Below are 72089 nucleotides of genomic sequence, written 5' to 3'. Positions count from 1 at the left end.
TCCCCGAAGCGGACAATACTTTCCCTCGACTAAGGTCGGGATGCCCCGAGGGTCGACCGTAGAGAACCAGACTCCCTCGACCTCGGGAAGAAGCCGTGAGGGGTGGAAAGGGTGGTTCTACCCGGGGCGCCACAAAGTGGACCCCCGGGAGCGGTCGACGATCCCCGATCCCCGAAGCGGACAATACTTTCCCTCGACTAAGGTCGGGATGCCCCGAGGGTCGACCGTAGAGAACCAGACTCCCTCGACCTCGGGAAGCGTCGCAGGTCGGTAGAGCGTGTCCAGACCCGCCGACCTGACAAACGATCCCTCGACTAAGGTCGGGATGCCCCGAGGGTCGACCGTAGAGAACTAGACTTCCTCGACCTCGGGAAGAAGCCGTGAGGGGTGGAAAGGGTGGTTCCACCCGGGGCGCCACAAAGTGGACCCCCGGGAGCGGTCGACGATCCCCGATCCCCGAAGCGGACAATACTTTCCCTCGACTAAGGTCGGGATGCCCCGAGGGTCGACCGTAGAGAACCAGACTCCCTCGACCTCGGGAAGCGTCGCAGGTCGGTAGAGCGTGTCCAGACCCGCCGACCTGACAAACGATCCCTCGACTAAGGTCGGGATGCCCCGAGGGTCGACCATAGAGAACCTGACTCCCTCGACCTCGGGAAGAAGCCGTGAGGGGTGGAAAGGGTGGTTCCACCCAGGGCGCCACAAAGTGGACCCCCGGGAGCGGTCGACGATCCCCGATCCCCAAAGCGGACAATACCTCCTGGAGCAGAGCTCCGCCACTGAGCTGCGCGCGCATCCTACTTCGGTAGAGCGCCCGCAAACCCGCCAACCTGGCGCAAGATCCCTCGACCAAGGTTGGGGCGCCCCGAGGTCCGACCATAGGGTCTCAAGCTCCCTCGACCTCGAAAAGAGCTACAAATCAATAAAGCCTTCCCAGATCCTTTCAACTTCGGCGAGTGCCGTCGGAAGCTCGAGCCCCCTTTACAAGTCAAAAATGACTCCGGAGGTCGACGAAGGAGTGAAGCAACCTACTTCGCCATGTGAAGCACAACTCTTGAGAAGGCAAGAGGTACATCTAACTCGACGCCCTCCCTGTCAAATTTTATCTACATACTGCTAAGCGGAATCTCATCCAACGTTGGAGTCTTATCTCGCCCCAAAGCCGGGCTACCCCAACAGATTGGCTTAAGACCGATCTCCTAACTACATTATGCATGCTCCGCTCGCCGAGTCTCCACAATTTGTTCGAAATCTTCATAAATTAGGGTCCAACTCGGCCCCCATACACAGACTCCGATGTCTAGCTGAGAAAGTGGTCTCAGCCACGAGTATACCAGCCGAACACAGATACTAAGGCGATCTTTAGAGATTCCTGCCTTACTCACCGAAATCTCGGTAAATTCCGAGAACGATAACTATGGAAATCTTCGGCAATAACTTAATTATCAGCCCACGTTCCCCACGAAGGGTCCGGAGTTGAGTTCGGAAACCCGACTAAACTCCCCGAATAGCGGCACGGACAGACCGACCCCGGTCTTACTCGAAGGGCTAAGGCCCGACCTCGATGCCTTGGGATTTCTCCGAAGGCCGAACGTGACGACTTTCGCAATTCTAAGATCCGAGTTGTGGGACTTAGAGAAATTTGCTAGAAACCTAAGCTCGGAGCTCCCTTTGGTCGGAATGACTAAAATCCGAGAAGGCCAAGATATAACTTGGAAAAAAGGACAACTTCGTTAAGCAGCCTGAAAACTAAGATACAAAGTTAGAGGCGATTAGCTAAGGCTCTAGCCTTATTCACGACGAGAAAGGGAAAGACGAGCACAGAATGATGAAAGTATTTTTTCATTGACAAAGGGCTGGAGGGCCAATTACAAAATTGGAAGTCGGCCATTCAAGAGCCGACCTCGGATACAATGAAAAAGAAAAAATACAAGTCTCAAGCTGCGGGGGCGACATCCGGGGGGTCGTCTGGCACAGTAATGACCTCAGCCGGCACAGGCTCAGGGTCGGGGGCAGGGGCCTCGGGTGCCACCTCCGGGATGTCGTCCGTCTCGGCCGCCGGTGTCGCCTCCGGGACGTCATCCGTCTCGGCCGCCGTCGTCGAGGGCTCGGCAGGGTCTTGTTCGTACAATCCTGCCTCGGACGTCAAAATGGCAGGAAGGTCTTGCATATCGGACCCGTAACCCAAGTCCATCCTCGGACGGACCGTTGAAAGGTCATACTGGGGGCAGTACCGGCGCATCTGCAGCCGGAAGTTCTCGAAGCCCCGGAGGAACCCGTCCACCGTCTCCTCCTCGAGCATGTCGCGGAACTCCTGCGACCCTTTGAAGAGCTCCACGGCGTGATCAGCCCGCTCAAGTGCCCTCCTCTCTCGGGCCTCAAGCTGCTCGATTCGGAGGCGGGAAACCCCGTCCTCATACTTGAGGGCCGCGACCTCGGCCTGGACCTCCCCCAAGCGCGCCTCTGTGCCGCGCAAGGCCGACCTGGTTAGGGCGTGGGCGGCCTTCTCCTCCCCGAGCCCTTCCGCCATAGCGAGGCGCTCGGCCTCGGTGGCCGCCCACCGAGCCTCGGCCTCGGCCAACGCCGCCTCCAGCTCGGCGACTCTTTTCTTGGCCGGTTCCAACTCCCGGCAGACCCGCCGGGTCTCTTCCTGACAACCCTGGGCGATAAACACCAGGGCGTCGAGCTCGTGAATATGCTGTAAAGAAAAAGACAAAATAATCGTGAGTTGAAAACATATGGACTCGCTGACGACCTTAAGGAAATCGAGAAAAAGAGCTTACCCGGGCGGTGTAGCAGTAAGCACTGTCAACGACCACCTCCAGCGGAATGTTCCGGAACTCGGCCCGGTCCGCTGGAAGCATCGCACGCCGAAACACGGAGCGTGCGACCTCGGCGTTATGAATGGCCGAGCTCCCCTCGGGAATAGGGGAGTCCGGCTCGACTGACTCCTCCCGGAAAGCTCGGGAAGGGCCCGGCATGCCCGAGCCCGAGGTCCCGGAGCCGCTCGCTTCGGGGCCTCGAGTCGGCTCAGGTCCCGGGCGCTGCTGCCGGATCGTGGACGGCTCCCCCCGCTGGGCAATGGGGGCAGGGCAAGGAGGGGCTGATGGGCCCACGTCGTTGACGACCCGTGCCCGCCTCGGGTCGGCTGTGGAGGCCCCCGCCTCGGGGCCACTCGTCCCGGCCGACGTCGAGGCGCCGTCTGACCTCGCCCTCTTCCGAGGCTGAGGCATAGCTCCGCCGGCCTCGGCCTCTCGCCTCCTCAGGCGGAAAAAAGCGATGTGATGCTGGTCGGCATGAAGGGAATGTCTGAACGAAAATTTCACTAAGTGTCAGACCAGTAGCAGTGAAAACAAAGGACAAGGAAAGAAAGTAATATAACTACCCTTACCCTCGGGGCGTGCCGAGCTCAGACCCACGCTCGCCAGGGCGCCCTCCCGCAGGAGCTCGGTCAGGTCGTTGCCCCTCCCGAGGGCTCGCAGAGAGTCTAGGGTCCTCAGCTCCCTCCCCGACGGCTCGGAGAGCTTGTTGAGGGCCTTCAACCGAGGGTGTCCCCACCTCGGGTCGAACCCCCAAGGCGCCTCGGACGCCAGGAAGAAAAACTTCCCCTTCCACTCATGAATCGAGGAAGGGGCGCCCTGGAAGAGTGACATACCGCCCCGAAAGGCAAAGTATAGCCACCCTGCGTCCGCCGGGTTCTTCTTCAACAGAAAACACCAGTGGAAAAGACCCACTGAGATCGGGATCCCGTGCCCGAGGCACAGGGACAAGAACCCGATTATCGTCCTCCACGAGTTCGGAGCCAACTGCGCCGGGACGAGCTGGTACTCGGCCAGCAGGTTGTTCACGAACTCGTGAACGGAAAACCGCAGACCAGCCCAGAGCGTCTCGCGGTAGACCGCGATCCGACCTGGGGGCGGCTGCGTCACCCTGTCCTCCGGCCCCGCAGTTTCAAGGCGAAACCCGGGGAAGAAGAAGCGGGAGCGGATCAACTCCAGCTCCTCCTCTGACAGACTCGACCCTACCTCCTCGGGACCCAAACCCATTTTTACAGAAAAATAAAGGGGAACTGAAGATAGGGGAGGAAGAAAGGAAGGAAACCCTAGTTAAAACAGGGTGAAAACCTACTGGACATCGCCGGAAATCGCTCCGGGCACCAACGGCAAGGTTCGGTTGAAGAAGGAAGCAAGGGAGAAAGACAACAAAAATAAGAGGCAGCCAAATAAAACCTTTAGGGCAACCTCAAGGGGTTTATATAGACCCCCCTGACGGCCCAGATCAATAGGGTCGGTTCCCATCCCCCGACCGGGTCGCGCCACGTGTCGACCTCGGAGGCCGAGGCACCATATTCACTCCGGATCAATAAATTGGGTACGAAATCGAAGCCCTGTCCCATCGGATCCCGGGGCCTCATCATGGGTCCACAGAATCGAATCGCCTTGAAGAACGAGCGGACGACACCCCCGCTCCCTTCATTTAATAAGATCTGGGACACGTGGAGCCCCGATGTGGCCTCCACCTCCCCGAAATTATGATCCAGTAACACGAAATCGGAAGCGTCCGACCTTAGGTCAGGCCGCGTGTCCGTTTTGGACCCCGTAACGGCACACTCATTGATGAGCGAGGGGTCTCGATTACGGGATCGAGGCACCGCCTCGACGAATTCGAGGACCCCCATCATTGATCCGCCGCACAAAGCGATCTTGGCGATCCAAGAGACGCCACCCCCGCTTCGAGAAGCGTAATGATACGAGCTTCATCATAAGCTCGCTGAATAAAGCAACCTCGGGGAGCCAAAGGGCGCAGGTTTCGCCATAAAAACTCCGAGAAGCGCAAGGGCGCGGACAAGATTCGCCCCCCCCCCAACTTTAATGATAAACTCTACTTCCCACGTCCGAGCCCGCAAGTCGCTCGAACTCGGAAGTCGGAGGGTAGTGTTGGGGGAATAAGATTTTTCCCCAAATGACACAAATGCCCCTAAGAAGCCACATAATCACCGACCCTGGACAGCCGAAGTCGGCGTCCGACCTCGGAACGCCCGACCTCAAGACGGCCGACCTCGAGGACTCCGGTCTGGGAAAACCTTGATATTCAAAATCTACTCTTGTCAGCCACCTACTACGGTCATACCCCCCTGAGGTCCGGCCGAGGACCATACCCTGACGCCCCTCCGGCATTTATTGCGTATGGCTACTGTAACCCTCCGGTTCACTCCACAATTAATGCGGATTCCCGGCTTACTCCACAATTAATGCGGATCCCCGGCTTACTCCACAATTAATGCGGATCCCCGGCTTACTCCACAATTAATGCGGATCTCCGGCTTACTCCACATTTAATGCGCATGGCTCCTGTCATCTACGGATTCTCAGCTCTCCACGGCAAATTAGCCCAGCAGAGTCTAGTCGACTGTGATAAGTCTCTGATCTCGGCCATACCTCCGACACCGACGCAATAATTCGCCTGATCGTGCGCCGACCTGGACAGCATGCCGAGCCGTACTACGGCCTCACCCCGTTACATCACAGGTACACCGACCCCCGCCTATAAAAGGGAACCTTGGCTTCTCAGGCGGGGGGTTGGAAAAATTAGATACTCAAAAAACACTTTGGCTCCTCTTCAACATAATTTGCTCCCTCCCTGAGCGTCGGAGGGCCGGCGCCGGAAGACCCGGCCACCGGCTTGTTTGCAGGCACCCTAGACGGAGGACGCCGCTTGCCGACGGATTGCCGCCCCGCCGTGTGGACTTGCTGCTCCCTCTCTCCGACCGCCCCAGAAGGAGGGCGCCGCTCGCCGACGGATTGCCGCCCCGCCGTGTGGACTTGCTGCTCCCTCTCTCCGACCGCCCCAGAAGGAGGGCGCCGCCCGCCGACCGGTCGCCGTCCCGCCGTGGTGACCCCTCGCCACTCCCTCTCCTCGACCGAAGATTGCCCCCGGGTCCAATTTCCAGATAGTCCCACATCGGCTAATCAGCGGAAAGGTCTGTGCCTTATAATGAGGAGGTGCAAACCTTTCCTCCAGAGGGCCCTTTTGGGGTGGCGGCAGCCGCTGGGCCGGTTCACCCGATCCCCGAAAAAGGACAAAACCGTGAGGGGTGGCGGCAGCCGCTGGGCCGGTTCACCCGATCCCCAAAGCGGACAATACCTCTGGAAGGGACGCGGATGCTTTCCCTGCTCGGCCGGTGTGCGGGCTGGTGTCGGAGTTCCGACCCCACATCATGTATGTATATGTATATGGGTTGGATGGGTTTGAAATAGTTTTTTGAAAACTCAAACTGAAATCGAACTGAATTTTTATAGTTCAAAATTTTCTCAAATCAACGTCAAACCAAATTAAAAAGTACTAATATACGCTAAACTGAAGAGACCTATTCGATTTGGATTTATGGTTCAACTTTTATGCATGCTTGTTCTACACTTATATTACAAACTCACAAGCTTGACTGCCCAGGTCCAGATTTGTTATTAACCATCAACATGAAGCAGAAGGCGGTTATGTGTCCTTTTCTTTTCTCTGAACAAAGTTTATACATTCTATGCTTCCAAATTTTTCATCAATTTCCAAGGTTAGTTTGGTCTATACCACCAATCACCTTCACCATATAAACAAACTGCACATAGGATGTAACGAAGTGACCGTAACCAGGTTTGAAATGGTCCTTTAATTCTAGGTCTTATCGACTATAACAAAAAATCCCATTCATGTCTTGTTTCCGAAACCTAACTCAATCTAAGCTGGTTTTTGCTTGTCATTTTGGCGAATGGGGTGGCCTATACATTTTCCCTATCGGGCTCGTTTGGTTCGCGGGAAGCATTTTTTCTCCTAGGAATATGATTCCTGAGAAACAAATTCCTAGGAAGAGAATGTCTTGGTTGACCATAGGAAAGTGACAAATTTTCAAAGTACTTATATTTGGTTGGCTATCCACTTTTTTGGAAAAGTTATGTATAATTTCTATTATGCCTTTAATAAAAATTAGGTCTTTAATGTCTCTTTAATGCTTCTTTAATGCTGAAGGACCTTTTTGGAAAAAAATAAAAATGGAGTGATTTGCGCCTCATGGGAAAGTAATTTTTCCATGTTTCTCATGGAAAAGATTTTCCCATCAATTATGGACAACATATTTAATCATCAAAGCCTTGCTTTCTTAGCCTAATTCAAGATAACTCAAATTCCCAACTTTTGAGGTGTCCAAAGTCAAGCTTCGATTATAACCACAAAAACCAGCAAACAACACTTTCTTTCCATCACCATTAAATAAGCTTAGTTGCTCTTGCTGCCGTCCAAGCAAAGGCAGCATTTTAGTAGTTCTTAATTGTTTTTGGAAGAGTTTGGTGCAACCATTAGCTTCTTCTGTTGTTAACTGTGGCGGAGGAGGATTTGGACGGTCCAATCCGGATATTGTAATTGGATTAGACTGAGACCATTCAGGTCAACTTGTTGGAGTTGCTCCTGGTGTTCAGATATTTTCCATGGCAGTTGCATCAATATCGGGTTTGAGAACTTGATCTATTCATGACTTAATGAGTCATGTAACACGAATAAATCTTCCCTAAATACCTACACCATCGTATTTAATGGTTGAATCAAGGTAAAAAAAAGGCTAAAGTTAGAGATTTATCAATAAGTAATGTTGCTCCAATACCTAACCAAAGATCTACTACAGTACCGATGAAAAAGACTATTGTAGCTACAGGATGACGAAACGGATTTTGGAATATCAAGCAATTGGACTTAAAACATCCAACTTGTCATTGCTTGGCACCACCCACATGGACCAGAGTGGACTGCAAGTTCGAAGATTAGGTGAGGTTTTCTTAATGGGGAATCCAAAGTCCTTACCAGTAGACCAAAACCTTGGGTGGAATTCCTGGGCAAGAAAAAAAAAAGAGAAATACTCAAAGAAAGAGTATATAAATAGAGAAAGAGTCTCCTCCAATGGAATATCTTGCCATTTGGATCAGATCGATTGGTGTAGCTATCATCATCAAACGATTTAAATTTTGAAGTAAAACAAAGGAGTGTATTATAGAGCATTAGAGGGAGCATAATTCACTTTGATTCTTACGTTTCATGGATTTCCATGTCATATCAAATGAGTCTTTGTTGGATTGTTACGTTTGGTCGATTCCATGCTATTAATTGGAGGCATCGAAAAAAAGGTTGGAGGATTCAGAAGCCGGCACGGTAGCGATGGCCAGTTGCAGGATTGTCGGGGGGCTTGTCGCTTTTCGAGCTATTTATATTTTTCGAAAAGTAAATAGCGCTACCGACTGGGTTGCCTCTTATGCTGTGCATCACTTGAAAGAATTTTTTTGGAAATGCCTCAAGACTCCTCCCCCCTCCTTCGTTGTCTTCTTTTGTCGGATTGTAATGGGTGCGCCCACTCCCAAGTGGTGTGAGTCAACAGTGTATCAAAACCCAAGGTCGAGTGGTGTGAGTCTCCGGTGTATAAAAATAATAATAATAAAAAAAGGGTTGGAGAAGGTATCCGTTGGAATCTTGAAATACAAAAGAGAGGGGAATAAACAACAAAAAGAGAGGACATGGAACATGGAAGCAGCCTTCAAACACAAAGATATAACGATGACATTTCGTTGCAAGCAAACAAAACCTTTTTTTAAAACAAAAAATCGTAATGCAAAGACGAGGACCAACACTTGTATGCATAGTTAAAGAAGGCAACAAGGTACATGGCGACCGTTGTCAAGAAAATAACCTTCATGTCCTCTATATATAAAATATTTTATCCCATGGTAGCCATATATTTACTCATTATCTCCTTTCTTCATTTAAGGATAAATAAATAATTTCAATAATAATCTCATAATTGCTAATAATGTCACGCCCCTCCAGATATCCACCAAAATAGGGCACCAAAAATGAATCGAACCTTGGTAAACCTAGTATCCCACTTTTCACTGAGCTAACTAAGATACGATTTTACTAATAACATTACTTGCGCAGTTTGTTATGTGTTATTAAATGAATTTACCTACAATATGTCACAATATTGGGAAATTATTATTTTTCCTCTTTAATAGTACATGAGAAAAATAAATTTGATGTTATTCTTTTAAGTATTTTTGAAAATTCACTGTATAGAAATATGGAAAATAGTAAAATAATAAATTGTATGATTAATCATTATTTTATACTTGTGCCGCAACTAAAAAGTACTGTCCTGTGCCAATGTGATTTAATATATTTTGAATATTAAATATTTTATATATTAGAATTTTATCCTGATTGACCGACTCGATGGTTGCACTGGTGATCTAATGACCCAACCCCTTGGCTAGGTCGGTCCGTGATTCCAATTTAATAACAATGCATTGCCGACCTTCTAAGAAATAATTGGTGCAGCAATTATCAAAAAGTCCTCTCCATTGAGAATTTTTATGCAGCTTGAAAAGGTAGTAACCATAGTTATTGACATACATAGCCAAGTAACTATAGTTATATATGGATGCAACAGTTATACAAACTTTATTTAGCAATTAGAACAAATGATTATTATCTCAAGATTCTATAGTTGATATTGAGATATTCTTTATGATACTTAACAAGGTGATATTTTTGTCGCATAATGGTAAGATATTTGATTTGACCTTTACATGAAATATCAACCTGCACATCATACTAGATGGTATCAATGCCAACTTTAGGTTCCCATCATAAGAAGTGTCAATGGTTGATAAACAATTGAATTGATGGGCACACCAAAAAAGTTTTCCAAATAAAATCTCTCTCCTATATAACATCATACTAGATGGTAACAATACCAACTTTAGGTTCCCATCATAAGAAGTGTCGGTGTCGATGGTTGTTAAACATTGAATTGATGGGCACACCCAATAAGTTTTCCAAATGAAATCTCTCTCCTATATCCTTATTACTCTATTTGAAGTCATGGGCTAGTTAGGATAATATTGTTAAGATGGCTCTAAATCTTTGATTTTCTTTTGTAGAGAACATATGATCGATGACTTAATTCCTTTGCGGTCCATTCTTTTTACGTTTTTTCCATAAGGTGGCAAGATTAGAGAGTCCTACAGTAGCAGTACCATTCGCCTCTCTATAAATATGAATAGCTATTCTTGGATCTTAAACTACATATGCCTGTAGTTTGTGGTGCAGAGAATTTGACTTCTAAAAAGTCTACATTGAAGGTATATGAAGTTAAAGTGACCCATTTGAGCCCACCACTAAAACGAAAGAGAAGTTACTGAAGAAAATTGGTGGTACTCCGCGTTAAGTGAATGGTCCCATCATTGCGAAGGCGAGTGGCGTCCACAAAGCATCTGCTTGTGGTAGTGGGTGACGAGCGTATAGCACTCTTTAGGGGAGGGGTTGCAATGTGTGAAAACCACTGTCTCAATGGGGACTTATCCTTTGTTGCTTGACCTATCAGAAGAAATTTTCTGCTCATCTCTTACAGCTGCATGCATGATTTTTTAGTTGGACCAGATTCACGAATTGGATTAGTCCAATCACGAAGCAATATGCACAGAAGTATATATATTGCACTCTTTTCTGATATGTCGGTCGACATACTTGTTGCTTCGCAGTTGGACTAATACACCAGCTCAGCGGTGGATTTGGTCCAACCAAGAATTACTTGATTCACATGGAGAGAAAATTCCAATCTTGCAGGTGTCCAACATTAGCTTGATCGTCGTATTCCAGCTGCAAGGGAGTGCAGAATAGAAATTTCTGCTCCTTCGATACCTAGAGCAGTTGCTGGTTGCTTATTTTCCTTTTTTTTCTCCTTTTTATCCTTTTATTACTTATTTTATATTTTAATTTTTTTTAAAAAAAATGTTTTGCAGAAGAATACTAGAAAAAAATATATTCAATTTGTTAAAAACTAGTTATCTCGAATAAAAAGAAATATGAAACTAAATGTTTCTGAAACTGAAAATGAATTATGTTGGCAGCATAAATCATAAGCGTGTGTGGATCTCTTTTATGCTAGAATTGGTAAAACTGGCGATCAAGTAATTATGTTGAGAAGCTCATGTAAATGGAGAACTCTACAATGGAAGAGAAGAAATCTATTGATTAGCACATGGTTATGTTGATGCTTTCATGTTATTAGATATGGTGGAAAATTCATTGCCCGCCAACTAATAGTGGTTTAAATTTTGCATAAAAAAATATTGTTAAAATTAATATTGACCAGTTTCTAGTGTTATGTTGTGATTTTAAGAGTTTTTCTATTTTTATGATATTCTTCAGATCTATTAATAATTTAATAAGTTGTTTATTTTTGAGTTTCTCTATTATTTTATTTTATTAAGAAGGTAAGTTGAAGCAAGTAAAGGGCAAAGTATTCAATATACATAAATCTTTAAAACATAAAAGACCATTAAAAAAAATAAAAGTAAAGTAGAGGCTGGCCTACTCTAATATTGTCGGTTTCCTAAGATTTATAGGACTTTTTTAATTTCAAAAAGATATAATTAATCTAAAATAAATAATAAAAATAAAAATGTTTTTAATTCTAATTGAACTTCTAATAACTATTTTTAGGAAAACATAACAAAAAGACTACAAATACAACTAAAACAAATATGGATGAGACCTATATCATGGCAATAACTTGACCCACTCTGCTCCCAACCTCGTGCTTCCCTTGACCTTGAAGTTTCTGAATTTCTGTTTATCGCTTATGACCAAGTCACAGCTTCATTTAATTTGAACTTTAAACTTGGTCAGCCAAGTATAAGAACCTATATTTAATTAGCTCACTTTAGATTGAATTAATTCAAATCTAGAGCTTCTATTCAAACTTATAGGGGTTATTCTTAGCCTATCACATGTGACAATCCATAGCCTCATTCAAAAAGATTAAAAGTCAGGTTATTATTTTTGCTGAAGTCTTGAGTTGTTAGCCCATAATCTATATGTGATTGGGAGACACCACTACATTGGTTCTTTAGGAGCTCACTACGAGCCAATTGTGGTGTTTATTGTTGAATTTTATTGATTTGGATCCTTAAATTAGTGAGGACATCAAGGTTTACATGAAAAAAGCATGTGAAGACCAATGCAAATGTGTGTTTAGTTTGGATAAATCTTATATATTTATATAGGATCAAAAAAAAGAAACAACACTTTTTATCTAAATCTTTTTGGGTGAGGTTTTGGATCACTACATCACTCATATCACCACATTTATTGAATAAGATATCTTCAATTTGATGATATGCAAAAAAAAAAAAGAAGATTTTTTTTAATGAAGGAAATGTGTAGTACTTTTAGTTATTGAATGAAATGGATTAGGATGAGACAAAGTCTTTGCTATATAACAAAAAAAACAAACAAACAAACAAAGGCAGCACGATCTTAGACATCAGCTACTTCCATCATTATAGATGAAGATGCCTTGTGTTTTAAATTTTGATAACACTTTAATCCGACTTATCCACTGCTTTCCAATTCTTTCAAACTCATGGAGGGAGTCCGCTAGAACTTCTAATTAAACAAGTTGTCAAAATTATCTACATCAGTTTTTTTTTTTATATAATTTGAAGTATGCAATACTTTTCATTTATCGAATGAAATTAAGGGATTACGTGGAGACCTAATATTTGCTAAAATAAATCACAAAAAGGCAGCATGATCTTAGACATCAGCTAGCTTACCTCATTATAAATGAAGACATCTTGTGTTTTAGACTACATCAGCTAGCCTACCTCATTATAAATGAAGATGTCTTGCGTTTTAAACTTTGATAACGCCCTAATCAAACTTATTCATTGCTTTCTAATTCTTGCACAAAAGTTATCATGGAAGAACTGGTAGAACTTTTAATTAAAAAAATTATCAAAATTATCTACATCATGATTTTTTTTTCCAAAGCTTAATTTTATGATAGTGCAACATTTTCTCCCTGAAGTTCTGACTTTTTGTGACACATGCACGGATAAGATATAATCGATAAGAATGACTAGTAATTAGGAAAAGAGTCTGCTCCATTGTTAGACAACCATGATAGCATATATAAAATATCCTTATAGTAAGTTTGATAAGGTTATGTATGTATATATCATTAGCAAGTTGATACAGCTAAATCTCATCAAAGTGGGTGGTGTAGGATGCAAAACTGGCACATTTAGCTACATTTTCTATTTCAGAATTTTCAAAGCTATTATAATGACTCAAATTTTTGAATGATGGTAACAATCCAGGATTTCATCCAAAAAGATTAGTCGAAAGATATTTTTTGGTTTTCTTAGTTTCGTATAATTACCTAAGATCTTTCTGGCGAATAATTAATGCAGGATTAAACAAATGCCCATATAGGCCCCTTACATATTCTTTCTATTTAAGCCATGACGTCCTCGTTAAACTTAGGGTCCAAATCTATTCAAATCTAATCACAAGCACCACGGTCGGTCCGTGATCGGCCTCAATAAGCCCATGCTGCAGCATCCCCTAGTTTGCATGGGCTATAGACTGGATCTACTCTGATACCAAGTAACAACTTAGGGGCTCATCCAAAATGGCTAGCCGGAAAGTATTTTTTGGATTTTTTAGACCTGCATAAGTATCCAAAATTTCTCTGGCGAGTAATCGATATGGGACTAAATATATGCCCGTGAAAGAGGATTAAGCTTATAAAATGATGACCAGTGGTATAAATATGGGTAACAACCCAGAACCTCATCTAAAATGGCTGGCTGGAAGATATTATTTATGTTACTTGATCTTGTATAAGTATATAAGATCTTCCTCCCTCTGCTCAAGCACCACGATAGGGCCTCGGTCAGCCCCAATAGATGCATGCTGCAGTGTTTCCTAGTTCAGATAGGTTATGGGTCGGGTCCGTTCTGATACTATTTGTAACAATCCGGAACCTCACCCAAAATGGTTAGCTAGAAGGTATTATTTGGATTTTTTGATCCTATACAAGTATATAAAATCTATCCAGCGAATAACCGATGTAGGACTAGACATACTTCCGCACGGATCTTCACAATACGAATTGCACGAGGACCTGGTTGACACATGGGAGGCATCAATACTTCAGAAAGAGGCAAAGAGAGGCCACTTTAAGTATGAACCAACCCGATGTAACATTCAAATTATTATTATTTTTTGAGATGAAATGCAACGTTCAAATTTTGACCCAGCACTTGTGCACACGCTTTCTTTTGAACCTGGACTAGCTTTCCACTAACTCACCTAAGCAAGTTGGAATCATAAGAGGACTGCTTCAAACACCAGGGTACTTCAGTTGGAAGGAACATATTGACGAGTAAACTCACACGGCTGGGCTGCCACAAATTTCGGCTTGTTTTGTCTTTGTCGATAGAGAGAGAGAGAGCGAAACGAAAAAACTCGTGAGGGGTAGGAAAGAAGAATAGAGAAGTGGAGAGAAGGAATAGAGGAGAGAAGGATAAGAGAGAGAGAATGAGAGAAGGGGTCCATGAGAAGTATTTTAGACCCACGAAGTCATCCGGTTGAGTTCAATAATAATCCAAATCCAATTAAATGTGGTTGCATCAAATCTAGATTTGGATTCAATGAAAAGAACAAAAGTAGACTAATCTTTTATTTAAATAATAATAGTAATAATAACAAAACAGATAATAAGTAGGAAGAACTTAAACAAAAGGGTTAAGGGAGTCCTCTAAACTTTGAACAACGACATCAGCAAGATATGCAGCAGGATACGTGGCCGTGCAACTTTTCTATGTAAGATTTCTTCTGTTATTGTAGCAGCCACCAAATGAAAGACAACCATGTCCCACCTTACTCGACACTAAATCAAGCTGTCCTAGCCAAAGATATCAGCACCCATCTAAGTAACTTGCATAACTCAACCATTATTGTTTACTTGGTGAAGCCATGTCAACTCAAAATTATGCACCCTTCTTCTGAAGGATCAAACACAAGCTTTCCCTTCTCCCTGAGATTTATCTTGGAACTTCATTGAATATTCTTATATTCCCCGAGGCATGTCAACTTTCTGTTTGTGTAATACGTTTTTTTTTCCATTTTTTTTTTGTTATAATGTTGGAGTAGTACTTTAAAGTTAGCCAAAGATGAAGGGCAAGTCCGCGTTTGAATTATAGTAGTCTCTCTGAGATAGCTCTCTCTATGTAATTTCTGCATAGTTAATTTTCTTTTCTTAGGAGCCATCATCTTCCTATTTTCTTAAAATTAATTTTAATAAAAGTGTGATGAAAAAGATGCTTCTGGTGGAGCAAGCTTTATTATACGAAGTGCTAGTGGTGCATTATTAGCTATAGGCAATGTTAAGATTTTTTAAATATAGTTTCAGGAGCAAAGTTACGTGTGGATTAGGAATGTCTGAATTATGCTATATACACATTAAGAGCTTCACAGATTTATTTAGAGGAAGACTTTACGACAGTTATCAAATGGCTTTTTGATCCAACTCCTACTAGCAGAAAACTTCATTCACTTTTACAAGTTTGTTAACGAATGATGTACTCATTACTATCAATTAAGATTTCATATACATAGTTAAAGAGAAGCTAACTATGCAGTTGATTGGATGGCATCTTCTATGGCAAACTATATAGAATTTATATGATGGATTTTTGTAGCAGATCTTTCTATTCAGTTTTTTGATATTTTACTTTTTAATTCCTATGGATATATTTCTATTTTAATGATTTAAATTATCTGATTTATCAATATATATATATATATATATATATATATATATATATATATATATATATATATATATATATATATATATATATATATATATATATATAAAATGACAGGTCCCACGAGGGAAGGAGTCCGTGGGGACTCCCAAGTCAAATTACGACCCGTCAAAAGGGTCCAAGACTTCGTCAATCCGACGCGTAACGATCACTTGCCTGCCGCAACCACTCACAACGCCATTGACGAAGTATCCTCTCCCGTGTCCTTTTAGCCGATTTCCCTGCCATTGCTTCTCTTCTTCTTATAAGACATACCTGTAACATTTCTTAATTTTTCTTTGAAAAACTGCAACTCTTAATATTAGTCATCATAACAAACTATAAAGACCCATGATAGTTGCAAGATGATATTGTTATTGATACTTGCTTAAGCGGCGCGGTGCGCGAACACACATACATACATATATACATACATATACATATATATATATATATATATATATATATATATATATATATATATATACATATACATATATATATATATATATATATATATATACATATATATATATATATATATATATATATACATATACATATATATATATACATATACATATACATATATATATACATATATATATACATACATATATATATATACATATATATATACATACATATATATATATACATATATATATACATATATATATACATATATATATACATATATATATATAGTTTAGACTCGAGGCTCCACCCATGATCTGTTCTAAACTTCTAATGCCACACCATCACTAAAATAAAATTTCATTACGATACATAAATTTGGAAAAGATTTAGCTTTGGCAACAACTATTCGCTCATGTTTTTGCCACTTACATCCCTACCTTCCATTAAATGATCTCAATCACCCTCACCCCAACAAAAATAATGGCCATGTTATATACATACATACATAGATATATATATATATATATATATATATATATATATATATATATATATATATATATATATATAGACGGCCTCCGTTACAAGGTATTGTCCACTCTAGGGGAGGTCCGCGTAGGTACTTCACCCCTGCACGATTTTGTCCCTTTGGTGCGAGATCACTGCTGCCAAAAAGGCCCTCACAAAGGACAGAAAATGAGACCCTTATAAGCACGACTGTTAGAGCACGAAAATGGACGGCCCCCGTTACGAGGTATTGTCCACTCTGGAAAGGTCCGCGTAGGTACTTCACCCCCGCACGGCTTTGTCCCTTCGGTGCAGGATCACCGCTACCAAAAAGGCCTTCGCCAATAAAAGGGGATGAGACCCTTACAAGCACGATCTTTTTTCGCTACTCAAACAGTATGAGACTAAAATGAAACTCTTATATGTACACACACACATATATACATACATACATACATACATACATACATACATACACACACGCGTGCTTAAGAGGGCATGGACTTGCTAGTTTCTCCAAACCCACATGCTCGTTTTTAAAATTTAGAGGCCCTCTGTCTATATGTATGACCCTGCTAATTTTGTTAGATTAGATCTATTTGGGGTGAAATATCAATGGCGGATTTTCTATATAAATTTTATTGTCATTTTTTATAATTTTTTATAGTTTAATTTTATTTTAAAAATGTAGATTTTTTATATTTTATATAAAATATGAAAGGTGGATCTTCTATATACACCTTGAGAGCCTCAAAACCTCCGCACCCATGGTGGGTCTGACATAGTCGCATCGAGTCTCAAATTCGCATCGAGTCTCAAATTTGGTGTTATAATTGAAGTCCTATTGTTTTATTGGATAGGTCCTGACTTGTTATCTTTTAGTAGAAAATCTTTAATAGAGTTTATTTTAGATTATTTGCTCGATGTTTCCCAACCTTTCTCTTAATAGAAATCTTGAGTAGAGTTTATCTTTTAGAATTAACTCGATATTTTCCAACCCTATTTAAAATTTAGAAAAAGTATATTTAGATGGCAGTTTTGGAGAAGGAGGTTCGTTTCAACTGGGAATGTATTGACAAGAGTCCGATTACAATTAGAAATTCATGACAATTTCTTAATTGAAAATGTTAAATATAATTAATTTTTTAGGATTAACTCAATTTTTCCCACCCCTGCTCGTAATAGAAAATCTTAAATAGAGTTTATCTTTTCGAATTAACTAGATGTTTCCTAACCTAATTTAAAATTTTAAAAAAGAATATTTAGATAGGAGTAGGGAAAAAAGGATTGTCTGAACAAGGAATGCATTAAGATGAGTCCAATTTCAATTTGAAATTCATGATATGACATTTTCAGCTTTTCTATAATTTTTTGTTAGATTTTTCTTAATCTTAAGGAAGCAGAATTTTCTCTCTCCTATTCATTTAATAGATACAAAGTTCATAGTTAAATATTTTTATCACATTAGGAAGTCCAAAGGTCCTAAAAATATCCCGGGCTCAATTTTTTCTAGTTTGTTTGGATAAGATTTTCAACTTTGTCTAGTTCTTTTCATGGCATTTATTCTCCCTCCAATTCTCACAGCATACTCCTCTCTCCATCTCTCTTTTAGGGCTCGTTTGGTTTTCGGAAAGCATTTTCCCTTCTAGGAATATGATTCATGGAAAATAAATTTCTAGAAAGAGAATGCCTAAGAAAGTACTTTTGGCATGTTTAGTTGACTATGAAAAAGTGATAAATTTTCAAAGTGCTTATGCTTGGTTGGCCATCCACTTTTCTGGAAAAGTTATGGCCATCCACTTTAATGCCTCTTTAATGCTTCTTTAATGTTGAAGGGTCTTTTTGAAAATAAAAATAAAAATAAAGTGATTCTTGCCTCATGGAAAAGTAACTTTCCCATGTTTCTCATGGAAAAGACTTTCTCATGAAATGTGGGAATCATATTCCCATGGGAATACAATTTTCTCATCTCTCTCCTTTGAAAACTCCAACCAAACAAGAGGCATCTCCTTACTTTTCCGTTGACCACACTTTCATTCCTTCTTTTCCCGCGAACCAAACGAGCCCTTGCTAGCCAACTCTCTCATTTTCAATTTGGTATTGAGTCGGATCATTATTTTTGTTCTTTTCTTTTTTCTTTTTTGCTTATATTGTGGTTGCTACATATATCATGATATTATGAAATATTTAAATTAGGTCTAGACTTGCCAAGATGAATTATTTCTAGTTTCAAATAAAGGCTTTTTAATATTAAAAATATCATGAGTGCATAGACAATCTAACTTAAAAATATTTTTCTAGTAGTCATCTATATTAAAATTGTGAAGACTTATATCAATTTTAGACCATGATCTTGCATTGCTATATATATATATATATATATATATATATATATATATATATATATATATATATATATATATATATATATATATATATATATATATATATATATATATCAACATTACTTTTTCCTTCTTTGCATTTAGCACTTAAGGTTATTATCCTAGTTTTAGACCATGATCTTACATTGCATAGCAATACTAGTATATATACCTCAATGTTACTTTTTCCTTCTTTGAATTTGGCCCTCAACGTTACAATCCCACTTTTACCATGATCTTGAATGGCTATAGCATCACTAGTACATATATCGCCATGTTACTTTTTCTTTCTTTGCATTTTGGAACTGAAACTGGATTCATATCTATATTTGTTTTGTTTGATGAATACAAATATAGATATGAATGTTAGTCAGATGTAAAAATCTATATCCATTTTTATTTTAGATGGATACAAATACAAATCGAATAGTAAAAATATTAAGATAAATACGAATATAAATCGGATAATTAAACTTTTTGACTATAGAATCAAGTTAGTAGTATGCTAATGTGGTCATTTACTTCTTTTTTTTTAAGTTTATAAGTGCTATATATAAAATTGAATAGGGTTATAAATAGATCGGATATTCGAATATGGATCGAATAGTTGCTTATCCATATTGATTTCTATTTTTTTATGGATATAAAATATAAATATGGATATTAGTTGGATGCTTAAACTTCTATCTATATTCGATCCGAATATAAAAATAAATTCGGATGGATATTATCCAATCTACTTTCACCTCTATTGCATTTGGCCCTCAAGGTTATAATCTTGGCCCCATTCTTGATTGTTGTGTAGAGTTCTTGAATGTGATATCCAATATTGACCATTTCAAACTAGTAGCAAATTCATATAGTGTTGACTTCTCAATTTACTCCAAATGGGATTCTACAACTTCTTTTATTACAAACAACAAGAAATAACAACAATAACAGTTACAAGAAGTGATGATGACCAGGAAGAACAAGAGCCTATGAAGTTTCTTAAAACATTATGTTCATAAGTTCAAATCATACCCAACTCAAGGTTTTACCAATGCCAACGGTTCCAAGTGATTACACTCTTGGAGACCATAAACTATACTTAATTGTTGCCGTTTTCCAAATAGTCTTCCACTATATTCCTTCAAATCAAATAACATTCACTTTACAGTCATGCCACTTGATTTTACCAATGTCCATGCTTCACATAGTAAAATATAAAGCTTTGATTTTAAAAACCTTTGTATCTAAGTAAGAAGAATGATGAAAAGCTAAGTTAGCGAACCATTTTTTCATAGATAAAATTAAAAATGGACATTATTTTCCATAGCTACAAAAATAATGACCATTATTGATCTACTTCAACACTTGCTAAGTCTTCTAGGAATATAATTATCATCATTAATTATATTACCCATATAGCAAAAAGATGATATGTAATAATGGTAAAATAATATGATTGACAAGGAGATCTTAATTATAAAATCAATGAATCCAAAAGGAAGATGATAACAAAGCGTAGCTAAATAATTACCATTTGTTTGAAAGTTTCTACAATGGACACAGCCAAAGGCTAATATCCTACTAATATTATGCTCTTGGGCTTGGAACAAGGCAAGGAAGGGTCCGGGTCTCCTTGTAGTTATCATCCCAAGTCTTCAAATCCCTTAACGCGTTTTCCATCCATTGCCGGCATCAACCCTTCCCCCGCAAGTATAAAAGGAGGGGATCGAACCCCACTCAATTCCAAAGCCTTCTCCTCCTCTAATTCTACTTCCACCTTCTATTCTATCCCCCCTTATTCCCCCTGCTATTCCGATTTTATTCCCTCTATTCCAACTCCCGGTCAAAAGCCAGCCAGAGCCAGCCTTTTCAATTTTAGAACTTTATTGGGCTCTTTACTAGGGGAGTTAGGAATTAAAGACGAGTTATAAAAATAGTTTATAAAAATTGAATCCTAGACCCCTTAAGAGGCTGTTTTCTAGGGAAGTTGGGATTAGGAGAAGGTAGTGTTAATCTCGTTATTTTAATATTTGGGTGGTGATATCCGGCTCGGTAAGCAGACAAAAGGGCTTTTAGACGAAGGCATCGGAGGAGACCCCTCCACCTTCCAAACGGCTATAATTGTAGGGAGTTTTGAGGAGGGAGAGAGAGAATAAGAGAAGGTTAAGAGGCGAGAAGCGAAGGGAAAACATATAGATTAGTAGGGGATAGAGAGAGAAAGAGGGGGAGGGCGGAGATCGACGCCGGGCGGGCTGATCGGAGGACCTTGCGGGTTTCCGCCGAGAGGCCGCATCGCTGGGTGGTCTGATCCGGCGCCGGGAATCGCCGCCGCAGGGAAGACGTGGCGGGATTTGGAGGAGAAAGCCGCTCGATTGAGAGGGATTTGAAGGAAAAAAAAAAGAGGAATCTTGGGAAAAGTTTGGATTTTTATCGGTCCACCATGCCGGACGGAGGGTACTACAATTCGAAGAAGACGGACGACATCTGCGAGGATGTCTGCGGCGAGGTAATCATCGTTCTACCTCTGATTTTTTTTTTTCTCTTTTTTTTTTGTGGGGGGCAGGGGGGGTTGGGGGGTGCTGCGTGGGTTATGGATCTATTTTTGCTTGATTTTTTAGGGTTTTGGAGTGGCTGGTTTGAATTCTATCAGGCTATATGTATTTTATTTGATTTGCTCCTCCGAACGCCCTGCAATGTGGGATTCTTTTCATTAAAATTCCGATCTTTTTATGCTTTAATGAGGTTTGCCCCCTATCATTATCTCAATGAATTATTGTTGGGGCTTTGCCCTATCCGTCTCCATGAGAAAAAAGGGGTTCTGTCCCCTTCTTTTTTCTGTGGTTTAAATTAAAAGTTTGGATTGTAAAGTTGTGATTTTGGGGATCTATGTCAAAAGGAACTCTTTTTTTCCCTATTTGAGTGCTACTTTCCAGGCACTGGGAGCCTGTAATTGCTGCCTAATTTGATATTTACTAAATTTTTTTAATGCCATCTGGATTTGTAGTGTCATAACTTGATTCGGATATTGAGACTAAAACGGTTATATGGAGAGAGAGTTGTTTAGCAAAATTCAGTTTCCTATGTGCTGTGGTGTTTGTTTAATCCGTTTGGTGGTGATAAATATAGACTGACTTACATTATATCTAAATTTGCAGCAGACTTCAAGAGCAGCTCTGAGCATGTCAAGGCTCCGATGTGCCCTTCGGGGCTTCGATTTGAAGGCGTTGTTGCTTCTCCTTGTGGGTGTTCCAATTCTTATCTTCATCATCTATGTACATGGCCAGAAGATCACCTACTTTCTGAGGCCCCTGTGGGAATCTCCCCCTAAACCCTTCAATACCATCCCTCACTACTACCATGAGAATGTCTCTATGGAGAACCTTTGCAAGCTCCATGGATGGGGAGTTCGGGAAACTCCAAGGCGTGTCTTTGATGCAGTGCTGTTCAGCAATGAACTTGATATCCTTGAAATTCGATGGCATGAGCTGAGTCCATATGTTTCAGAGTTTATTCTCCTGGAGTCCAATTCTACATTCACTGGTTTGAAGAAACCCCTCGTCTTCGCAAAGAACCGGCATCAATTTAAGTTTGCTGAGTCCAGGTTGACTTACGGCACCTTTGGAGGGAGATTTGTGAAGGGGGAGAATCCTTTCGTGGAGGAGTCTTACCAGCGAGTGGCGTTGGATCAGCTTCTCAAGGTAGCAGGCATCACTGATGATGACTTATTGATCATGTCTGATGTTGATGAGATCCCAAGTGGCCACACGATCAACCTTCTGAGGTGGTGTGATGATATTCCTGAGAAGCTCCATCTCCAGCTCCGGAACTATCTATACTCATTCGAGTTCTACCTTGATGACAAGAGCTGGAGGGCTTCGGTTCACAGGTATCGAGCTGGGAAGACCCGATATGCTCATTTCCGCACGACAGATGACCTATTGGCTGATTCAGGGTGGCACTGCAGCTTCTGCTTCCGCCACATCAGTGAGTTTACATTCAAAATGATGGCATACAGCCATGTGGATCGCGTGAGATCTCCCTATTACCTAAATCCATCAAGGATTCAGGATGTTATATGCCGAGGAGCAGACCTATTTGATATGCTTCCAGAGGAGTACACATTCCAGGAAATCATTGCTAAGCTGGGACCGATCCCGAGTTCGTATTCTGCTGTCCATCTTCCAGGGCACCTACTTCAGAATGCTGACGAGTACAGATATCTCCTGCCAGGGAACTGCAAGCGTGAGCGTGGCTAAGTTTTGTTAGTGGCATCATAGGCTGCTTGCAAATGCTACAGAGAAGGTCCACTTGGAAAATTGATCTGTGGCTTTATATTGGGGATGAGTATCTAACTTGGTTGGATGATTCTTCTGTGGAAATGGGAAAGCATGTGTGAGCTCTGTTCTTTTATGTGCAATAGATTTTGAAGATTTAATAGTATCAACACATGCTTGCCTGCGGCCCATTTATTTGCCAAGGAGCTCAGTGGATTTGTAACTACCATGGGAGATTATTCATCTCTTCTTCCCTTCTTGGTATGTGATATCACACTGGTTATTGTACAATGCAAATCGAGTGAGTTTTCAAATGTTTACATTCTGGGAATTTGTTTTCTTCTAGAACTAATTTATTCATGAATTCTTCTTCCAGCCAGCCTCGATGTTCTGTTGACTTTGAGATTGTACCATCTGATTTACTAACTCTCCGTGTGGTAACAGTTCTGATTAAATTATGGCATTACTTTTTAGCAGTCCAGTGATAATTACGCTTATGATTGCTACTGCTGCCAATTAACACAAGGTTTACTTCCCATACACGAGGAATGCATAAAAAAAACTTAAGGAATCCAGGAAAAAAAATTGATGATATTTTTGGGATCTGTATTAGAGAATCTCTGTGACTTCAGTGGCCTGGAGTATTTCATGCAACTTTACTGAGGTTGTGCATGTTGAATAGAACTTGATTAAGTGATGCTTACATCTATGTGCAAGGATCAGAAAACACATCAAGATACACCACAAAGAAATTGCCCTATCATTTTGATTTCATTTTATAAAATCTTTTTCCCTGCAGAATTACATATTTGTCTTTTGCAATAGGATTGTTTACAACGAGTTATGGAAGAGCGGACGGGTTGAGTCACTTCCTTTGTAGAAAAGATTTAGTAATGATTCACTTCTTTTCGACCAGCAGTCATCCTTGTTGAAATGGATCTCCTTTCAGGATCTCAAAGAGTCCACAAGCTTGTGCTTCCATTAGCTAGAATTTTGGTTGAATAAGTTTCATGATTTTACATCCCTGGTTTTTCCTGATATTTTTCACCGCAAAGAGACTTTTGGATACTAAAGGCTGCATTGGTGGGCATTATCTGATCAGGCTTCTAAATGTTGCATAACAGCATGTAAGCTGTTATTTAGACCCGCTAAAGTAATAATTATAGCCAACAAGCTTTGCCTGTATTTGTTGTCAGCTTGTATGGATCATTAGTTCATATCAGGGTCTGAATTTTCTTTTGGAACTTGCCTCATTCTTCCTCTTAGTCTTCATCTTCTCTTTTGTAGTTCTTCTAAGTGAATCAGAGACCGTTGACCTTGTTATGGCCTGCCTAGTCTTTGCTGCACATCATAATGCATTTCTTTTTGGTGTAACAGATAAATAGATAAAAACGGAGGTATAACAAATAATAAACATGTGCATTAAGGTCTCAGTTTTCACCTATGGTAAATGCAGTATAAATGCCAGATAAACGGTCAATTCTTTTAAAAGGTTGAATCAATTTAAAGATAAACAAGTTGGACCTAATAAGTTTTGCTGAAGTTAAGCCAGCTGTATGTTCAATTTACCTGTCTGTAATTTGTAAGACTTGTCTTTCTAGAGGTCTGATCAAACCTCATGGTAAACTTCCAAATGAGGTATTTCAAATCTGGAACTACCTAGAGGCTGTATGGAAAGACTGCAGTTGATGAATTGTAATATCTAATTTCCTACTTAACGATCATTTTATTAAGAAATAGGAGAAAGATTTGATCGGGGAGGTTGAAGGCGGGAAAAAGATAGTTCATACCATAAAATATTTATGGTTTTCTAGATTCTGTCTTCCTTTAGTTCCTAATATCATAAATGAGTTGTAGAGCTAGGGATATCAACTCTATTATAGAAATTACAAGGATAAATCTGTATCACCCAACTCTCCTCTGAGTAACTCATATAGTTGTATTGCAATATTGGTTTTAAGAAAAGTAGAACTAGTACCGACAAGGTTCACCGTACCGGTACCGGACTCTGTATCGGTGCCACATTATTATAGTATCGGTACGGTATGCGGTACGTCCGGTATACCGAGTGTCGGTACGCCGGCATACCGGTACCGGACGCTCGGTATCGTCCGATACGGTATGGTACAACATATCATGGGTATCGATAAGTATGTCGGCCAGCGATTGATACGGTATAGTACTGGTCTATACAATATCAAGGTACCAAACTGCGGCATGTTCGAGGGCTCACCTGGTTAGGCTTCGACGGGTTTGGACAGGCTTCGAGGGCTTTGCGATGAGAGAGAGAGGTTGGATCCGGGGAGGAGGGCTTCGAGGTTTTTGCAACAAGGGAGTGAGGCCGGATCCGAAGGATGAGGCCTTCAATGGCTTTGAAGGCTTTGTGAGCTTCAACAACAAGGGGGAGAGGCTGAATCTGGTAAGGGCTTTGAAAAACCCTCAGAGAGGGAGAGATGCTGGAGGAGCAGGCTAGAGGGAGAGAGAAGAGGCAAGGGTTTCAAAGGGTCGGGAGGGAGAGGAGTTATCGTTTCGAAGAGAGCTTCTGAATGATACTGGTAACAGAACAGTTTGGTTCAATACACATTGAACCGATTGGTTCGGCACGGTTCACCGGACCTTGATTGGTTCAGCATGGGAAAGCTATTAAACAGCAATTGAACCATAGGATGATGATTACAGTGGTGATTTTATTGATTTTTTTCTTAGGAGTCAGATGTACTTTTCACAAAATGGATGGCATGTTTCTTGTGGAAGTCATAAAAATGGGTTGATGATTACGGTTTAGTGATTATATCCATCCCATGTTTCTGTTCTTTCATTTTTCCGCAGCTTGCTAGGGATTGTAGTTCCCCTCTATTCTTGCTGGGGAAAAAAGTGATAAAGACAATTCCAAATCTGTTACTTCTAATGGTGCTTTTAGGTGTCATATGGATACTCGGATTTGTTATCTTTGCAAAGGATACTGGAACAACGAAACAGCAACTTGTCCATTGGAAGATAATCTGATGGTAATAAACATCTTTCTGTTTTGTTTTGTTCTCTTTCTCTATTTTCGGTTTTTGTGGATGGGTGGTGGTGGTTGTGGTGGTTATTGCTATCAGAACTCTTTAGTGGGTTGCAACTTTGAGAGAGTAGATTTCTCTGGAGAAGCCTAGGCATCAAAGCTGCTTTTTTTCCTTTAAATTTCACTTATCTTTTTGTGCGTGGAGTGTTTTAGACAAGTTTATAACCTGCTTTAAATAATTGACCTTCTCTTCTTGACTATGTTTCTGTTCTTGAGCTGAATTGTAACTAGCCATCCTTTGAGGGTCAGCGTTGTTTGTTCTTGCTATATTGTCAACAGTGTGCAGCTACTCCCATAAATTCAGAAAAGAATAGCTTTGATTTCTGTTTATTAGAATTTGAAGAACTAATCCACGCCCTGATTGTCCAGTTATCTCTTCATTAGCCTGCAAGTACTCTAATTTATGAAGAAACTGCATAATATGCAACTTGAAACTGCATTATCCAAATGAAATAAATTTCCTCAGAGGGCTCATTAAGAGATACATTAATATGTCCAGTGACTGAATCCAATTTATTCCTTTTCTTGAGGAGGAAAATTATTTATAAGTATTGGTTGTTTTTTACTGGGACAATGCTGCTTTTGGATGTGAGAACGCTGCTCCATTTTGAAAGGTTGACTGGCCCCAACAAACCCCACAACCATCCACCCACCACCACCAACATACTCACAGAGAGATGAGCTATCCTCTAGCCCCCTTCCTGTCATTACAGGAAAAATTTGTCCCTGAAGTCCTTTTCATGTCGCCTCTTTTCTGCTGTAATGACTTGACCCTGAGTCTCCCTGTAAGAAGACATGGACTTAGAAGCTATAGGCACAATTTTCTAGTAAGCACATACTTTTGGATTCACATTGTCAGTGGCATGCTGTCTTTATTAAGCACACTGGTGAAGGTATGCAAATAGCAGACTAGATGCATACAATGGACAGTGTTTCCACAAGGGAGTGGATGCCCCACCTTTCACTCTTGCTTTCTTGGTTACAATGGTCAAAAAAAGCTTCTTAGCTAGTTTTTAACATGTGCTATGAGAAGGCAGAGAGCCTAGCACTAGAAATTTCTGGGTCCCCTCTTACTGCCAGTGATAAGATAACTGGTTTCTTCTTTCAGGTTGATATGTGCGGTCTAGTAATAAAACAATACTGTGTCTAGGAGTGGGGGTAGGTAAACTTTTTGATACCCATAGGTTGGTTGCTTGACCTGGTGCTGTCTCATGACAAATCCCCTCCCTTGGAGGCTCATTACTTAGATTTGATCTAGTACTGGTTCAGTATTGATACCCAATACCTAAAAAACATTCTGTACCATATTATACCGATACTGTGCTAGTGTAGCATCAGTATAAGGTCCGGTATCGAGACGGCAAACTTTAGTAGGAACATTTGAAACAAGTATGAAACCATGCTATAACCCAGTTGTTCAATCCTAGTCATTTATTCTGGGCCTTCTAGCATTGAAAAGATGTTCTGAGGCATATCATGATAAACCCTCTGACAACCAAAATTACAAGCCTGTATCTTTCATCATGGTAGGTAATGATCCTACCCACTTGTAATGGAGGGAGTCTCTCTTTGTTAACCTTGGGAGGAGATCTAATATTCTGGGCCTTGTCTTGTTTCTGTTGAAGATTTTAGAAGATCGAATACCTCATGCATGACATACATCCATAACTTAAGATTTTCCATGTTTTTTCCTGTAGATATTCTTAGTTGAGGCAAAGTTTTTCAAAACTAAATGGCAAGATGCAGCCCAATCACCATTTTACTATTATGATGAAGATTGCTTCGAGCTTTTTTTTGTGATCTTTGGGACTCCATGCATGCTGAAATGCTGCCACTGATTTGTCTGTGAGGCGCTCTGTATATAATTTTTTGCTGTTACTTGAATACATCCCAATTATTTTAGCTTTTGCTCAGAGAAGAGAAACAACAGTCCACAAAGCTAAATGTGAGTCCTTTTATTTGGCTCAAAGCTCTAGTACTTTTTTTACAGGATGGTTAGCTGTTCTGATTTTTCAGTCCTTTCTCATTAGGCTGTTATTGTGCACCATTGAGTTATAAATCATCATGGCACTGCCTTTCTTTACTCAAAAGACTAGATCAGGAAAAAAGAACAAGAAATGTTTGATAAAGTAATGTTCCTCTTTCTTTCAAGAGGCTTGTAGATACTGCTATTCCTCCTTCCAGCAGTTCATGGTGCATCGAGCTCTTCACACGAATCAAAGTGAACCCAGATATACACAGTTCTCAAAACATGATGAATATGATTGCTTATGACGTCTAAATTTCATAGCCACAACTAATTATGTTCAAAAAACTATAGAATAGAGCTAAAATCATGCCAGCCTGCTTGTCCAAGCAGGCACTCGATGAGAAACATATGCTAAGCATCAAATGGTGGTGAGGTATATGAGATATGAGATACAAGTTCAAATTGAAAGAATCTAAGAGAAACATCAAACAAGGTATTAGAACATTAAGTATCTTGCTTATTCTCACTATGTTAAATAACACAAGACATGAATCCACTTTAAATAAAAGCCTTCAATATTTTATAAAGCTTTATACAACAAGAGAAGCACAAAGGTGGATGTGGTGCAAGGAATTTGCTAAAAATTAGCTCTCAGTATCCACTGAAGCATTTGCTGCATTTTGTGTTTCCAGAAGCTTCATTTGGCGTTCTGCATGTTCTCTTTCGCACTGGCTGATTCCCATAATAATATCAAGCATAGTGCCAGTAGTACCAAAAAAGACCAAGGGTGCCAAAGACTTCTTCCGTATCCCCACTGGGATGGCAACTAAAGCCCCAGCTACTGAGAAGAACCATGTACCAAGCGCACTGCAAGCAAACATGAACATTGAATACTCTGCTTTTACCACTGACCCTAACAGATCTAATTCTGAAGAAAATCAATAAGGAATATATTATTTCATTTCATCTAGTTATTTTAGAAAGAAAGTTTGAATTAATTTGATGTAGTATAATAAGATTCTGGAATATTAGAAATGGTTAAAAGTAAATAAGGAGATCCTTGTTTGAGCTGTACTTGGAATGGATTCAATGGAATTTAGTATAATATCTTGGAAGGTTAATTAGGACTGGTTGACCTATGAGGTCATGAATAGAGGTGTCAACAGGTAACGTTTGGCCGTAACCATACCCGAACCTAAAATATATTTGTTAGATCCAAACCCAATTAAAACTCTACACTCATACCTAATATTGGACCCTAAAGAAGGTCAGGTACGGGTCAAATTTCATGCAAAAATTGGATATTTAATATGTTATTTTGGTATACTTGAAGACTTTTTTTTTCAAATTACTTAATGTACCTAAAGTATTACCTCATGAACTGTGAAGCATGAAAATATTAAAAAATAATAAAAAAATATCTATAAAAGGGAGCATCTGTTCAACTATTGCTTTTGTTATCTAAGCATCCATGTAATCAAAAAACATGAACAATGAAAAAATCCTACAATAATCAAGCTTAGTATAAAACTAGCATATAGCTTGCACAATGCATGATGTACTATTTTTTCACCATTTTCCAACTCTTCTTAAAATGTAATATAAAAATGTAACAAATTACAACAAATAGAATGCTTCAATAGCCAAATTTCTCTTGCACATTGAGCAATGAACTTTAATGATTGTTGAGCAAAAACTTCCGTAATTAATACTGGAGTCCACATAGCAAATGGAGAAATCTGCACAATCCGAGCCTCCATGCAAAAACTCATGTCATTAATATTGGTGTCATCAACTCGACCTCCCACGATGGGCGGGATATTTTTTTTCTCCTTCCTCCAACTATTTTCAAAATACAATATGATAATGTAACAAATTATAATAAATAGAAAACTTCAATAGCCAAATTTCTATTGCACATTAAACAATGAACTTATATGATGACCAAGCACATTAATATTTTTGTCATTAATACTAGCATCCACGTGGCAAATGGATAGCTCTGCACAAGCTAAGCCTCCATTTTAGATATATATAAAATAGATATAGATCACAACATACATATTACAAAAGGACTGCAACAAATAACATGGCTAGGAATTTGGTAGAACAAAATGAGTTACAATTTCATTTCTTTCTACTTGATTATTTTTCTTTTATGATAAAAAATAACAAACACCCACATATTAATATATGTATGTATTTATATATTTATGTGTGAGCATATATATGTATAGATATATATACATATGCTCGGGTTAGGTTTTAGGTTTTTAGGTATAGATCTATCTAAACCCAAAACCCGACCCAATAAAACTTAGGTCTAATTTCAGAATCCATATCCAACCCAATTGCTATTGAGTTTATTTTTCATACCCAAATCCTATATTTGGGGTTGGTTTTGATTTGGGTTAGCAGGTTATGAACCTCCATGGTTCCATTAATACCCCTGTTCATGATCTGTGGATCTTATTTGAGTGTCCAGGGATTTACAAATAGGAGGATTGATGAAATGGAGCGGCATATCAGAAATTGAATTCAATTTGAATTTGGAGGCCATTTTCCCTCGAAGGAAATCAGAAGTCCTCCCTCTAAATTACCTTTGTCCTTATTTTCTCTCGTTTTAACATTGCGACTAGTGTGATCTTATCATATACCAATACACATACATACTACTCATATGATAAATATGAAACTATGACATATGGGCAGATTACACAATCAAGTGCATCTTGTTTGGTCTTATACCAGTTCTTTTTCATCTTTAGGTTTTTGTTGTCATGTCTCGAATAGAAAGATTGATTTGTATGTGAATATAAATGCCTAGCATGTTCGAACTTCATTACAGATGACAATGGTTGCATGTGAAAAAATCATATGAACTACCAGGTCAGATAGTACTATAAGATGCAAATAAGTTATCCTTGAAGTTACGAAGTTTCCTATCCTAACATTGTATGCCTAGTATCTTATCCTATGTGCGTGTTTTGGTCGCTTAAACTTCCATCTCTTCCATAATTTATCTCAGTAGCAGTTTTGTTCAAAAATTTTGATGCCTTGCTAAGAAAATTTTTTTTGTCATAGTTATATTTAGAAGAAACCGTTGCTGCTTATAATGTGAGCTGAATCCTACTAGCAACAATTGCATTGAGATTTTTTTATGAATTAAAACTACAATATGCATAGATCTCACAATCATACTGAACCATATAAGCTTTCGGTTTGTTGGATTATCCTGTTCTATGCTTTCATGTTGAACAGACATTAACTTGGTGAAACAAGACCACTTCATGTGCATGCCTTAAAGTCTACAGCAAAAAATTCTCAAGAAAAGATGCCTTGAGTTTGCCTATTTAGCTAATGCATGCGAAAAGAAAACAGGTGTAAGTACTTGTAATCCATGCAATAGGATGCAAAGGATTTTATTGAAAAAATTGAGAAAGTATAGGCTGGATGATGAAAAAGGCTATAATTATATCAGTTGGCTTCCTTCAGCTGTATTCCAGAAAGTTGGGGATTTAATGATTTCTTGTGGCATTAGCTAGGTGAATTTCGAAGTGCCTGCTATCAGCATGACCATCCACATTCCTTCTGATTATCATGGTTTGCTGGCTCATATGTCTCTAATATTAGTGATATATAAATAAGGTTCAAACTACAATTTTTTTTTTTCTTCAGGAAAAGAGAGGCAAAGCTCAACTACAAATGCTAAGAACATTGCACCTAAAGTTCAGTCACAGCTTTTCGGTATTTTTCTAAGCTATAGATCAAGAAAATTGTACAATAAATTGATTAGAATGAGTTGCCTCTGAAATTAATTTGCATTCTTGAGAAACAGAACAATACTCTAGTCCTCAGAGAATTTTAGGCTATTCTACCACATTAGTAGAATCAGTTCTATTGACAACTCCAACGAGGTCACCAACCTCCGTCATTCCAAATATTCAAGCATTCCCCTACAATGGAATCAACAAGATTACCATGTTCTACATTATGTGTAGCGGCTTATTCCACTCGCCCACATTTTAATAATTATTTAGGGGTCATTAATAACACCTAACAGCTTAATTGCATGATATATTCAATGCAAGTATGAAGGTGTGAAAAGATGTGACTGAAGGATGAAAAAGTATTAAGGTATTGTAGGTATCCATGGTGTTCCCTGCAACTGAAGATTTTCAGGATATCAAAAAGTTACCTTTCTAGGGATTAGGAATCTAGGAGCAACAGCTTATGCCAATTTCTCCCACTCCTCTTGACTTAGAAACTCCCACCATGCAGAGACATCTCATGGATTCAGGGACCACACCCAAATAGGCCCTAAATGGAATCATGATTCAAGATATACGGAGTCCATAAAGATGAATTACTAAAAGCACATGTGTTTCTAGTCTCTCATATAATTTCTTTCGGATTCTCCTTCCCTCAAAGCATTTTAATTTGAAGAAAACAATGGCAGCACTTGCTGAAGTTTACAAACTCATTAAAGAAATTATTGAATTAACGTTCCACTGAAACAGAAGTCACTAGCAGAAATTATTAATCTTGTGTTTGGAGGAGGAAAAACTGTTATCAGAGAAAACCATGAATGTTACTCTCCTTACATGAAACCATGTTATTAATAGGTGCCAATATTTAAAGTTCATTCCAATTTCCTCCAAGCGCAAGGTCTACTTATCTTATTGGAAAAGAATAAGACGATCTAACCAATCATAATTATATTATTGTGTTGAAATGAACTTGGCATTAAATAGAAAGATAAGATCCATAAGATTTATGGCCAAGGATTAAGGTATCAAACAAGGCTTGCTGTCCCAATACCGAATCTCGTACAGGTACCATCCTAATACAATGTCAATGTGCTTGTTACAGGGGTTGGTTTGGCATATTGATACTCGGCATGCCTTCTATACCATATACTAGTTTGGTACTACTACCGTATGGTATTGTTGGTACGCATTGCTGCTGACCGCTATGGCATACCATGTACCAAATGTTGCATCCATGCTAGTCATGGAATGGCATGGAACTGTGGGGCACCATACTACATTATGTCATGACGTACCATGGCAGTCACATGCTAAGACACATCTGTGAAAATGGGTCTATGCCAATCCATCTTGGTCTTTACCAAGTGTGCTGACAAAAAATTTTTAAACAACTATAATCAAAAAACTAAGAAATATAAAGAAAACTGAGAAAATAATCATTACACAAAAAGTGAAATACAAAATATCAAATACGCAGTATGTTAATAGGAAGTACCAACTTAACAACTTTCAATACTAATTCACTAATAGATCTGTTTCTCCATACTCAAACATTGTGAAGATCCTTAAGGTGGGGGCTTAGGTGGCCTCTAGGCGGTTGTCTTGGATATTGGTTAGCCACCATGCACCAATATGGGCCACCATGCACCAATATGGGCCACCATGCACCAATACGGACCACCATGCTTTGGTTTGTACCATTCACAGGTATGCACCCTATAATCGAGTCTATACCTGACCCTGGAATGTGTATCACATAGTGTTGACTGTGAACCTAAATATTTATTTACGAAATCATTTAGTTCAGTCATCAATTAAATATTTTTAAGAGTGGCAATATTGAGATCATAGGTCACCCGGTAGCAATCAAAGTATCAAACCAATGGAACAAGAACCACTTCTCCAACCAGCCATACCTTGACCCTTATCGTGAAAATGAGAATTATATATGCAGAAATCTCATAGGCCACAGGTTATTTAGAAGGAAACTTTCAACAAACATTCACTATGGGCAAGACTAATCATGCTTCAATAAAGGCTAAGAACTGCATCCTCATCCTGCCATGGGGACATGCAAGTTAAAATCCTCTTTTTTGTTGTGGAGGCAAAGATAGAGATCTCCATTCCACCTATGCTTGTGCACTCACCGGACTTTGCCATGTGACACCCAAGAAGGAACCAATGTTTGCCTGTGTATTTCTCTCAAGAGAAATTAATATTTGCCTGTGCATTTCTCTCGCTCATGCTGTCCACCATCAAAGCCGTATGCTAAAGCTTGAACTTGAGCATGATTCAAGCCCAAACTTAGTTTTTACTTGTACAAGCAAACGATTTATCACTGAAAACTGAGAGCAAGCACGATATTGCCTGCTAAGCTAAGTTTGAGCGTGTGTTTAATCTCAGATTGAGCTTGACCACCCATGTAGCATGACCAACCTGAGTCCAAATGGTTTAGCTTGGCTTCTCTGCAGCCTAGCATCATGTGCACATGCACAAAAAATGGCTTCTTAAGTAATAGCTTTAGGATTAAAGTGCTTTCAATCTCATGCCATCATAAAATTAAGGGTAAGCCAGAAGAGTTCTGATGTGCCATTTTGGTTATATGGAGACTTTTAATAGCATTTTCATTGTTCCTATTTAAAAAACCCATTCTTCCTACCATGTGTGCAAGGTGAAGTTTGGTGGATCTATCATGCTAGGATCCTTTAACGTGCAGAACATTATAACGTGTGAAGTCAAATAGTAGGTGGTGGTTAAGAATTGTTTTCACTTAGCAAGTGGAACGTGCTTGTCCGTGGATAGAACATATATCAAGTGAAAACATATTCATCAAAGGACATAATATGGATTTTCCTCTTGGTTTGTGACTTGAAATTGTCTTAAGTGAAAATAAATAAGACAAAGTTCAGTTAGGGGCCTTTTATTTAGGAAACCTAGAAGAACTAGGTTAAGACTAGTATTTGGAGAGAAAAAGAGAGAGAGAGAGAGAGAGAGAGAGAGAGAGAGAGAGAGAGAGAGTTCCCAATATACTGAATGATGTGGAAGTGGGATATGGCATTCTCGTGGAATGCTATATAAATAGACCACTTCATCAAGTGAATAGGATCATATAGATGAAGTTAACATTTGCCAATCAATAAAGGTTTTCATAATCCATTGATGAAGATAACATCCTTAGGTCATCATCATGTTTCCCATAATCCATCAATTACGATCGTTTATATAAAATAAGCAATTATGCAACTAATGTTTGTAATAATAAACTACCTCTAGAATGACAACCCACATATACAGAAGGATTTCTGCAACGAGACAATATATGGAAATTAAAAAAGTTCGATCACCATAGCTGACACATTATAATTGAGTTTAGCATGCATGTAATTGAACAAGTAACGGTGACATATCCATTGAATTTTTGTCATTTTCACTTCTTCACATAATTGAAAATATTTTTTAGGAATCTCCATGATCCCAAAAAAAAACAAAAAAGGAAGAAATAATTTTACATGTTCAAAAACTTTCTATAATTTCTAGCTCATTTGATGGCACTATCTTATTGTGTGCTAAAGAATTAGTGCTTAAATAGCCAAATCCCAAATCACCAAAAAAATATCAACTACTTCATTGGACAAAATATTAGAGCCTTCAAGACACAAGAATTGAATTGGAATTTTGTCTCATTTGCAGTCAACCATTCTACAAAGTATTAACAACAACAAAACCTCTTCTTGTTGAATTGAGGAGCACAAATTATTGATAGATTAAAAAAGAGTGGCCTCCTGCATGAGGCTCTCACCACTACGAGATTCGGGTAGGGTTAGATGTATGTAGCCTAAGGCTGGAATCGGGCTTGGGTCGGGCCGACTTCAAGTTGGACCAATTTCGGGTTGGGCAAGGGGCTAGGCCTGAGTAAATTCAGATTGGGCTTGGGCTAAAAATTAAGGCTCATACATATTTCAGGCCATGCTTGGGTAGCTGTTTGGCTCGGCCCAAACCCAGCCTAAGCCTGAGCCCAAACTAAGCTCGATAACCAAGCCCAAAGTCAAGCCTAAAGTTAGCCTAGAATTACTTGCTAGGCTAAGGATGCTACTTTCAGTTCTCTAAAAGAGACCAAATCTCTATTCGAAAACCCTCACCCATCCCATCGGTATTTTTTCTCTCTGCTTCCGCTGCCTCTCCGCCCTCATCAAACATGATCGCTAGTCTATGTCTCCCTGAAGATCTAACCTCATCACCGATCGACGATCTAAGCAAGGCAAAGGCGAGTAGGCAATCTCCTATCATTGGTGGATGACTCTGAACTTCTGCACCAACAAGAAGATCGTTAAGGAGGTGGCGATCATCCTATCAAAGTGGCTCTAAAACAAGCTCTCTGAGTTCTCGACCCCCAAATGCGCCGGATCCAACATGACTCCATGCATTCTCCCGCAATCTCTAGGTGGAGGAGTGCGAGCATCGCATGGACTTTGTCCCCGAGATCACATTGAGGTTAAAAAGGAAGACCATGGAAATGCTCACCTCCCTCGGCATGGTTGACCTCCCCGATGTCGAGAAGCAAACCTAGAATAACGGAGGTAAGTTTAGAGGGAGGTGGGCGTACCCATTTTTTTTTGTTATATATTTTATATTTTTGCTTTCGCTTGCCTCCATGGCAGTACTGGAGAGAGCTCCCTCATTCTCTATCCAGCAATTGCAATTCGAAGGACGCAGCCTCTGGCTGACATGATCATGGTGGTGCTGCTCACCCTCCTCTTGATAGCAGCCACTAAGGTCTGTCTCGAGGAGAAATTCGGAGTTATAGCTACAGGTCTGCTACACTCTCCCTTTCGGTCTTCTCTCGCTGGTCTACTATGCGATCTATTATGGTCTGTTTGAGGGTCGACCTGATTGGATTTCAAGTCAGGTTCGGGCCTGGGCTTGAGTCGGGCTCGAGCATGGATTTTCTAAGATTTTCGGGTCTAAGCCCGGCCAAAGCCCTAAAAAAAATTGGGTTGGACTCAGGTAGGAGCATGGCCCAGTTCGACCAGTCCATTTCCAGTCCTAACGTAGCCTTACCCCCATGTGATGAGTTTCTATGTTCCGAACTCCTGACACCCAAGTCACAATGAAGCAACCTTAGTATTGCACCAAGGCTCACCCTCTAAATTATTGATTGATAGATTAACAATAAAAAAGTATTACCTTTTCTACAATGGTGAGACTATTTCATATGCTTAACATTAGTAAACAGTCGTACCTTGTGTTGGTTAAGATTTATATTCATAATGCCATTAAATCTTTTTTTTTGTTGATGGACTAATCCAAATCAAATATTGGTTTCAATCCTAAATTGATCAAAACCTAGAAAAAGGTTGATATATATATATATATATATATATATATATATATATATTGCAATATCACTAATAAATCGATTTTTAACAGGTGAAATCTTCACATGGGCCCATAGTGAGGGAAATTTCATTGTCTAAGCATAACTACTATTAGTGCTTGTTGCAGCTTGCAGGTCTTTCAAACATAAATTTTAACAGCTTCAGTGTCTCAACTCTCAAGTAAAACTTAGTGCCAACCTTAAATAACCTTACAATAATCTATTATATGTTTTCTCCAAGTCTATGAAAAATCATAATTTGGACCTTGCTATGACTAGTTGTCAACCCAATAACATTGCTCTTCAAGACTTAAAATTGTCCATGCACATCAAGGACATTACTATGAGACTAAATTACTAAAGGAAATGACTAAAGTCATGGACAACACTAAGCATAAGATAAGGCATAACATTACTTTCTCAGTTTTTCCCTCGATGGGTCTTATGTGATGATATGGGTAACATTGTTGTGCACTCAATTCAATACCCAAACTTTCTTTTCTTTTTCGTCATAACTTCATTTCACAACTTGATGTATACATATTGTGAAACAGCATGTAATTGCTCTCACTTCATTCTAAAATAACCATGTTACTTGCTTGCTAGATGCGAATCATTAACATAAATGCCAGGTAAAAAAAGCCCACCTAATCCTTTCTAGTTAACTAGAGAGATATCTACTTCCAAAGGTAAAAATATTAAGCTAAAAAAATTGGCTGTTTCTCAAAGATAGATATTCAATAATATCATAGTTTATATATAACATTGGATCATATGGTAACATGAGATCCTTTGAACATGTAGCGGCATTGACACATTTTCAATTAACCACATTGCTTTTATATTTTCTGTATATCAGAGACATTTAACTCTACTGGTAAAAGGAAAAAAATGCACTTTTGAAAAGGCACAGATCCTTATCTAATACTGGTCAAAATTGGATTTTTATGAGAGAGATCCGTAATTGATGTCAGAAAAAATTCTATGGCTAATAAGAATGGACATTTTCTATTGCATTAGTGTCATGTATCCCAACAGCCAAATCAAACTCTTTAAAATTCCTTTCTGGAGAAAGATCATTGTAATACGGTCTTGTTCTTGTTAGCTTTCTACAAAGATTTGCAAAGGTTTCAAAAATAAAGATTAATTGATTAACCTTTAAAAAAAACTTTGAAATTAATTAGATAAGATGTAAGATTGGAAAAGGAAAGAAAGAGATTACTTGGAAACTGAGCAATCCTCGAGTTGCTTGACATTATCTTGTGTGCCACCAAATCCTCCCCCAATTGTTGCCATCTTCTCCTCCCTCCTTTCCTACTTCTTCCCTCTTCTCTTCTAGCTTTTCTTCTCTTGCTTTCCAGAACCCTGCTAAAGAAATATAGCTTGTCATGTAGTCAGTCGGGCTTGGATCATGTTTGTTAGATTTAAGTTTAAGGGGCTAAAGTTAGTTTTTTATTTTTTTGTCTACTTTCTGTCTAATTCCAATTAGATGTCTAAATCCAATTAGATTGGGTTTATTTCTATGAAATTCATACATGATATTACTAGTGATTTGGTTTTAGTTCAGGACACTGGAATTATACATGAACCCTCATGTGGCCATTTAAAAGATATTGACAAATTGTTACAGAGACAACATTAACAGTGCATGCATTCAACGATACATTCATCATTATAAATAGAAGACTGCTCCAACCAATAATTAACGTGTTGTCCTTATGCATTCATTGATCAATTGAGATGAATGCTAGGTGACAAACTTGGACACAAAAAATGGATGGCATGTCCTTAATAGCATGATCTATGAAGCTTATTTGGACATCAAATTCATGAAGATTTTTTTTTTAATCAAATGCCAGATAAATTTGTTGGAACTTTCAGTGCTCATATAAGTTCGTAAAATAGGCCTAGGCTTTAAAATGAGTGTAGAAGCATTCAAGATTTTTTGCATGAAAGTTGAAATGAAGGATTCCTTTGTCATAATCAAGTTGACTCTACAACTCCCAGTACCAAGCAAGGATAGATAAAAGAGTCAACGTTAACCAAGTTTGAGGAAATTATTGCCGAAACCAACACAAGCAACAGTCCACAGCAACATCAGTCATTGACCACTAAAAATAACATTAGTCAGGCATTTCATCGAACGGTGAGAATGCATGCTATGCTCCTAAAAGAAAGACCGATGATACCGTGAGGCTGGAAAGATGGTAATTCATGGTATGCTAGTTTTATTGAACCGATAGTTGGCGCAGCGCAAAAACAAAAGAGAGATGACGCGCTGGTGAGGGGACGGGAGGGAAATGGGGAAGCGAAGGAATCATCGTCGGAGAAATTAGAGGAGAAATGTGCTACCGTGAACCGGAGAAGAAAGAGATCAAGAAAGGCAGGGTAAAAACAAAGGAAAAGACGAGGGCAATTACGGGCTTACCAGGATCTCGAGGACGGTGAGGTTTCGACGACGGTTGGGAAGGCTCCCAAGTCGGCTCTGCGCTGCCGTAGATAAGGAGATGAGGAGAGTTGGCCAGGGATTGACAGAACTCAGAAGGTAGCAAAATACCCCAGGAAAAATACCTCGTATAACTCGGAGGCTTCCCAAGGGTGAAGATTAAAAAATATTTGGACTATTTAAGATTGATCCAATCTTAATATTCTGACTCAAGCTCGGCTCTATTTAAAAAATAATAAAATAAATAATAAGATTGATTTGACTCGACTCAAATACCAGTCAAACCTAATATAGCTTGAATTAAAGCTTTGTCATAAATAATATGTATGTATGTATGTATGTATGTATGTATGTATGTATATGATTAAGCTGTAGATTTTCGAGTCGAGTAATTTGCTATTTAAGTTCAATTTGAAAAATTATTTAAGCAACTCGAGCTCAACTTAAGTTTGGTAGTAGTCAATTCGAGTTGAGCTTGAATTCAAATAGAGTTCGAGTAGTTCGCAAGCTGCTCGTCTCATTTATATCTTTAATTTGAAAAAAAAAAATTTATAAAATTTTTGATAATTTTATAAATATAATAAAAAACATAAAGTATATTGAAATATAAGAATATATAAACTAAAAAGATAAATATACCAATAAAGCATACAATATATATTTAAAGCTTTATATAAAATTAGGAGGGTGAGGTGGCAGTGGACGATGGCAAGGAGGAGGAGGATGATGTGGTTGAGGTGGTGGAGCCCCGGTGGTGTTTTTTTTTATTTGTTGTGATCGGGCAATGTCCATAGTTTTTTTTTTTTTTTAAGGAAAGGAAATTAACTTACTATGATGCGTGTATGTTTGAGTATGATGCCATTGAGGGCAGCTATGCCAGAAATTATATAGCAAAAAAATAAGAGACCTCTCGGCGATCTTCTTTGGTGTGTGCACCGGAGGATATTTGTTCCATAGGGTTATTCCTCACATGAGTTAGCCCTCCATTGCAAGTTGTTGCTGGAAATTGGACCCGGGAGCGGTCGTCTGTCGAGGAGGGGGAGCGGCAGGTGGACACAGGGGAGTTGCGGTCCGTCGGCGGGCGGCGTCCTCCGTCGGGGTGCCTGCAGAAAAGCCGGTGGCCGGGTTTTCCGGCGCCGGCCCTCCGATGCTTAAGTCAGAGGGGGCAAACTGTATTTTAAGGAGAAAGAGGAGCAGTATTCTTAGAGTTTCCTGTGTCCAACCCCCCTTTGAGAAGCAAGGGTTCCCTTTTATAGGGGGGTCGGTTTACCTGTGATGTGATGGGGCGAGACCGTTGTACGGCTCGGCATATTGCTTGGACTGGCACACGATCGGGTAAATCATTGCATTGATGTCGGAGGTAAGGCCGAGATCAGAGACTTATCACAGTTGACTGGACTCTGCTGAGCTGATTTGCCGTGGAGAGCTGTGGGTCCGTAGATAATAGGAGCCATGCGCATTAATTGTTGAGTAAGCCGGAGGTGCGCATTAATTATTGAGTAAGCCGGAAATTCGCATTAATTGTTGAGTAGGCCGGAGATTCGCATTAATTGTTGAGTGAACCGGGGGTTTGCAGAGGTCATGCGTAATAAATGCTGGGGCAGTGGCAGGATATGGCCCTTGGCCGGACCTCGGAAGGGTACGGCCGTAGTAGGTGGTCGACAAGAATAGACCTCGGGTGTCGGGAATTCTTCAGGTCGGAGGTTCTGAGGTCGGACGTTCCGAGGTCGGACGCCGACTTCGGTTGTCCAAGGTCGATGGCTATGCGGCTTCTTAGGGGCGGGGTTACTATATTGCTGGGGGAAAACCGTATTCCCCCAACACAAGTAATTCACTTTTGTAGTCCACCAAGTCATTTAGATAGTTAAACACTGCAAGCTGCTGAAACATCCATCCATCTAGGGGACGCTCAAAGGCCACGTTAATCTAGTCAAATTGTTGGGATGAGTTTTTCTTCGGGGAGCACGAGGGTCGCACTTGATCCACTGCACACTCTTTGGACATGTTTGGTTTGCTGGAAGATTTTTTTTCACTAGAATATTTTCTTGGAATGACGATTTCTGAAAATATGATGCCCGAAAAAATAATTTTGACATATTTAGTTGATCATGAGAAAGTGACACATTTCAAAGTGACTTACATTTAGTTGAGCATCTAGTTTACTGAGAAAGTTATATGAAATACCTATTATACCCTTAATAAAGAAAAAGATCTTATCTATGGATTTTAATGGCTTAAGAGTACTTTAGAAAAAAAAAATCCAATTTTTAACCGGTGAAAAGGTAGCTTTTTTATATCCTCAATGAATTTTTCTTCCCCATGAAATATGAGCTCTTTCATCTTTTTTTCTTTAAAAACTTTAACCATATAAGACGCTTTTTTTTTTTCTGACCATTTTTTTTTTCTTTTTTTCCTCGACCAAACAAGCCCTTTGGTTGCCCCTAATGGGACTTTCTTTTCTAATTTTCAAGATATAAATGAGAAACGGAAATACCTTCCATGCTGCGGATTTGTGAGAAGAGATCCTTGTAAAATGAGCCAAGTCCTTTCCAAGTCTCTACTTCCCCCTGTAGAGCTTCTTTCTCAAGTTACACTTCCTGCCTTTCCCTGTCAACTACTATAGATTTTCAGGCTTTGAGGGACGACCATCGACATCCCCATGGCTGTGTAGAAGTGTAGCTTGACTTGCATTGTCTCGATATTGACTAAGTTTTACTTAACCATCTTTGACTATTGCAAATTTACCCTAGATCTTAAATAAATTAACTCGACCCACCTCCATTTTCAAGGAACAAAAGCTTTTCGCACGTAGATGTCTCGCAGTAACTTGTTTAGTTCTCGATGGATTTCACCTTATTGGCTTGAGTTATTGGTTTAGCAGCCTTGGTATTTTGAGGATCTATGTGGATAATTAGATTGAAAATTTTATTGAGTTCATGAAATAGGCCAATACAACTAGTAAAATTATAGAATTACATGATGAGCTGGGCCTATATTCATAAGTACGACAAATAGCTTTAGAGTAGATTGGCCCAAATCCCATATAAAGCAAAAAAAAATCTTTAAAACAGGGAGATCCACTTTGTATACTAATGCCTCTTCTTTCATTTTATCAAATATTATTGTTAACTTGTATAGTTCACATTTTTTTTTTGGCTCTACTCGTCAATTATACAGTAATAATTATTTTCACAATAAAAGTTATCCATATAGTAACAGCATTTAATTATGAAAGTTGGTTAGATAGCTAACCCTATTAGTCCGTTCCCTCAAGAGTAGGAGTATAACCTTTTTGGATTCGGGCTGGCCTACTCTAAAACTATTCCTGGATACTTATCATTATAGGCCTAGTCTAATTTGTAATTCTATAATTTTGCTAGCTGTGCTGGCCCAATCTATAAATTTTATATGATTTTCGGCCCAATTATGCAAGCAGCCCCAAAGATGACTAAATTCTGATAGATTTCATTAGTGCAAATTTTAGGCCTTTTCTTTTATTCAACAGATTTGGCGGTTTTTAGGCTCTTTTATTTTTTAAAAAAGAGATAAGCGGTGGGCATCACCTCTCAATCCACTTCAAATAATTGATTTAATAGATCAAAAGAAAGCAGCGTGCAGATTTCATGATCAAGGTGATGGACGTGGATATCCATCATAGATATACACAGGTCAACCTAACCCTTAGGCGATTGAGGTGGTCGCCTAAAGCCCCGGCCCAAAGAAGGCCCATCGTAAGGAACGCCTTAAAGACAAAATAGAAAGAAAAAAGACCTAATTTAGTAAGTTCACCTTAAGTTAGCCCACTGTAAGAAAGGCCTCAAAAACAAAACAGAAAGAAAAAAAGGCTTCTGTTAGTGAGTTTGCCTTAATCCCCCAAATGTATTGAGCCGCTCGGCCCGCTCCTGAGTATACACAGTAGAAGTTTGCGATCGTTTTTATATTATATCCACGTATAAAACATGCCTAAGAGAGTTTGAAGATTTTTACTATCATGATATAATTTTAGTTGTATTTCTTGTCTCGAGAGCCTCTAAGATCGCAGAAGGGCACTGTCCTTTAAACCTTACTCCCTACAGTCACATTAGGCCAAGTGCACGATCTTAGGAGCCTTTCTTGGCTCCCGAACTCCTGAAAATCCTGAACCAAGAGATCATATAAAGAATAGATTAAATGCTTTACACGTAAATTTGCTTCTTTTTTTTTTTTGCCTCCTCACTTGGAGTAGAGCCTATTTTTGAATATCAATAGTGGAAGGCTATAGTTTTAACGGCTAACACTAACTAGGCTACTATTTTAGTACCCTTGTTGAACTAGAACACGAAGAGGAGGGGGCGGGGCATTCGTTACTTAGATGCCTCTCCTTTTAAGAGCGAACTCTCTAAAGGGAGTCAGCTTCCTATCCACCTAGAGGAGAGAAGGGGCATCACAGTAGGAAAAGGACTAGATTTGGTTAAAGCTCAAGTCTTTCTTGACAGACCTAGACCTAGTTCAATTGGGTTTTACTAACCCAATTAAGGCTTAATTAAGTCTATAAATAGATCTTGTTTAATCCTATCAATAATTGAAAAAATAACCAATTAGAATCTCATTCTGATTAATAATTGGATATGCTAGATACATTATTGGGATAGATCAACTCATGTTCCTAGTATCACAAATAAGTGAATAACCTATCTCTTTAGGTCCGTAATATCACATATTAGCAACATGGCTCGATATAGAGATTTGGTGCCTATATAACATTGTTGAACTACTAGTGAGCTAAGATGAAACTAGTGGCCTCCTTATTTATGTACAAACTCTTCTGCTACAATTTGGTCCCCCATCATTTGACTGTCATTGCATGATCATTGAAAACTTAAGTGATGAACCTTAATCATATATTGTCATAGCCTAATAGGACTTAGGATCATATCAAAACACTTTTTAGGTAACTAATAGAGGGAGAAATCGGATTGATGCAGAGAGTAGTCCCTTACTCTGTATATCCTGTCAGTGCCTTACCTTGTCCTTGACTTGCAACCGCCACGACTCCTGCGTTATAGCCGCCCCTTTCTCTCTTTCTTTTGACTGCCTCGTGGACGGACAAAACTGTTCCTAAAAAATATTTTGCAAAATAATTAATTACTAAGCATAAAAAGTTTACGAACCAATTAATTATTTTCCAAAACATATATAATAACTTAGGCTCAGACTCCTGTATCTGATCATGTTTCTATTTCAATATGGATACAATGTCATGTAATAATGTTCTTAATGGATAGCTTGACCGTCACTCGTATTTGAACCAAGAAGATTGTGTGCTCCCTATCAAGAATATAATTTAAGTTATCCTGGACTATATGCTTGTTTGGCCCCAATTTGTTAATCCTTAGAATATAGCGTGATGTTTTATTCTTTAGGTCAAGTGACTAGTTTGCAATCTATGCATCTGATTCATACCTCAACCTTTAATAGTGATTTTCGAGGTAGATTGCCGAAGTTGCTAATTCAATAGCACATTTGAGTATCAATACGAGGTCCCATCTTGGTGGATGAGGAACTCTACATAGTCATACTTCAGTAGTAATATAGGTACGTTGTCCAACTTTATATATAGTGGTAAAAGCTATTTTTGAATGCTTAGGTATTCCACACTTTGACCGCATAGACAACTCTTAGGTTTTGAATGCTTAGGTATTCCACACTTTGACCACATGGACAATTCTTAGGAGGACTTGTGGACCTTTTTTTTTTTTTGGCTCTAGGGCAGATATCTAACACATACCCAATATATATTATATTCTAACTAATATTCAAAAAAAAATATATATATGACTTTTATAACATACATTAATCGGATAATATCCCACTTGCATTCAAAGCCATATGGGAGCTTTCCTCAGATCCATGCTATTTATATGTGAAACAAAGATCTTTCTCGTAAGTGATTTAGATAGTGGATTTGCTATATTTTTGGATGAAACAATTTTTATACACGTGCCTCCTTTTTTTGCAATATCTCTAAGCAAGTAGCACTTTCGTGCCACATACTTCATTTGATGATAAGACCTCGACTCCATACTTTGAGATGCGGCTCCTCTATTGTCACAAAATATTAAAAGGGCTACTTAAAGAAAGGGTAACTCTTGGCTCAAGAATGAACTTCCCTAGCTATACAATTTTTTTTGCCCCTTCAAAAGTAGTAATATATCCTACCTGATCTTATAGTCCACGATATATTTTCGAGGTGGAGGGTGCCCATAGTTACACTAAGAGACAAATAACCCCAAGGGGAAGGATTGTAGAGGCTCAAAAGAAGAATGATTTTAGCTAGGTGCAAACCCATATGAGAAATAATCTTCTTCAAAGTGTGATCCAGACATGAGGATATCATCAATATGTCATGACAAATAAATCTAGCCTAAGCCTACATTGGATTCAAGCTAGGTTTAGTTTTAGTGCAAGTATATAATTTTAGGCTTTTTAGATACACATGTTGTATTTGGCCCTTGGGATTTGGTCAGTTAGGTTTGGATTGGGCTAGGGGCTAGTAGGATTGGGTTAGAAATTGGATGTGATTGGGTTTGATTGGGTATGATCGGGTGTGATCAATTATGATTGGACATGATCAAGTATGATAGAATATGATTGGGCATGATATAATATGATTGGGTATGATCAAAGATGATTGAGTATGCTCGGATATAATCGGACATGATTGACTATCATAGAATATGATTAGGCATGATCTAATATGATCAAATATAATCAAACATGATTAAGTGTGACCAGGTATAATTAGGCATGATTGGGTGTGATCGAGTATAATTTGATGTGATTGGAAAGTTAGTTTTAGATTGGATTGGGTATGATTGAGCGTGATCGGGTATGATTGAATGTGATTCGATGGCTACATTTGGGTTGGATTAGCGTGATCAAATGTGATTCAGTATGATATGGTATGATCAAAGGTGATCTAATGGCTAGTTTTGGGTTAGATTGGCTAGCTTAGGGTTTAGGTTGGATGTGATTACGTACGATCAAGTATGATGCAATGTGATCGGATGGCTAGGTTTGGTTGAATTGGCTATATTTGGTTGGATCAAGTATAATCGAGTGTAATCAGATGGCCAGGATTAAGGTTATACACAACTAAGAAAAGTGATTATTTGCCCTGCTATAGCTAAAGAGTATCCACAGTAGTATGTGAAGATATTGGCCCACCGGTGAATTTCTAAATGCTCAAGTGCAATCTCTCTCTCTCACTCGCTCTTGCTCTTGCTCGCTCGCATACGCACACAACTTCCAAACATCTGATGAAACTTCACATATGTGCTCGCTACTTTGCCAACTTTTTTTCTTCCAAGCTGTTTTTCAAACCAAGTTAAATGGTTCTAACAAAAGGTAATTTAACAAAAGGAGAGGGTTCTTGCCATCCCGATTCCTTAGGGTATACTGGATAGGCTAGTATAGGTGGCGACTGGGTCGGCCAGGGTGCGCTTGGCTGACATACAGGCGGTGATAAGGGTTGAGGTGATGAGGCAGTGTGATGGTAGATGGATCTGGAGGATGCTGGTTCACCTACGAGTGGCATTGTTCATATAGAAGGTAGTCTGGGACTGCCTGCCGACTAGGGGTATGCTAGCCATGAGGGGTGTTAGGATTTTTTCATTGTGTGGGGAGTGTCCGGATTTGGTGGAGACTATCGGCCATGTTCTGTTTGAGTGCCCTAGGGCTGCTCAGGTGTGGAGGAGGGCATCTTTTTCCTTTCCAAGGCCCGGTGATATGCTAGGGGACTTTCTACGGCTGGTTAGGGATGCTACTCGATCTTCGAGCACTGTTGGTTGGGATATTGCTGTTGTTTATTTAGCTTATCACATTTGGCTGGACAGAAATGATAGAGTCTTCGAGAGCAGGAGGGCACCCCTGAGGTCTGTGGTAGAACGGGCTCTTCGTTAGGCTGTGGAGATCATTGAGGTTGCTGGATCTGATTCATCTGAGTTGGCTAGGGACATCTGAGACCCCCTCTTTGCTGTTACAGCGCCCAGGTTTGCTTTTGTCTCTTGGAAGCCCCCACTCTCGGCCATCTCAAGGTGAATTTTGATGGAAGTCTGCCCGCAGGGGGTGGGAGCGCGAGTGTGGCATTTATGATCAGAGACCACTGCTCCAGGCTGCTTGTTGCGGGGGGATGTTGTTCCTTCGAGGGTTCAGTTTTTGGGGCGGAGCTCAGGGCCGCATTGGAGGGGCTCTCATATGCGAGACATGTACTTGATGCCGGCTGTATCATTTTGGAGGGAGACTTAGTTGTATTAGTAGAGCGTTTACGGGAGGAGAGGTGAGGGGATGAGCACCCGCTCCTAGATGATACATGGTGCATGCTGCGGGAGTGCCGTGTTGTCCAGGTCAGGCACGTCTTTCGGAAGGTGAACCAAGCTGCGGATTGGGTCGCCTCTTTTGTTGCTCATCATTTTGGAGATTTTCCGTGAATCCAACAATCATCTGTTCCTTCTACTTTTTGTAGTTTTCTTGATAGTGATGTAGTTGGTTGTACTCATACAAGAGCAATGTAAACAGCCGTTTTACCAAAAAAAAAAAAAGGTAATTTAACATGATTGGATGACAAGGAAACACTGGCACTTGTAGTTAGAGCCATTTATCAAGCGTTCTTTTCTCTTCATTCAGTCACGAATATTCCACTTATCAACATTGATTACATTTAGTTTCAATTCTATCAACAACGAGCTTGCAAATAGATTGGGCCGGACACAGGTGCTAATTAAAATCACTGTAGATTTGCATGTCACTGTTCTAGGTTTACAACACTCGAGGCCAGGGTTCAATGCCAACTAGAGTTGGCTCGCACCTATCACGTTTGACACAAGTTCAAACTTAGTGGGCCCTATAACTTTTCCCAGGTCTCGTCAAGCCAAGCTTTTTTTATCGTTCCCTGCGAGTAACGGCCATGCTGCTTCCACTGACGTGGGGAGTCCAACTTCTTACACCCGCTCTTGCTTGGGGAGGAAGAAAGCAAGCGCGCGGGCCGCCAGCCACATTGCCTCATCTCGAGACGGCACGGCGCAACACCCGAGCGGACAAATCCAGGGTCCGTACACCGAGCCTCGGGCTCGGTCCGCTTTTTCCCGTCCGAGCCGCGCCCTCCTCGAAACCGAGCTCCCAACCGGGATATTCCCGCCCGACGATTACTTCGTATAGGGGAGAAAGGTCAGAGCTAGGAGCTCCTCTTTATTCCCCCCTCTCTGTGGTTCTCTCCCCTGATCTCAGAGATGGCAAGGTAGACTTACTACTAGTAGAATATTTTCATGATGCCATTTTTGGGATATATTGCTTCTTTGTGATGCTCTTTTGGGGTATTTTTAGATCCTATGATGGGTGGTGGAGTATGATGGGGAAGTACGTACGACATTTTAGGGTTATTTACGTTTGCTTTTTATCTTTTGTGTTTTTCTCCTTGTTCTGAATTCGTAGGCTGATATTAAAGTAGAGAACTGATGGAGAACGGGGAAAAGGTTTGATCTTTGGGTTTTTGTTTCACTTTGGTGAGTGAATTCCTGTTTGTCAATAGGGAACTGTTGGTATGGGTAGGTTTGGGAATTGGTGCAGAAGGGTTGGGGGGTTTTAGGAGATACAGAGTATCTGATAACGTTGTTGCATTTGCTTGATTGGATCTTGACAGAAGCTTTTTCTTGATGTTGTTGGCGCTACCTGTTGATGTATTTGGTCTTCTGTCTTTTTTTGTCCTCTCTTGTTTGTATTGATGAAATTAGACAGAAAAATACCAAGTTTAACATCTTGCAAATGCTTTGTTGCAGCCATCCTCAGTTGGATTTAGCTCGCACCTGTTCTTGTCTGACATGATGAATAGGATATCTACTATGATTAGGATGGTTATAATGTTTGCCGGATTTAGGGTCTACATTAGGTTAATTTTTCAGCAACTACTCGAATTATAGTTCTGTGCTGAGATGGGTACGAGCTTTCTAATTTTAGCAGTAAATGTCTTGTGGAAATGACAGGAGTGTGTGGATTAGCAGAAGGTATCTGAGTGTTAGAGAATGTGATCTATGAAGCGAAGAAGAAGAAGAAGAAGAAGAAGAAAGCTAAGCACAAGGAACATTAGGTTCTTAGGAGAAAGTGGGAAAATGCGACTGACAGTGGAAGTTCTTTGAAAGGTTAAAATTGGCTAAGAAACTTATGCTCAGCTGAAAAAAATAAGTCGTGAAAAAAAGGACATTATGGCTTCTTGGTACCAAATTTTCTAGGACTGCCTGCTTGCTTTTGTTACTTGTGTGACCATCTGAATACGGATGGAATCATTGGCTAGGTGTGCCAGAAATTGAAAGAATTGGATATAGGTTTCAGGGCAGTGTATAGTGTGTGACCCGCTTTTCATTTTTTATCTTGTTTAGAGTGGAAGACTAGTTCTGGTTGTGTTGGTTGTAAGTCTATGACCTGGTTGAAGATGTTGGGGTCTATTGGTCAAATGGGTGGTCACAAGCCTAGTTTTATTCAGTCTGTTGAAATTGGGTGAAGATGCTGATTGACAAATGGGGGGCCCTTTAACTTGCATATTGGAGGCCTGCTAAAATTTTAGATTTTACTGGTTGATGACACTAACACCTAATGGAAATCAAATTCTGGCTTGATGCATCGCAGAGATTGCCAAATCTATGAAATTTAGTTTGATATTAGTTATCAACAGTATAAGTGATAATATAGAAGGAAGCTCAAGTTGATAAACCTTTTGGCACCCTGACTTGACATCTGAACTATCTTGGGCATTGAAATGCTCCCAAAAATATTGAAGACATCCTCAGTAAATTATTGACCTTCTTTGCTGTGACACAACTCCATGTTATACCATTTCAAAAGTGGAAAAGCTAAAGTTAAGTACTTGGAAATTGTAGAAGAATTAGTTCTCCAGCTGTAGACTTCAATAAGTATCATCTGCTGCATTTAATTACTTCCCTTCTTTATAGCCAGTGTATAACATATATCCTCTTTTAGAACATTCTCTTCTATGATGACATCGCCATTAACATACCTTTTTGGATGCCATGTTTTGTTTTTTATGGCACTTTATATATTAGCATGATATTTTCTAATTGTTCGGATATCTGTTGCTCTTATCTTGTGTATGGTTTACATTACTAGTGATCAATCCTGATCTAGCTCCCACTCCAGTATCTGACGCTTGCCTATCTTCCTTTCAATATTCAGTAATTGTTGTAAGGTTTGCATATTATTTATCAGACACATTTTATATTTGCTACAGCTGATTATATGGCTTCCTTTGCATTCCTATAGGGCATGGCTTGTTAGTAGTAGGGGAATTGCAAGGAAGGTAAAAAATGCCACCTGCTTTTCTAACTATCAAATCAGAGACTTGGGAGTGGAAGCAAGTCGGGAATGCCCCAATTGCAAACACCTTATTGATAACAGTGATGTAAGTTCTGATTTATGTTTCATTATTCTTTTTACTATTTAATATAGAAATATGATTATGATACAAGGTTGTTTATTTCATATTCAGCTAATCCTGGGTTTGAAGTCTTCTAATGGAGTCATTTTCTTTTCTGATGTTAACCTTCTGTGTTAGATAATATAAATTTTCTCTGCCAGAATAAGGCTTAGTTGTTTCAGAAGTATTGCCTTTACCCTTCCATTTGGCATCATGAAACTATTCTAAACACTTACATCAAGAACTTGAAAACCAGTGTAATTCAGCTACTGCATTATTAGCGTGCCATGTGAAATAGATCTTTACAACTGAATATACTGAAAGTTGTTCCCCTGATGTTAAAACCGGCCATGTATTTTCAATACCAGTGTACTTATCTAATGTGATAAGGTTGCTAACTCATGATAAATATTGGGGATTTATCATTTGTAATGAAAACTGTGGGGACCGTTGAAACTATTTAAAACTATCATACATTAGATCATTCATGCTATTCTTTGACTAATATGCCAGAGTTGTTGTTATAATCATTATCTTCTGAAACATCCTTTCTTTTTTTTTTTTCTTTTTCATGTTTCTCACAGTTAGTATTCTGGGAAATATGAAACTAGCAAATAACATACTCTATATATTGAAATTATTTAACAATATCTTTGAATCTCACAGATAACCATGATAATTAGTGTTTCAAATCTTATATTGGATTTTATTCTCTGAATATCTCTGCCTAGATATTAATCTGAAAGTCCTATGAAAAATATTGCTAGTCCAAGCAACTTTTAGATGTGAGTGGAAGCATCACATCGATTTCCATTTCATGAATTTATGAATATGATTTTGAGAATGAGAAAGCTCTCATTAGAATCTGGAAAATGCTTGATAAGTAAAGAAAGATGGATAAAATTAAATAGCATCGATAAGAATCATGTAATACTTCATATAGGTTAGGTTGCTGAAAGAAGACTAAAAGCTAATTACTTGATATAGGTTATGATTGTGCATGTGTCATTTGCTAAACATTTAACTGTGATGGTAAACTAATTCATGTTAAACACGATCATGGTCTAAAGTGTTTGGTACGAGTTGTCATTGAGTGCACAGACTTAGTAACTACAAGGGAGAGTAACGGTGGAAGCTATATATGTACTGAAAAAGAGAAATAGCGGAACCTATACGTAGGTGAGAAGCTTGAAAAAGGACAGGGTGATTAGTAAAATCCTAAGAGCTGGATAAGTGAAAGTGGTGTCAGAACTTGTGTAAAGAGACATGGGACCTATAAGAAATGATTGAATGCACTGAGAAACTAGTATATAGTGGTCTCTTGCTGATTTACTTCAAGTATCTCTATTTTTTTATATTAAATTGAGTTTGCTAGCTGGTATTTCCATTCATGTTTCCCAGTCACATATACTATTTTTAAGAAAAACATCTTTAAGTTCATCTCTGAAATATATTTCCGCAGAACTTTTGAGTGGATCATACAATTCCCAAGTATTATGTTCTTTAATATCCCATAATCATGATGGAAAGAAACAATTAATAGTCGAAATAGATCACCGGATATGTTATTCACCATTTCATTTTTTGTACAAGTAAACTTACTATTACAATGTCAAGATTTACTCGTACATTGAAAGAAATTTGGAGTCATGGCCATTTTCCTTGCCAGAAGAAAATTGGTGATTTGGTAAATTCTGCAAGAGAAATTTATAAATATATTAAAATATTAAAAAGAAAAGATTGATAAATTGGTTAAAAGACTGAAGTGTCTTAACGAGCAGGCATTCATTTTTTTCAAGTGAATCATGACTTAAAATTTACAAGTTATCCAAAAAATCATTAGTTTTCCATAATGAGAATATAGAGTTGTGAGAATTTTTTGATGATAAAATTGGTGTAAGTGAAGAATGTTTCAAAATCTTGAGTATTTTGTTACTGGGCATGTAAAGTAACTAAATTGTATAGTGAGATTTTTAAACAACCAATACAACTTCTTGGCAGATTCCTATTTGAAAGAGAAAATTGAAAACTTGTTGCATCAATTTTGAAATCCCGACATTCTTGCCTTGTATTAACTCATTTCACAATGTCATAATGTAGAAATGCCCTTTGTTAATTTTATTTACTTTATAATAGTTTTGCTGCATAACCTTATCTTTTTTCTGTTATTATAACCCTGAGGTTTCTTCATGATCCGAGATATAGGATCATTGTTTCTTTAAATTCTTAGAAGTCTCTAAAACCAGTAAGTCAAAAATACAGGTACATTTAGGAAATGTAAGGCTCTAATGAAGAAAGTATTTGTTGATTACAAGTTAAGTTGGAGATCAAAAATACAAGTAAGTCATCAATATTTTGATGATAAAATACATAAGGTGGCTTTCACTATCTCCATTACATACAGGTACATTTGGGAAATGTAAGAGTAGAATAGGTTGGATGAAGTGGAAAAATGCTACTAGAGTTTTATTATATGGCCGAAATTTTGGGAGAGAAATAAAATACATCTCAAAGATTGAATGTAACAAGCTGAGGACAGAATGATGGATATGCTGTGAAATTAGGAATATTGAAGTTAGAATGTGGATAATGTATGAAACTTAAAGTTTTTGATAAACAATTCCTTTTTAAAATATAAGTTGACATATTTTAGTCATATCTGGTGGGAACTTTTGGAGGCATCTCTAAGGAAAGGAATGCCAGTGTAGGTAGTAAGGTAAATAGTAATAGGCCCTTGATGGAATTTGAGCATTAGAATTTGAAGAAACTTGATTAGATAATAGACATTGTGTTTCAGTCAGAATTTTCAGGGAACTGATCCAAAATAACGGTGCTTCGGATTTGATTGCCAATCATGTAGATTTTAAAGAGAAAATGACCCATATTTTTTATCTTTTGTAACTATATATCCCACAATTTGGGGATTACATGACATACGGGCAAGCTCTTGCTTACAAGGTAAGCATTTCATGAAAGTTCGAATCTGGATTTAGTCTTGCAAATCAACTTCCTGAGGATCCAATCTATTGCCCAGTATGAAGGATTTTCTCTCTTCATACAATAAACTGCTGATTAAAGAAAAATGGAGGATTGTGTAGAAGATGGTTCATATTTTTTTTTTCAGCCAAGAGTTACTAAGCAGGCGGTTGGCAGAGGACTAGTTTCAGAATCTTTTTGGTTGAAGTCAATCTGGAATAGTCATGGAATTTTTGTTATGACCATAGCTTCAAACTATTGAAATTTCAAAATTCTTAATTAACATTAATAACTAAAATTTAGTACACTCTATGTCATGATTTTTGCATATGTTGAGTTGAGGACGTCATTTTTTGGAACTAACAGAGTTAAGTAAACACCTTAGGAAAATATTTGGCTTTATTGCATAGTTTGCAAGAGCTGAGAACCTGAATTTGGATCAGATGTTACAAAATCATTTTTCTGGTTTTGCATGATGATTACCATGTTGTTTTGCAATGTTGATTTCATTTGTTTCTTTGTGGACTTTATAATTTTTATCCGAGAGGATAGTTTCTTGTTGCCCGTGAACTATGGGAGTGAGCCAATGTTAAAACACACTCAAAACAGTTTATGAACTATTTATTGGAGTGTAGAGGATTGTTATGCATAAGTCTTAACCAGTTTGCTTGTGTCTAATTCGAGCATGCACCATTGTTTTGAACCTAAAAAGTCAGGTGTGAAGAATTGGTTGTAGACTTTATCAAGGTACTTTACATTGGAGTGACCAGTTTTCAGGAAAGCAAGGATTATTTGATGTGGGAAAAATATGAAAGCAGACATACTTTTCTGCTTTTACCTATATTCTCATAGAAGTTATCTCTGTTTTTTCTGTATCTAAGTATAAGTGCCTGGAGCAATCTAATTCTTATGAATGAAAACCTCTATGATTAATTATAATCGTGGCTAGGCTTTTCTTTTGTTTCTTTATTTGTTTTACCTGTATATATCATGATAATTTTAAATAAATTCTGGCTTCCTTGTCGGAAGTAACTTGAGGGTATAATGGTATGTTAGTGTAGAGAAAAAGTTACTTTGTCACTACTTTGTCACTTTGCAGGTTACTATAGAATGGCCTGGACTTCCTGCTGGTGTTAAGTTTGATCCATCTGATGTAGAGCTGATAGAACATTTAGCAGGAAAAGTTGGGATAGGAAATTCGAAGCCCCATATGTTTATTGATGAATTTATTCCAACTCTGGAGGAGGATGAAGGAATCTGCTACACGCATCCCAAAAATCTCCCTGGTAATGAATGCTCCAGATGGTAATTTTCTCTTGCCGGCTTTGTGATCTAGGTTTTAGCCACTAAGTCATTCTTTGCAATAGGTATCAAGAAAGATGGAAGCAGTGTTCATTTCTTTCACAGAATATCAAATGCATATGCATCTGGCCATCGTAAGCGCCGTAAGATCCATGATGATTGCGATAAGTCTGAGGAGCATGTAAGGTGGCACAAGACAGGCAAAACTATACCTGTGCTAGAGAATGGTGTTCACAAAGGCTGGAGGAAAATTCTGGTGCTATACAAAAGTTCAAAAGGTGGCGGCAAACCAGATAAGGCTAATTGGGTGATGCATCAGTACCATATTGGGACTGACAAAGATGAAGAGGATGGTGAACTTGTGGTTTCAAAAATTTTCTTCCAACAGCAGGCAAAGCAAATAGATAACAGTGGCATTGATCAAGTCAATGAGGAACCTGACATGTTTGCTGCCAGGGTTAGTCCTAGAACCCCTAAGACAAATACTCCACAGCCACCCTGGTCAAAAAAGAATTCTCTGCTTGATACTGATGAGCATAATCTACAGCTCTTGCCAGGCCATGTAAGTAGAACTCGCTCTTTATTCAAGTGGTCAATATTTTTCATTTTTACCTGCTATACTTGTGATTTCTGGTATATTTTTGAATGCTTGCATTATGAGTTGTTTTCTAGCACATATTTTGTAGCAATTTTTGACATTCTCGCTAATCTTTTTTTTACTGTATCAACTGATTTTTCAATATGTTTGTCTTTATATGTAGGCCGAAATATCATTTATATATAGGCTGAAATATCATGATACCTTGGCTCTTCTAGAATTTATCTTTTCATCTTCACCTAGATTGGCCATCCACTGAGATAGACGGGATGACGAGTTAAAAAACTTAGAAAGAATAGGGGGCCCTGGGCCTGTTATTACTGAAACTATTTTTAAGATTTTTGTCTGTTTATCCGTCTTTTGATTTCCTGTCTTGTACATAATTTGTACTACATCGCATTTGAAAAAGATGGAGGAAAAAATAAATTAAATCTCTGGTCACATCCTTTTTCCCCGATGCATGAACATAATCAATGTACCGTTCATAAAGTAGTTCCAAATTGTAATGCTTGTTTCTCAATAGTGAAGATTTAGGCTGACTTTTTCTCAATATTATAGATTGAACGATATCCAGTAGTTGAGGTGGCCTCAGCACCCTTACCTGTGGTTGACTTAACGGATGAAGGTGAGAGCCCTGCCTGGTGGGCTGGTGAATCTCTAGCTGTTGAAGAACCAGATCCAAACAATTTGGATGAGTCATTGTTATGCCATGAAGTGCTTGATTCTTTTCCTCCTATCGAAGATTCTTTTGACCATCCAAACTTAAATCGTGACAAGAATGAGACACCTGCTACACAAGCCAATACACTTTGTGGGTTCTCTGATCTTGATAACATCATAATTGACACACCGCCAGATTTTCAGCTTGCTGTAAGATCTGCTACTTTTATCCTTTCTATAATTTTTATTTTTTGTGATAAAATCTGCAAATAAATGTTTCTTTATCTCCATTGTTTAACAGGAGTTGCAGTTTGGTTCACAAGAAAGCATCACAAGTTGGCTAGACCGTTTATAGAATGAAAGATGTGAGAACCAGTACCTCCGAAAGATCTCAATGAAGCCCCAGTTTTGTGTTTCGTGGGTCTTGTGCTCTAATGATGAATATGTTCTCGTTTGTATAGTCAGCTGAATGGGGTGAGAGAGGCAAGATGCTTGTGTGGTTATGTTGTCCATCATTTTCCTCAGCTCTTTGTTCGCTAATATTTAGACAAGAAACTGGAAGGACTCGAAATTTTTGCATATAAACCTCCCTACAGATCCAAGTCCTAGGTAGGTTGGCTTTGCGTTGCACTATCTGTTTATTCATTGTTGTGAATGTCTCACTGTTTCCTTTTACATTGAATGATCATGGGAACTCATCTCTTAATGAGCTATAGAATGTGGATGGCTTTGAAAAAGTAACAGAAACTTGATTGTCCATTCCAAAAATTTCCTTCGTGGCTGGTATTTAAACTCATAGCTTGTTTCATGGCCAAACTTTTATGGCCCGGCTATGAGAAGGTGATTTGTTTAGGAAAACTCTTAACTAATATAATTTCTTGAATGATTACCTACTAGTATTTAGGAATGTATGACATAGCACTTGTCTCTTGTGACTTGAGAAAGTTAAGATAACTTTTATGAGCAATTGGACTTCATCATCAAGCATCTCAGGTGGCGCAGGCCTGCAGGCCACGATTAGAACTGAAGCCAGTATTTTCTGCTTTTGTGAACAGATTGTCTTGAGCTTCCGCAATCTGATCAAGTTGTTATGAGCTGAAATTTTATCAGCATTGACCTTACAATTGGAAGTAACAAAATTTCAGTGTTCCTAATATTTTGTCTAAGACTTAATAGATTTTCTTGGCTCATGTGCATTCATTCTCCCAAGTCATTTCTCACTTGGAAGGCTCTTCAAGCAAGCTGAAGATTTAAAGATTGGCTGTTGCTAATCTAGAATTTTTTAAACTGTGTCCATCTTTAATATATGGTCAGATATTCAACCACCTTCAAATATTCAGCAATAGTGTTAGATTAAACATTAAGTTTTTTTTTCTTTATTAATCCTTCACCAAGAGGGCTTGCTCTTTCTGAACAATTAGTTTGATATATGGGCCAAGTTGTTGAGGATATGGACCATGCCCTCGATACCGAAAAGATCGACAATTGCACTTCCGTAGCTGAGTGCTCATAATCAATATTAATGGTGGAGATAATAAGAACCATGCAACACACATATTATATTACATTTCTAGTAACTGAGTGCCAGATAAGGATGCATATTGGCATCTCAATCAAAATTGAAATAATGTTAGACTGCCATGCACATCATGAACTGCCTAAGACAATCTTGTATTATGTCTGAAATGTTAATGATAGCTGCGGTTGGACTGTGGCAAGATTTGCTGTATTGACCTAGGCAGACTTAAGACTCCTTTGGTTTGTGGGGGAAAAAAAAAATTCACTGAGATATTTTTTCTCGAAAGATGATTCACAGGAATATAATATCTGAGAAAATGGTTTTAACATGTTTGGTTGATCATGAAAAAGTGTTACATACTAGTATGGCTTATATTTGATTGAACATTTATTTTCTTGCGAAAGTTGTATGAAATACCTATTATACTCTAAATAAAGGGAAATACATCACCTATGGATTTTGATGGCTTATGGGTATTTTTAAAAAAAAATGATTCCAATTCTCAACTTGTGAAAAAGTAGTTTTTCTATGTTTCCCATAAGTTTTTTTTTATAAAATATGAAAATCTTATTCATGAAGTGTATATCATTTGATCATGTAGTGTATACTGATAAAAAGCATGTTCTGATAATTGTGTATCAATTTACCTAGAAGTGTATATTGGATTACTGTTAAGTATATATCAAAAAGTCGACGAGTGTATATCACCGGCCATGTAGTGTGTATTGGTGATTATGATATTCTAAACTATGTATTAATTTATTTGAAAGTATGTATTGAATTGGCAGATGGCTAATTTATTACGTGTGTATCATTTGATTATGTATTGTGTACTAATGAACACTATGTCAAAAAAAAATTGTACATCGATTTATCAAGATATGTGTATTAACTCGCTAAATAACTAATTTACTTGATATGTATTATTTGATTATATAATATATACTTTATTTTTTTCTGTTGTTTTTTTAATCACAAAAGTAACAGCTCGTCAGCTCCATTAATAGAAATAACCTATAACTTTTGAAAATTTTTTTAAGATGCATACCCAAAAAAAAATGACAAAATAAAAAATTCATCCTATTTTTCTTTTTTTTGGTGCCTCGTCCTATATCATTGTTGGTCCACATTCCTTGCCATATTTCACATATGTTTCTTTGAGCATCTTTGACTCATCTCGTGGCTCTCAACCATTAGCATTAAATATTCCTTCCCAAAAAATCCCCACAGCCTCCAGCCCCAGCATTCCATCCCCTCCTTGGATTCTGTCCCTTCCTCGAAAGCTCTCTGCCCATTGCCCAACCACTTTACTCATAGATATTTACTCTGCACCAAGAACAAAGTGTCTTCTGTCTTCCACTGCCATATGCTTACTTTTTGTTTATTGTGCAGTCTGTCACAAAAATAGATCTCTAGTCCCTTCAGTCATTTCTCTTGCACTCCGGACCAGATTTTTTTCCATGATGGACATATTTTTGTGGTCATCTTTGATTAGGAATATCTTGGCATAACCTCTAGTGTGCTACCTTGACATTTATTGACAGGCATATCATAAATGGACAATTTTTTCCCCAAGTAATCTTTCTCTTCTTTTACATAATGCTGATGGCATAAACATTTCCTACTATTAGTGCCCTTATGTGATATAAGTGGCTGACCTGAGATGAAAGAGACGTTTTTAAAAGAAAGACACAATGTTTACCCAAGAGATTTAAATTCAAAAAATCCATATCTTGGACCTTCATTGGATGGGTTACTTACTTTCTTTACTTCACCAAATTAAAAGATTAAAAACTATATAAACACCATTTAAGATTCATCTTTTTTTTTAATGTGGGTCTAAAAAAATATATACAAAATAAAAGAAGTATAGGCTTGAAATTCTAAAATACTTCAACAATCCTCCACCCACAAGTGACCATTAGTAGCCTTAATTTTCTTAAGTCAGTCCTATCTCTTGGTCTTGGCTTAATGCCATTTGATGAAAGGAGATGGTAAAGATAAGTATCCTACTGTTGCTAAACCATTAGGAGGCATTTGGTAACCCCAATAGGATCACCATGGTGATCTAAGATCCTCGGTGATCCGAATGCTGGGGTGATTTAATCCCTGGTGATCTAAGATCAATGTGTTTGGTAGGCCATGGTTCAATGATTAAAAATTTCCGGATATCCATGAGTAACTTGTTTGGTATGGTACGGAGATTCAAGATCACTGACTATATAATATGTCACGACCCGCCCCGTTCCGGCGAGCCACCGCAACGGTCCTAGGGTGCGGCCACCAGCCACCACGTAGAACCCTACTACCTATCAATCATCAATAAATTCTGAAAATTTTGGCATGATACATGCACAAAATGATTACCTTTCCTATATTGCCATGTCAGGATTATCTCAATACATACAACACTACCTGTCAAAGCAACAATCACATAATCTGTCACATAATAAACCTGGACAATATATAGCAATACATTATCACAGGCACACAACTGATCTACACATATATATACATGCTTCCCAATCCATCCATGGTCAACCCATATCCACAACACGATCTATGACTGTAACTATACACTATATACGACAGAAGGTTTATAATACACCAAAAGGTATAAACCTCTATCTACATTATACTATGGAGCGGCACAGCTAGCAGGCAATCTCTAACCCTGCTCCTCTCTATACAACACCTGTCCTGAAATCAAAAACACCAAACTGGGGAGTGAGTATATGAATACTCAGTGAGTGGAGTAGTAAGTACTATGCACATGAGACAAGATATAATCATGGCTCGAGATGAAATCTCAAGATCAATAACAAGATGAACATGAACTCAACATAGAGAATATGGAGTAAATCATCAATATCACCACAATCACAATCAACTCATCTGGAGCACATATAGAATAATCAAGTAAACATATATGCTACTCATGAATATGCTCGACAGATCATAATGCTGGAACATACAAATCGGGTGTCAATATGCTGAATCATCGATAAATAGCTATCGGAAGATGGGTCTTACGCCCCAGGCAAACCACAACAACTCCCTACTGCCATATGCATACATAGAATATGACACCACACCAATATGTAAATCAGGGTGTCAATATACTGAAACATCGATAAATAGCTATCGGAAGGTGGGTCTTACGCCCCAGGCGAACCACAACAACTCCCTACTGCAATATGCATGCGTAGAATATGACGCCACACCAATATGTAAATCAGGATGTCAATATGCTGAAACATCGATAAATAGCTATCGGGAGGTGGGTCTTACGCCCCAGGCGAACCACAACTACTCCCTACTACCATATGCATGCGTAGAATATGACGCCACACCAATATGTAAATCAGGGTGTCAATATGCGAAGTCATCACTAGACAGCTGTCGAGAGGTGGGTCTTACGCCCCAGGCGAACCACAACAACTTTCTACTGTCACATGCATATGCAGAATAAGACACCACACTGATCATATAAATGCTGGCCAGTATCCAGAACAGAATTCATAGAAAACCGTGAGACTCATCTCACATCTAAATACTAAATGGCACCTCGCGGAAATTCTACATCCGCGGAAACCCATACTGCACCTTGCGGGGTCTTACTATGCCCGGCGGCAAGCAAAATATAAGTCGTAGGACTGGCCGATCCTACATCTAGGGTCGTGTCCCCCCTAAGAAGGGATTGGGCTCCGCCCACCCGAAGGCTACTATGTGCACACAGGCCGATGTCTAACCTCATCGACTATAGGTGTCCTGTAGATACTGCCAAGCCATACATAAATGGCATAATGCACCCTCCCAATACTCTACTAAAAAGGATCATAATCAAGACTACCACTCACTCGACCACGACCCAATCATAAACTAACATCAAGGTTAGGAGTGAGGGTCAAGGAAGTGCAATGCAACTCAATATACCACTGAAAATGCTCTACAAGTCTTTAAAATAGAGGAAAATGAAATCAATTTACAAAAGAAGTCATTTCACAATTTGGAACCAATTTAACTACTCATCTATACCTTGTAATTCCTCTCAATGTTCCCTCAAATGCATGTACAAGATAATCAAGTATGGAGAAACAAGATTATAGAGGAATCTACTACAATATCAATCAATATACTCAAGTGGAATCAATTCACACTTGGCGACATTCATGAAAATGGATTAAGAATGCTCATGGTGCAAAGTACATGACTCCCACTCACCTGTCAATCTGGCACAACCCTGATACACCTCCAAAAATCTATAGTAGGCAGTAGGGGACTTCCTCCTCTTATTCCCTAGCTTCTTGTCCAACTGATGCATGCATTTACAATATATTTAGTCTTGTATCAAGAGCCATAATCTATATACCAATCATAAATATATGAAACTTTAATTGATTCAACTCCCCCTTTTCTAAATCCTTTCCTTTTTTCCTTTTTTCTATCAATTAATCTTCCCCTTATATGTATTATGATGCAAAAGCATCACATACACACCTTAGGCTACTGCTATAGGGTCAAGGTGCGAGAAAGTCAAAATCCACCTTCACTAAAAATTTTACTGATGCATGAGTCGACCCCAACCTCATGAGTCGACCCCGATCACAAAGCCGCAAAACTTCATTTTCTGAACTCTCAGAGAGAGTCGACCCCTCTGAGGCATGAGCCGACCCCAATCTGCCTCGAGTCGACTCTAGTTGACCCCGAGTTGACTCCGGCGCGTTTTGAGGCGACTCTCATCATTTTTCTCACTTTTTTTCATCTCGGATGAACAGTAACCCGGACTGACAGTGGGTTATTTCATCCCGATTTTGATCCACTTTCCGAACTCCAATTTTTATGAAATTTATACCCAATGTTCTACACTCATAGAGGTTTCCAAAATGGTAAGATACATAATCATCGGAGGTCGATTGATCCTAAAATAATTCACCGAAGTTGGAACTTCGACACAGTTTTTCCGTAATGCCGGAAAAACTTGTCGAAATCCAATTCTTCCTCTTTTAACCACCTCTACAACCCTTATCCGACCCCTCTAGACTACATCCACCTTTTGTATAGCCTAATTTCATCAAAAGACTAGGTAGGGTTGGATATTTACCTTTTTCTCTTCGGAAAATCGAAGTCTTTGTATAAAGGGGAAGAAGATCTACGCTTTTCTCTTCAGTTGGCAGCGCAACCGGGGCTCCCTTCCCTTCTTCTTTTTCTTCTTCTTCCTCTTCTTTTCTTCCTTTCTTTTCTTCTTCTTCTTTTCCTTCTCTCTGTCACCGCCTGAGACTCCCCCTCTTTTCTTCTCTGTTTCACTCCACGAGCACAGCACCAAACCCATGAATTAAGTCACATCAAGCACTATTCACCCTTTGTTTAATATTATTAAATTCTCATTTTGCCCCTAACACTTCAACATATCTATTGTTATGCCATTAATTTTTGATTCCTTCCCATTTCACCCTTGCCACTTCAACGCATCTACAACTATGCCATTATCTTTTGATTCCTTCCAATTTTACCCCTTATATCAATTTTAAAGGACTATTCTATACCTTTTATATATATAAACAAAAAAAAAAATTGGGGTTATTACATAATACCAGAAATACCCTTGATATATCTTAGATGGAACTTTTTATGTATTTTTAATTTTCATGAATTAAAAATGTAAGTCAATATACTAATTCCTATAATAACTCCATAATTTTGTCACATATTCTACTTTTAGTAGCCCTTATCATATATTTATTAATCATATAAAATATATTATAATAAAATATTAATATATTTATCAATATATTAATTATTAATATATTCTATAAAAATATATTTATTACTTCTATAAATTATTAATTTTATAAATATGTTATTTTCATTATAGAATTAATATTTTTATTTATACTTATAATAGATTTTTGTAGTACTAATAATTATTTTGATTAAAAAATAAGATAAATAGAAGTAATATAATAAAATATTAAATATTTTCATTATATAAATATAAAAAAATAATATATTTCTACTAGAAATTAAAATTATCCTTCAATAATAATAGGATAATAATATGATTAGTAATATATTATAATATAATATATATCATTAATATAATATATAATATCAACATTATATATATATAATATTGACATAATATATTGATGGTATATTGATATATCAATTTTTCTGCTAACTTGAGGGGTATTTTTGTCTTTAACTTTCAACTCAGGATCACTGCCCTGGGGTGATCTTGGATTTCCGACCTTAAGGACGAGTATCCCATCACCGAGTTAGGGAGTGATTTGAGGAGTGGAAGTGATTTAAGATTACTGCCACGTAGGATCACCTTGGTGCAACCAAATGCGGTGATCTCATCACCTTCATCCACATCATCTTTGATCCTAGAACGATCACTCCATACCAAACGCTCCCTTAGAGGTAAAATTCAGAAATGATAAGTTTCTAATAATTTAGATCATTGATGCAGGACTTTCATTATCTAATTCAAAAAAATACAACTCTATTATAAAAGTTACAGAATATAACTCGAACATGAACAAATGCATATCATCTAAAGAAGTATATGAAAAAAATGCAGAATCACTTGTATCGCTGCAATGAGCGCAGAGGCTAGTCAATCTATATGGCTTGCTAGAAGCTGATGAGAAAATGAAAATTGTGGTAAGAGTTGTAATTAGAAAATACAAAAACAAAACTTTATGATGCACTTAACACTGTTTATGCTTTTGACATTGCACCCAAACCTATAACAACCATCAAAATCAATCACGCATAAGGATGAACATTAAGAACAGAACAAAATGCTTAATTTCATTACTGAAAGCCCCTACAATCGTGAGGAGAATAAAAAAAATTAAGAAAAAAAAAAAAGAAAGTAAGCTGAAAAAAAATGCAAAATAATACATCTTTCGTTTCAGGATTGCTGTGCCCGGGGCTCAACATGCTCCTCCACGTAGTTCTGTGAGCTTGGCCTTCGTCCATGGCCCTTCTCGCCTCTATGGACTTCGGTCCCGTCCTCGTCAACCCGGGACCACCGCACAACCGGCCTACTCCCTTTTCAGCTCTCTATTGACCATATCCTCGTTCTCTCTGACCTTCTCGGACCGCCTACTTTGCCCTCCTTTGCTTCGCCTCCCTCTCTGACCGCCAAATCAAGCCAACGTTGCGGAGCCGGTGGACGTCGCAGCGGCGGGGTAGGCCCTGCCGGCGGCAGGTTCTTTAGGTATGGGTGGTATGGGACGCGCCGATGAGGACCTTTGCGGGACCCTCTCCGGCGAGCTCCGGGCTTGCCGGCGCCCGGATATCGACGACGGCATTGGGTTGTTTAGGCTTCTGGAGCTCCGGCTTTCGATTCTTGTGGTATGCTTCCCAACACTAGCTTGCTTTTATGGGCAATTTCTCGGATGATGCATTTAATTCGGAAGGTTCGCGATGGTCAGAAAGCGAGCTGTTCTCGAACATTCCGGTCTGGATAGATATCCATCAGATTTGGTGGATTCTCTTGGATATCTATCCTAGATATATATAGCATGTATACGTGGAGAGGAGGTGGTGATTGTTAAATTCATAATTGAGATTTTTTAACAGCATATGAGTACTTACCACTTACCACAGGATAATCAACATATAGTTAATTGAAATAATATATATATTTGATAAGTATTGTATCTAATTGTAGCCTTGTTAAAAATCAGTCAGCCTATTCAATAGTGTTCCCAAGTTTATTGGCCAGGTGCCTGATCAATCTGAAAATTTCAATTTGTTCCATAAACTTATTTGCTTGCCAGATTGTGACTTGCTATTGTTATTATTGTATGTGTGACATCATCACAAGTGCAACAATCTAAAGAGTTTAGATTTTTTAGAATAATCATGTGTCTCATATGGTGAAGTAATTGTTAGGGTAACTACACAACTTATCAAGCCTCCCATATTAGTATTGTAAAAAATAATAAGCAAGACATAATTTGGGAAGTGTTGTTAGACAAGGGAATTAAGCCTCACTTCCCTGGTAGAAGAATTATAAAAGAGAGATAGATGAATATATGGAATACTTTATAAAGCTATTGAAGAAATATAGAAGTTGATATCCAATACCTGAATATTCTGAACTGGACATGGAACTGTTTTATGTGTCAGAACAACTTCCAGAGGGCTGAATTAAGTCCATTTATGTTTTCTTTATATCTTGTTTCTCATTATTCTTGTTGTAATTGTTATGGTTATTGCTTGTGATACTCATCAAGTATTGAATAGTTTATTGTATTCTTTTATCTTAGATCGAGTCTGGGGTACATTAATTAGCTGGGTGCTCATTCATTTCACACAATTACTTCTTCTTTGTTTGATCAGTCATCAGTTTAGGAATAAATTTTTGATGTAGGGTGTGAAAGTGATGCAAACAATGAGTGAAACAACAAAAATACCATTCTAGGTTTCAGTGCCGCCAATGTATTTATTCTGATTGACTACAAGGTTGTTCTCATTGTTATTGAACTCATATCCACTCAAATGCTCTCTCTCCTCGTTCATATGATGATCTGATATTTTATCTTGTTCTCTAAAGGCAGCAGCTGATAATGGTCAATTAAAAGCTTTCCACCCTGGCCCCTTTCTCCTCAAATGTCTCACTTACTATTTGCAGATAATCTATTACTTATAGACAAAGCGAAAGTTTGTAATGCACGTACACTCATGAGGATTATACTTTGGTGTTGTAATCAATCTGGCAGAATGTGAATCTTTCAAAGTTAAAATATGCATTTAGTCCCAAGACTGGAACAACTCACTAATTGAGTATTCAATGTGTGCTGGCTATTCCTATAAATTATAGTACATGGCAAGGTTTTCCGTGCCAATATCGGAGTCTGTACTGATCGGCCGGCGGCACGGTCGGTGCACCCCTGTGCCATTCCATGCCGGGCCCGTACCAATATAGTAGAGAGGGTAAGGGAGAGGAAGAGTAAGAACGGGAGAGAGGCAAAGAGCGAAAGAGGAGGAGGGAGGGAGCGGGAAGAAGGAAGAGAGAGAGAACGGGCTCCAAAGGGCTACAGAGGGCCGGAGCAAGGGCTTTTCGAAACAGGGATCCAAAGGGTGAAGCCCCTGCTCCGGCCCTCCCTCCATCTCCCTCTTCCTTCCTCCCCTTCCCCCCCCCCCCCCCCCCCCCTCCCCTCTTCCTCTCTTTTATTCTCCCTCTCCTCCTACCGGTTTCTCGTTTTGAATGCCGGAACCATCCGATTCCGCCACCGGCGCTGCTCGGTGTGCCCCGAACCAGGCAGTTCGGGACAATTCCACATTTCTTGGTACATGGCATTATTTGTGTGCTCCTATGACTGGCTCCCAACTGAAATCTAATGATTCTTCTGCTCTTTTGAGAGGGTCAGCAGTGGACTTTCTGATAATTGGAAGTCAGACTGTCTATCCAAGGCTGTATGGGTAGCATAGCTTCAATTGGTGCTTACCTCCATTCCTTCATACTTGATTGCAAACTGCCCTGCTCCTCCTGCCGGTATTCAGACTCTTGAAATTTCAAAGCATTTTTGTGGGGACATGATACAAGCCAGAGGAAACTACATTTGACTTCTTGGGATGATGTGTGTGCTATCTAAACAGAAGGTGAGTTGGGTACACAAGATGTCAAGCATATCGCTTTTATGGCTAGAGCCGCTGGCCACCCAATCCTATGACTGCAATCCCTGTGGAGACAGGTAATTTCATCTAAATGTAGATTCCCTAAGACCTGGAAGGATTATACAATGTCACGGAACTCTTCAGCAATTTGGAGGGCTATTTGTGCCAGTGCTCCAGTTCTCCGGGATTCATTTCATGGGCTGTTGGGTGATGGCCATCAGATTAAAGTATTAGAAGATGCGCGGCTTGATAGGGTGCTGTTGAATCAAATACCAATTCCAATAATGTTGACTATTGTCAGGATAGTTTATAGTTTCTCAATTCATCACTTCTGATCAGGATTGGGATGTCCATAAGCCCAAGGACATGTTTGCAGTTAGTTGGAGGAAAGGATTTGGAGGATCCCTAATCCTAAGAATGACTTTGCTGATGTACTGTTGTTGGGTGATAGTAGCTCAAGTAAGACTGGAACTAGGGACACTTACAGGCTATTTCCACCTCTGCTGCACCCAACAATATTAAATTTGATTGGGTCTGGAAGCTCTGAGGGTTAAAATGTTGTGGTGGAAGATCGCTTGTGGTCGCCTTCCTTGTAAAACTTTGTAACCTCAAGGGCATCTCCTAACCAACCAAAGCTCCTTGTCTGATATTTACACTGATTTTATGGAGGATATTCCTCATATTCTGGTCAATTGTGAGATGGCTCAGGATGTATGGAGTTTGCTTGCTGCAGAATGAGCAATTCCTAGGCTTTTTCACACAGCTAACAGAGGCAGCCAAATGCTTGACCTGTCATGCTGGCTGGTTATTGTGGTATGCAAGGAATCAAAGGATCTTCCAGTCTATTGTCTTTAACTCTTCTGCAAATTAAGGAGATGGGTAAGCATGTCAGCCATGTTCACCAATGCTGATTCACTCATGACCTTGAGTCTGGTCTCATGGTCCTGGGGTGCTTCATTCTACAAACCCCACAAATTCACCTGTTCTAGTGTGCTGGGGACCCCCTCTCCATGGTGGTTAACTTTGATGGTTTGATCAGCAAAAGCAATGCAGGAGTTGGCTTCATCTTCAAGGATCATACATGGCTGGTTCTCTATACTGCTTCAGGAGCACTACAGTCTAAAATCTGTACCAATGGTTGAATTGTGGGCAGCATGGGAAGGACTTGTCACTGCTGTGAACAAGCTGCATCATCATCAGATTTGGATGGAAGGCGACTATAATTCAATGGATAAACTATGCCATGACCTCTTCAGGATATCACAGAGATTAAAAGCACTCTCTTCTTCCTTGCCACCATACTTATTGGGAGGCTAACAAGGCAGCTGATTGGTTAGCTACCAGAAGATCAAAGCCAGACCTTCTTCCTCTTGCAAACATTCCCCGAGCACTCTCTTCTGGTTAATGCTGATGGCTTTGGTTTCTTCTTTACGATTGAAGTCCTTTGACCTCCCATTGTAACCCCAAAGAAAGAAATTTTTTTGGTCAAACTACTCATTCAGATGTAAATTACTATTATCCACTATATATTCTAATCTGAACTGAAGCAACAGTTGTGTCAGGACTGATCAAGGTTTGATACGATTATTTTAAAAATGGCGACAGCTTTGTTTCTTGTAGGAATGATATCAGTTGAGATTACTGAAACCTTGTGGTTTCAGGATTCCACATTCGTCACTGCATCGACTGGATTCAGGTGCCTGAGGATCTAGGCTATTATTAGCTCATTTTGTTTGATTTTATTTAATTGAACTCTGCTGTTATGGACCATCTTCTCCTCCATGAAAGGTTGCGAAAAAATCTTTATCAACTACCAATCTGAATATCGTTTTGACAATGATCTGATAATGTGGATATAGTTTGTCCTATGTCCAATCAATTAAGCATGATGAAGGAATTAGCAGCTTCCATATTTCAGAAGACTGTGATGTTTAGAATTCCTATTTACCTTCTCTTTATTTCTTTTTTTGTTCCTGAAGTAAAGAGGATTCCCATTTACCATCTCAAGACCTAGATTTGCAGGCTTTTCGAAGGAGGAAATTGTGATAGACCCTTTATTGTCAGAAAGTTTATGAAGGACTATGGCAAGATGAGTGCACCAGTCGCTGCATTTTTAAAGAAGGATGCCTTTGGATGGGGCTGAAGAGGCTTCAGCAAGTTGAAGCATGCAATGTCCTCCACACCAGTCCTTGCTTTTGCTGACTTCAACAAAATATTTGTGATCGAGTCGTATGATGCTCAGCAATTCTTTTTATTTTTCTTGCATTCCTTATAATTTAAATGTTTGAAACCAAGATCATATTTTCTTCTCAGAAAAAAAAAAAATCAAGACCATACGGATAAAACTGGGATGATTAAACAAATCAATCTTAAAAAATATAAATATATTATGGAAACAAAATACGTATGGAAGGAAAATCAATCATGCTACAACAAAAATCTATATTTGAAAATATAAAAAATCTAATTTCTATAATTCATATATAAAAGAAATCTTTTGAAATTAAAAAAACCATAATAGTTATTAGTGATCCTCTCTTTTATGTATTTTCTCCAAACCATAATGGCTTTTGTGATTATTAGGAAATAAGTTTTATTGTAGTGAATGGTCGAAGAGAATCACTAGACTCGATATGTACTACTTTGGCCACTACGAGCAGAAGCGAGATTTGCCACATCAAAAAATCGAGTCACGCCTAACTTCCGAATGCTATAACTTAGTCATACGATGCCCAATTGAGATAAAATTTTTTTTTTTTGAAATTGAGTATCTTTTTGAGATCTATAACTTTCGGCCAACCTTCTAGTTGATTGAATCGGACCGAACTTCTATCGTTTAGGCCCCAAAATAGACCGGTCATGCTGAAAGTTTTCTTTTTGGATAAGATTTTGACCATGCGTAGCTCTATCCGAGAAAAATCATGCAAAGCGACCGAAGACAAAGTTGATATAGAAGTCGAGATATACCTTCACAAAAAATTTTATCTTTTTTATAATATTTTTATTAATTATATTTATTTTAATATATCTATTCCTATTCGAACTAGGAGAGAAATCCAACCTAAATCTTGAAAAGGGAGACTTCACTAGTATTATAAATAGGAGCTATGTAACTCAGTTTAAGAGGCGTAAAGAATCAACAAAAGAAAAAGAGACTTAAAGCCCTACTTTTGAGATTCTCTCATTTTCTTTTAGTTTTCTTTTGTGAGAATTAACTTGAGCAGGTTGAAGAAATTCTTCTTCTCTCCAATTGGATCAGTGAAGGTCTAAATATCTAGCTAATAAAAGAAAAATATAAAAAGATATTTTTTATGTATGTGTGTGTAGAGAGAGTTAATAAAGGATAGATACAAAGTAGTTTAAATTCTGAGTAATAGATGGTTGGATGGGAATTGGGGGGTTTAAAAGGAGCGGAAATATGGAAGATGTGGAGAGGCTGTGGGAATTTGATAGAAAGAAAGATTGCAAACCAGCGCCGGCCACAGATGCTTTCACAACATTTTGTCCCCCGCAGAATGTTCATACAATATATCACCCACAATCATTTATATCTCCTACCATGAATAGCCACAACATACATAGATGATAAGACCTCATGTAGGAGTCTAGCAGTGCAAGTATACTATTACATTCATTTGCTTTCTAATGTTCCTCTTTGTCTGGATAACCCATAGTTTGTTTTGCATGGATGACCTGTACAATTCTTGTGTGAATACATCCAAAAAAGTCAAAAAATAATAAGTCTCGGAGCGCTCTTGATAGGTCTTCCTATTACCAATCCAAATATATTCTCCAGAGTAATTTGCCATAAACGAGACCACTCAATCCACATCTGTATCACAAAATTCATTGGGGACTAACATTTGCATATATTTCGTGGAGCCTCCCGTAGGAAGCATACCAAGAAGAAGAGAATGTGAAAGGTTTTGTGCACATATATTGACATGAAGACAAGGAGTAGGAAGTTAACAAACAAATTTTGCGGAAGGCTAAAATGCTTGAGACATTGTGACCTTCATTAGGTACCATGTTAGGACGACTAT

General features: G+C 38.9%; 3 protein-coding genes across 7 annotated transcripts; 2 read left to right on the top strand and 1 right to left on the bottom strand.

Annotated features, from left to right (window-relative positions):
* Positions 1-20722: 20722 nt before the first annotated feature.
* LOC103723158 (uncharacterized) lies at positions 20723-23647 on the top strand. Of its 2 annotated transcripts, none has more exons than XM_008813985.6 (2): positions 20723-21500; positions 22153-23647. In XM_008813985.6, the coding sequence occupies exons 1-2, from the start codon at positions 21435-21437 to the stop codon at positions 23248-23250; spliced, it is 1164 nt and encodes a 387-aa protein (XP_008812207.1). In that variant the 5' UTR covers positions 20723-21434; the 3' UTR covers positions 23251-23647. The 2 variants fall into 2 exon arrangements, with proteins under 2 accessions (XP_008812207.1, XP_008812206.1); XM_008813984.6 differs by having other exon boundaries at positions 22150-23647.
* A 5148-nt stretch (positions 23648-28795) lies between these two features.
* LOC103723157 (uncharacterized) lies at positions 28796-40062 on the bottom strand. 2 transcript variants are annotated; one of them, XM_026799991.3, is made up of 3 exons: positions 39874-40062; positions 38668-38813; positions 28796-29168 (listed from the first exon to the last, which is right to left on the bottom strand). In XM_026799991.3, exons 2-3 carry the CDS (start codon positions 38739-38741, stop codon positions 28946-28948), a joined length of 297 nt encoding a protein of 98 aa, XP_026655792.3. In that variant the 5' UTR covers positions 38742-38813; positions 39874-40062; the 3' UTR covers positions 28796-28945. The 2 variants fall into 2 exon arrangements, with proteins under 2 accessions (XP_026655792.3, XP_008812204.3); XM_008813982.4 differs by having other exon boundaries at positions 38668-38810; positions 39874-40061.
* Positions 40063-48840: 8778 nt separating this feature from the next.
* On the top strand, positions 48841-57625 carry LOC103723156 (SUPPRESSOR OF GAMMA RESPONSE 1-like). Of its 3 annotated transcripts, XM_088709923.2 has the most exons (7): positions 49259-49284; positions 51199-51337; positions 55428-55614; positions 55696-56192; positions 56787-57098; positions 57190-57253; positions 57350-57625. In XM_088709923.2, exons 1-6 carry the CDS (start codon positions 49274-49276, stop codon positions 57241-57243), a joined length of 1200 nt encoding a protein of 399 aa, XP_088566049.2. In that variant the 5' UTR covers positions 49259-49273; the 3' UTR covers positions 57244-57253; positions 57350-57625. The 3 variants fall into 3 exon arrangements, with proteins under 3 accessions (XP_008812203.4, XP_088566049.2, XP_088566048.2); XM_008813981.6 differs by lacking the exon at positions 49259-49284 and adding an exon at positions 48841-49165 and having other exon boundaries at positions 57190-57625; XM_088709922.2 differs by having other exon boundaries at positions 57190-57625.
* Positions 57626-72089: the final 14464 nt, after the last annotated feature.

This window comes from Phoenix dactylifera, chromosome 13 (genome assembly GCF_051530095.1).
Source record: "Phoenix dactylifera cultivar Ajwa chromosome 13, Ajwa_hap1_PhDact_Kaust_v1.1, whole genome shotgun sequence".
NCBI classification, from domain to species: domain Eukaryota; kingdom Viridiplantae; phylum Streptophyta; class Magnoliopsida; order Arecales; family Arecaceae; genus Phoenix; species Phoenix dactylifera.
The sequence above is the reverse complement of the archived record's forward strand: the minus strand, read 5'-3'. Positions and strand labels throughout refer to the sequence as shown.

Bases quoted from the DNA above. Each gene is read 5' to 3' on its own strand.
- LOC103723156 (XM_088709923.2), top strand. The intron at 51,338-55,427 runs GTAAGTTCTGAT...GTCACTTTGCAG, and splicing joins ACCTTATTGATAACAGTGAT to GTTACTATAGAATGGCCTGG. The intron at 55,615-55,695 runs GTAATGAATGCT...TCTTTGCAATAG, and splicing joins GCATCCCAAAAATCTCCCTG to GTATCAAGAAAGATGGAAGC.
- LOC103723158 (XM_008813984.6), top strand. From the start codon at position 21,435: ATGCCGGACGGAGGGTACTACAATTCGAAGAAGACGGACGACATCTGC. The intron at 21,501-22,149 runs GTAATCATCGTT...CTAAATTTGCAG, and splicing joins GCGAGGATGTCTGCGGCGAG to CAGACTTCAAGAGCAGCTCT.
- LOC103723157 (XM_026799991.3), bottom strand. From the start codon at position 38,741: ATGGCAACAATTGGGGGAGGATTTGGTGGCACACAAGATAATGTCAAG. The intron at 29,169-38,667 runs GTAATCTCTTTC...GTTTGCTTGCAG, and splicing joins GAGGATTGCTCAGTTTCCAA to TGCGCTTGGTACATGGTTCT.